Below are 71,469 nucleotides of genomic sequence, written 5' to 3'. Positions count from 1 at the left end.
CTCTACTTGCCACACATCCTGCCTCTACCAGGGCTTGGCAAAGCGTGCAAATATATTGGGGATAGTATAGTACAGCACATCAGATTTGGTAGTATGACAGTTATTACAGATACGAGATGTCGTTGTTACTTTCAAGTTTCAACTTGCACGAGTTACAGGTGGTTTTTTTTGTGTGATCTAGTTACAGGTGGAATTAAATAAGTATTTGAGGTGCAAATCTATCACTCTTTATTAACATGTGTCTGCAAGTTTTAAGAGGATTTCTTAACTTTCCTAATGTCCTTAGATTAAATCGCTTTCTCCAGTTCCAGCCCTTCTCATTCTTTATTTCTTTTTCTTGATTCTTAACCATTTTTATTAGTTGGCATAGGCGCGTAGCTGCCCAGTGCTACTGTAGTAGCTTGAATACTTGCTTGTAGGGGCTGTTCACATTGGTTCTCAATGGGCTACCACGTGGAGATGTGGAGCTGCCGCTGCTCTGGCGTAAGGGGTTGGCTAAACATAGAGCCTGAAATGCTAAGAGAAACTTGCTTAATCCTGATAAGAGGAATTTCATCAGTGATCCCTAAACTTGTCTCAGATTCTTATCCACATACAAAATCTCTGGAATAATATATTTGATACCTTAAACTTGTCCCTGGTTTTTAGGTAGGTCCAAACATGTCCAAATCAGCCTCAACTGCCTATATAGCATTTAGTAGGCCACCGTGCACCCAGTGGAATCCTCGACTCTAGTGCATATGATTGGTTAGAGAAGCTGTCCCCCTAATAATTCTTGGTTTAGAGCATTTTCAGGGAATTCCTTAATGTGACTATCTATTAAACAATATTTGTGAAGTAGTCAACAAGTAAATACTGCTTCCTCCATTCCAAAATATAATTCACTTTGGTTTTATCCCAACTTCCCAAGTGAAACCTCTCTAACTTTGACCAAGTTTATAGAAAAATGCACTGACATCTATAATATCAAATTACTCTCATTAAACTCTTCATGAAATATGTTTTGATAGTGAATTTATTTGAACTCATAGATGTTAATATATTTTTAAAAAAACTTGGTCAAAGTTATAGAAAAGTAAACTATAATGTGGAACCGAAGCAATATATATGCAGATTTGACCCACATGACTACCAAGCATGGTGGCATGCAAGCCAGGGCTGATTTGGACCCGTTTCGACCTATCTGGAAACCATGACAAAAGTTTGAGGCGCCGAATGTGCAATTTGAGACTCTGTGGACAAAGACGAGAACGTGGGAGAAGTTTATGGACCGTTGCTGGAATTGGCTCTTTTATATCAGTTTATTTACTAATGGTGCTAATATTTAGTACTTTGCTTAAGAAACTTGTATGAAAAAGAGGCACCGTGGTTCCCTTTGGCCTCCAACATTCTCCTTCCTGGAATACTGAATAACATCTTCTTGCACAAGTGTTTGCTTTTCACTTCCAACTGAAGGCTGATGAATGGCATGGGTCGAACTTCGGAGTGGATTTAGAAGTTGAGTTGTCCTTTTGAAGCCTACAACTAGAGTGTTTTGACCTATGAAACTTTTCTTCTTATTTAATGTAGGTCATGCTTGGATCTGGTGACCCAGAGCTCGAAAACTGGATGAGATCTAGAGAGTCGAACTTCAAGGATAAATTTCGTGGATGGGTTGGATTTAGTGTTCCAGTTTCCCACCGAATAACTGCCGGGTATGCAACAGCATGTTGTTAAAAACTCACTTGACATCTTATAAGTACATTTTATACTTGGGATATTGATCTCTCCTTTTTTGTGCAGCTGCAGTATATTGTTAATGCCATCCAGATTCGAACCTTGTGGTCTGAATCAGCTATATGCTATGCAGTATGGCACAGTTCCTGTTGTCCATGCAACTGGGGGACTTAGAGTAAGACAGCCATCCTATAATACTGCCTTGTTATATTAGTACCAAGGTAGAATGTTTTTTCACCTATTTTGTTTGTTGAACAGGATACTGTGGAGAATTTCAACCCTTTCAGTGAGAATGGAGAACAGGGTACGGGGTAAGTAAAGCTTCATTTCAACATTTGCAGTTCCTTCTCTCTCTCTCTCTCTCTCTTTTTCAGCTGGATTCTGGAATCAATTGAATGCTTACAGTAATTGCAGTAGTTTGCTCCATTCATCAGTGAACTCCTGATCAATTTTTACTGCATACACATATTTTGCAGGTGGGCATTCGCACCCCTAACCACGGAAAACATGTTGTGGGTAAGTTTCCATCAAACTTGAATTCTGCTAGGAACTTAGGATCTTGATAGTTGATCATAGTATGTGATTACAATGACCCTTATAATTTATGGATGAAACATTGCTGAACTCACTTTGTGCTAACAAACCGTCTAGCCAATTCTAATAACAAAGGCACAAAGCATGCAATTGGTTTTATGGTAAAATGAGTTTTATTGTTTTCTTGTGTTGGTATATGGGAACTTTATTAAAAAGAAAAATAATCTAGAAAGAACTCCTCTAGCTTCTGGCCTTCATCACAAACTAAACTTTTGGCAGTAGCATATTATAGGACTTGGGCTCCTGGAAGAGTTTTGGTCTTTGGAGCTTCTGGGAGCAGTAAAAGCTGCTATAAGCTCCACTTTACAAGGCCTAGGTGGTGTTGTAAATAATAATAAATAGGCAACCAAATTTGAGTCAAGGAGGACTCAACCTGTGTGATGGGTGTATACCCGGCTATCCGCACCTCCCATCAACTGATCTATGGCAAGTTGGAATTAGTGGGAAATCGAAGCCTGAAGCATATACGGAAAATTCACCCCTGGTTCTAGACTGACTTGTGTCAGGTGCAGGATGTGAATTTACATGTCCGGTATGTGCTTATGAGGTGATTACTCCCTCTGTTTATAAATATATGACATTTCGGACAACCTATTGAGTTCAAACTTATTAGCCTGTCCTAAACATCATATATTTTTAAAATGGAGTATTAATTAGTTCTGCTTTTACTTTGGCCAATATGTTATCGAACCAAGCCTGGAAATTACTCTGTCCAGTCTGGAGCTGTCATTTCCAACAACAAAACTGAACTGCAATTAGTAATACCTCCATCCAGGACTGATAGTAGTATTTTGATAAGGGAAAAGTCAGATTTTACAAATTTTGGCCAACTATTACTCAAATTATATGCAAGTTTAGGGCATAAAACTTTTATAAGTAGATTTGTATTCAAAAGTGCATCTAAGATAATATTGACTTTTCTCGGGTCAAAGTACTCCTAACATTCATGGAGTATAAACTGTTTGAAACGTCAGGTTTTCCTGACTAGAGGGAGTATCAGTTACAGAAGTTAAGTTTCTTATGAAACAATTGAAGGGCAATATAGGGAGTTTATGCACAGGTGGTTTCAGGATCAGTTTGTTTACTGTTTATCACCAGATTGCAGTGATATTTTTTACCCAGCAACAGTAAAACTAAACCACTATTCTACTGTATTATGGGGCAGAACATTTCATAATTGGATTTTGATCCTTGTTTTGCAGACATTGCGAACTGCAATTTCGACATACAGGGAACACAAGTCTTCATGGGAAGGGCTCATGAAGCGGGGCATGTCAAAAGACTTCACGTGGGACCATGCCGCAGAACAATATGAACAAATCTTCCAGTGGGCCTTCATCGATCGACCCTATGTCATGTAAAAAGGGGACGGCAAGTGGTGTGTCCTTAAAGATCTTCAGTTCTTCATCCTATAGTAAGCTGAAGGATGAGAAGACCCCTGTACATTACATGGAAGGCAGACCGGCTGTTGGCTCCATCGCTCCAATGTCCAGGTCAGCCTTACGGCGCCTGCTGCTTTGGCTCAAAGAAAGGACCGTGATGCAGTGAGGAGTCCAGTTGAACGACAGTTTTGAAGAATAAGAAGGGGATGCTGGAAGCAGTCGCGCAGGCAGCCTCACAGTGATACATATGGAACAAAATGGAGTCAGTTTCTGCTATGCCACTCACTGTTTACCTTAAGAGTATTACCCATGTTGTTGTTCTTTGCTGGTTAGGACTGATAACTTAATGACTCGTTAGAAAACCATGCCTCGTTTTTCTTGACCAAAGTGGCCACTTCTGTGCATTCTCGGCCGTTTACTAGAGATGGGCATTGCTGATGGTGCATCTTCAGTGTCAAGGGTTTCTATATATCGAAAGCGTTGCCATGATGGCATGGAGGAATCCTGTAAAACGCATGATGTTGGACTGTTGGTGTATGCCTTGTGTCCCAGCACGGGTTTCCATGTTTCAGGTGCTTTTATACTTGTCGTGACCACGTCCCGTCCGCTTGGTTAGTAATACCTTCGGAGCAAGGGAATGGTCTACGGCTCTACGCGACGCGAGCATGAGTGCATGAGCCTTCAGTGCGCGATGCCTAGATGGTTGTAATCTGTGGGGAAGCTTGCGGGGCGTCCATTCCGGACCGGCACACAGCTTGGGATCGATCCCTGATCGTCGTGTTGTCCAACCTGGATTCCTTAACATCCAGTTATCAAATCGGCTAGATTTATTTTGGGTTAATTAAGGCCCCGTTTGGCAGGGCTTCTCCACCGGCTTCAGAAGCTGTTTGGAGCCGTTTTCTACTAAACGGGGTAAAGTAAAATAGTTTCACTTATGAAGTCCCTAAAAACATGCTCTCACAGTGATTTGGGGTGGGATGGAGCCAAAAAAGTGGCTTCTTCCGGCTCCTCCTCCAGGCCCCTAAAAACATGCTCTCACAGGAAAGTCATTTTGCCAAACAGTTTACCAACACCGCTTCAGCTCCACCGATGAAACTGTTCATGGAGCTGAAGCAAAAAAAAAAAAAATGACTTCACTAGTGAAGTGAAGCCCTGCCAAACGGGGCCTAAATACTTAATTTAACTAAAGGTGATAATGAAGAAACGCACGCAGAGCCAATGAAGAAATAGTTCATCTTATTAGTAGTGTCGTCAAATAAAGAATTTCTCCGGTAGTTTCTTACGTTTTCGTATGAAATTGAACTGAATTACGTGGAATTTCTATATTTTTTATATAATTCTTGTGAAATTTCTATTTCTATATTCAAAACAGACCCTGAATTCGTATTCCTCCATGTCACGTAAGCTGCTTGTGGCCTCTGATCACGCGCAAGAAAGGGATTACTGGCGAATTCAGAAAGAGTGGCATTGCCCTCACGGCCCTTGCGAGCGAGACCTATAAAACCCCATCGGCCACCCGCCAGTTCTGAAGCGTCACCACCCGATCGGAACCAAAGCGAAAATGAGCGGAACGTCGGCGCCACCGTACGATGCCATGCTCAAGTCCACGGCGTACGAGCGGTTGCGCGCGGAGCACCCGGAGGAGTTCGCGCCCGCGAGCGTCTTCTTCACGCACGATGACCGGAGCGCCATCGACCGGCGCAACAGCTTCCGGGTGAAGGCAGCGCTCGTCTACGAGGCCGTCACGGGCCGGCACGTCGACGACCACGTGCTGCGCGCCAACAGCCTGCTCCTGGCCCTCGCCAGGAAATGCCATTCCAAAATCCTTGGACAACCCGACGGTAATCGTGCGTCGCCCAGATTCTAACCATTCGTCGTCATACTTACTTATCTCTTTTTCTGACGCTGTCGCTGATGCAGAAGCAGGAGATCCTGCGGAGGTGACAGACGAACGCTGGGACGCAAAGAAGAAGCGCGTGGTGGACGGCATCTTCCTCGTCGTCGGCTACCTGCCAAAGCTCAACGAAGCGATCAGCAGGAAGAACGCGGACCGCGACTCCGTCGACCAGATCTTCAAGTCGCGCCACATGCTCGACATGGTCACGGACGTGATCAAGCTCGAGAACCAGCTCCGGCTGCAGGACCTGCTCAACGTAGCCCGCCACATCGAGGCCGTCATCAAGGAGACTGTAGAGCAATCCGATTTCAAGGACGTCAAGGAATCCATGGGACGCGAGTACAAGCTGGACGTCACGGAGCAGAACCTCGCCGACGTGATCCACCGCTTCTGCTGGTACTACTCGCCCTTCTCCACGAAGAAGACCGGGGCGGTGCCCCCGGACAGCCCGTTCAAGGACGTCGCGGCCAGCAAGGAGGTGGCGGCGCGCACGCTCCTGGACTGCCTGCACATGAGCGTGGTGAAGCCGGCGCAGGGGAAAGGCGGGGGCGTCACCGGCAGGCCGTCTCGCATGCCGACCGTGAGGGATCTCCGGCGGTCCGGGGTCCGTCTCCAGGCCTCCGAGAACGGCCGCGCCGAGATCGAGTTCGCGCAGCCGACGGTGTGGCTACCGGCGCTGGTGTACGACTTCAAGCTGGCCACGGTGGCCCGGAACCTTCTGGCGCGGGAGTACGAGGAGCAGAGCAAGCCGATCACGCGCTACTTCCAGATGATGAACGCGATCGTGGAGGACGCGGCCGACGTGCGGATCCTCCGCCGCGCCGGCGTCGTCCTCGGTGGGTCCGGCGGCGGGCAGGAGGTGCACGAGCTGATCAAGAACATCGACGGCCACGCCACGTACCCGTCCGTGTACATGGCCATGGACCGGGAGATCGACAAGGTGAGAGAATACCACGACCAGAGGATGGCCAACTTCTTCGTCCGCAACCGCCCCGGCGTCATCTGGGCCTCGTCGGTGGCCGCCATCTCGGTGGCGGCTATCGTCGCCACGTGGAGGATCCGGGGCTGAAGCTAGCAACGAATCAGCTGCCACTTTGGCTGCTAATATAAAACGGTGTCGTCACATATATTTGTAACTTGATGTATTGCAAGGCGTATCATGGTCCGTACGCCGAGTCGCCGACTAGCGTAATACGACTGTGTGCAAGCGAACTGATGGTTGATTATATACATATAATAAAGCGAAAGTCGAACAGAAAACGAATTGAAGATAAATTCACTATTCAGTATTAATTAGGATTTAGGACGATCATGTTAACCTGATTCAGGGTCGTTTGTTTTGACATGGTTCCAGCTCACTACGGTGCATAATAAAATACAATATAATACTTATAGTTGGTGAACCAAAAAATAGTAGCTTAAAAGGTTTTTAGTTTATTTTGAAATGAGGGATAATTTTATCCCTATGCACATGTGGTGCTGTCAAGCTTAAGCCACTTACCGCCTTTGTCGGACCTCTCCTTTCGCTCAACTAGAGACAGGAAGAAAGGGGAGGAGAAGAGAGAAGAAAATGAAAAGCATTTATCTACCCATACTTTCTAGTGTTTGTTCATAAGTGAAAGTAAATAAAATAATAGTGTCTTGAGACTCATGCAGGTTAACCGGACATAGGCTTGTATATGGGTCGAGAGATTTAGGGAACGAGTAGCACTCACAGTCGAGATAAGGGTAAGCTTGTGGGCCCTTGTGCTTCAATAATCAACGTGTGTTTGAGGCAAGCTGGGCATGAATTGGATCTTGCACTAGCGAATTCTGTCACGATGTGTATCGTATTCGTCTTGCCCAATTTTATTGTGATGTATATCATGTTCCTTGTGTTAAATTTGAAATTTGTAACTGATGAATCGTAAGGATGGTTCCATATGCCCAATTACATAAAATTGATGTTATCAGATTCATATTGAAAATTACCTATTATTATGACTTTATATCAGAAAAGTGAATGGTAAAGCAATTGTTAATCGAAGCATGGTCCTAACAAAACACTCATTGTTATTCAAAGAGGGTAACTTGTTAGACCATTGATTGGGCCAGGTTTGGGCGGGGGAGCTCGAGCTCCAGTAGGTTAGTGCGGCAGGGGCGGAGGTAGTGAATTCAATGCCATCACCGTGGGAGGATGACCGGAGGAGGGCAGTAGGCGGGGGAGTGGGCGTTGTACATGTACGTCAGTCGCATATTGATTAGCAATTCCAAATTTTTTTTATCAAAAACGAAGTAGCAAGGGTTTCACCTTGTTGGCCTATGACATGTAGTTGTTGTCAAGCTTGAGCTACCTATCGCCTTTGATTATCCCCCTTTCACTGACCTAGAGAGAGGAACAAAGGGGAGAGGGGAGAGAGAAAAGAGAAAAGAGAAACATTTATCTACCCATTCTTTCTAGTGTTTGTTCATAGTGAAACGGAAATAAAATAATGATGTCCTAGGACTCATGCAGGTTAACCAGACCTTGCTTCTATGGGCAGACAGGTTTAATCAATGGGCCTGTTCGGCTGGTATTAAAGCCAGCTGAAGCTGTTTTGTTGTGAGAGAAAAATACTGTAGATTCTAGCTGATAAGCCAACTGATAAGTTCAAGCGAACAAGCCCAATAAGTGACACTCGCGAGATAATGGCAAGCGTGTCGTGAGCCCTTGTGCTTTAATAACCGACATACGTTAAGGTAGGGCATGAGTTGGATGCTGCACTAGCTAATTTTGTCACAACTATCATAATCCTATTGCCAAATTTTGCCGTGATGTGTATCATGTTCCTCGTGCCTAAATTTGAAATTTGTAACTGATACATCGTAAGAATGGTTCCAAAGGCCTAATTTTATTTGACATAAAATTGATGTTATCAAATTCATATTGAAAATACTTACTTATTATGACTTTGTAACAGAAAACTGAATATTGGTAGAGAAATTGTCGATCAAAGCATGGTCCTAACAAAATACTCCTTGTATTTTCAAAGAGGAGGGTAACTTGTCAGATCGAACTTGCGCATGAATATATATTCTTCAATATGAATATGATAACATCAATTTTGTACAAAAATATATTATGTAGCAATTATCGGTTAAATCCTGTCCTAGCAGAGAAATACACCTGAACAGAGGGAGTACATTCTCATATATGTATGACATCTAGTGAGAGGCATAGCACTCTAGTGGCCATATGAAAAAGTGAATTACTTGGTTACTTGTGAATAACAAAACTACCCACAAGCTTGACCTTGGAGATTTAAGCAGACTATTAAAACTAAGTCCATGCTTCAGTACCTGATTCGGGAGATGGCATGAACTTGGTTGAGCCTTTGCTTGGATGTTGGGTCGGTCAACCTAGCTAGAGAGTAAGCCATGCAGCAAACACGAGCAACTATTTTTTACACACCTCCTCAATTACCAAGGTTTTTTTTAAAAAATAGGTGATTTGATTTGCACATTGCCAGTGACCTCTTTGGGTTAGGGGTAAGGGTTGATGGGGAATCTAATGTGCTTTAAGCTTAGAAATTGATCGGAGGGGGCGGAGGGGGGCGGCCAGACCGAAGGTGGCTGCTGAGGGGTGGAGCGGTGAGGCGGCAAGTTGCTGCCAACCACAGGCGATGGAGTATGATGGTTGAGCCAGGTTTTGGTGAGGGAGCTCGAGCTCCACTAGGTTATCATGACAGCGATAGAGGTAGAGAACTTCGTGGCAGCACCACAGGTGTAACGTCCCGCCTCTACAAGGCCGGGCCCGCTTGCATCTGGCAGCTTTTCTAGGACATAGACTGCCCTCACAGACCCACACAAGTCTTTTCTACGCACTTTGTCCTCACTCATGCGCACCCGGGAAAGACTTCTCGGTCGGTCACCCATCGCTCCAGGCCAAGCACGCTTAACCTTGGAGTTCTTAAGAGATGGGCTTCCAGAAAAGAAGTTGCAACTTGTTGGTATGAGTATCCTATTAATCCTATTAAGCTCTGGGCCGGGGTGTTACATCCTCACCCCCTTAGGAGACCGACGTCCTCGTCGGTCAACCCCAGGCCAGGAATGTCCCCTCTTGGCCACGTCCGTGTGTCCAGTGCCAACGCATGTGCCATGCAGGGTGACCACTCTGGGTCCACACCAGCCATGCGCACCATGCCTGCGCAACTGCAACACATGCGCCCATGAAACCGCGAGAGTCGGCTCTGATACCATTCTGTAACGTCCCGCCTCTACAAGGCCGGGCCCGCTTACATCTGGCAGCTTTTCTAGGACATAGACTGCCCTCACAGACCCACACAAGTCTTTTCTACGCACTTTGTCCTCACTCATGTGCACCCGGGAAAGACTTCTCGGTCGGTCACCCATCGCTCCAGGCCAAGCACGCTTAACCTTGGAGTTCTTAAGAGATGGGCTTCTAGAAAAGAAGTTGCAACTTGTTGGTATGAGTATCCTATTAATCCTATTAAGCTCTGGGCCGGGGTGTTACAACAGGGGATGACCTGATGAGTGCAGTAGAGGTAGAGAACTTCGTGGCAACACCTACGGAACGGATGGCCCGAGATCAAGAAATAAGAAAAGCAGAGGAAGAAACATGAACAAAATAAGGGATCATACCAGGTTGGATACGACCGAGGCATTAAACGGTATGGGTTTCCCCACAACCGTATCCCTAGGCCTCAGCTGCAGCACTCGGCCAAGATGACTCAAGACCTCGTCGTCTAGCAGGTCCTCCGACGACACACAGTCCGGGTCCGACCGGCCGCCGTACATCCACATCGGCCGCGTCCTCTCCGCCAACGGCGCAACCCGGCGGCGGAAGAGGGTGTGGAACACCCGCACCCTATCAAGGCCGAGCCTTATGAGCTTTCGCAGCTCCTCCTCGATGACCTCCACCTTGTGCCTCTCCATGCGGATGCAACCCCATGACCAACTTTTCTGCTTCACCAGACTCCCACCGGTGAACGCTGAAAACGGTGCCTCCGCCAGATTTCGGATGTAAAACCACTCCCCATGCCATCCCCGGTTGGAGTCACATGGGGTGTACGCGGGATACAAACCTCCCGCGCTCGGCTTCCTCTGTAGGGCGAACCCCCCACCGGTGCGGTCTCGGCCGAATTCCCCGCCGTCATAGCTCTCCCAGAGAAGAAAAGCTAGAAGAGATCCGTGTGCGGCTCCATCTCGAGGAAAGCCTCGCAGACAGTGATGAAACCAGCAATGTGCAGCACCCCTGTCGGATTAAGGTGCTGTAGCTCCAGACCCCACTCGTTGAGGAGCCCACGTAGGAACCAGTGCGTGGGGTATCCTAATCCGTGCCCATGAAAGGTAAGGAAAGAAACCACCTCGCTGGGACGAGGTTGCGGGAACTCCTCCCTCCTGGAGACCCTCTAGTGTGCCACCTCCTACGGCGGTAGAAACCCCTTCGTGACGAAAGCCTCCAGCACCGATGTCCTCACAGTGGATGACCTCCCATCTGACATTTCCGTGAGTTCCTCTCTCCTCCCTCGCTCTTTCCCCTTTCTTTCCTTGAAACCTCCGCGGCTCTCAGGAACGCTCACGGCAAAAAGGAAGAGAGAAGGCGGCAGCAGATGAAGAACAGGCAAAAGAACGGAACGAAAACCCTCTCCCTTCTCCTACTTAAGGAAAAGGGAACAACGGTTAGGGAAGGACGCGCTGATCGGGGAAGCCAGAACAACGGAGCGAGAATTTCTCTCTTTTCCATTTAATGCAGATAAGACGTGCCCTGACCGATGAGACGTGCTCTGTCCGACGGAATGGCTCCTGATCAAAAGGGACGTGGCCTGACCATGGCCCACCACTACCACACGACGGGTGTAGGAACCAAAGTGCCACCACACACGGGCGGCTCCCCGCTTCCCCAGGACAGACCTGGGGAGACCAAAAATGAAATCTCCACTAGAAGACCAACCGGCCCCCTGAGTCGATCGAATCGCTCAGTATCCACCTCGAGACATAGGTAGGAAGCGAAGGGGCGCCCCATGTAGGCCATGCCGACTTCGTCACAAACGATGAGCACGGGTCCCGGTCGGACATTTCCGACTGAAGCTCTTCGAACCCCGTCACTTAGGTCATCAAGGTGAGCATGTATTCATTAATACAAAAACTATTCACACAAGGGCTCACCCACGATTGACGAGCGCAGGTCCCGGTCGGACATTTCCGACTAAAGCTCTCCGAACCCCATCACTTAAGCCATCAAGGTGAGCACTACCAACTCCCTCTATTTCCTTACAATCATTTCATACATCCATATGCGCATTCATTCCATATGGCCACGCCTCTCGGATGATTTGGGCCCTGAACTGCCCAGGGGCTCGGGAACTAAGCATCGCACGTGCAGCGAAATGCACCAGAACGCTCCGTGTTGTGTCATGAAGCGGCGGTTGCCTCATTTGACATGAGCAAACAATAGAGCCAGGGGAGAAAACCATAGATGAGCACCGTGCGGCCCTCGCCTGGTCTGGTAGACCGGGTCATCTCAACCTTCTCATTCAATCCTAAACCTCTCGCCAGACCCACAGAATCTCCAACGAGGGGAGGCCAGTAGGCCACCCAGGTTGGTCTCTGGAATGACCTAGGCATCTACCGGGTTGTAGGTAAAGGAGTAGTGAAATGTCACAAGAGGGCTGTGCCGACCCCGTCACGAACGACGGACCCAGATTTCGCTCGATCACACCCGTTAGCGAACTCACCGAGCTAGTCTTCGAGCCCGAGCGATCGGGACAAGCGACGAAACTCAGCCCCTCCGGTTGTGAGGAACCAGATGGGGTAACGCACATAACTCACATCGACCCCCATGAAGGCCCGACAGGGCTCGGGGGCTCAAGCCAAGAATCCAGGGACCGCGACTCCGAACTCACGTAACGGCTTCACTTCCGACTGCGCTCCAAAAAATCCAGGGACTGCGACCCCGAACTCGCGTCGACAGGATCTATGACATTCGGCTATGGCTTGGGACCGTGACTCCGAACTCGCATAATGGCTTCACTTCCGACTGCGCTCCAAAAAATTCAGGGACCGCGACCTCGAACTTGTGTCGACAGGATCTACGACATCTGACTATGGCTTAGGACCGCGACTCCGAACTCGCGTAACGGCTTCACTTTCGACTGTGCTCTAAAAAATCCAAGGACCGCGACCCCAAACTCACATCGACAGGATCTACGACATCCGGCTACGGCTTAGGACCACGACTCCGAACTCGCGTAACGGCTTCACTTCCGACTGTGCTCCAAAAATCCAGGGATCGCGACTCCGAACTCACGTGAAAACTAACTGAACTAACTACCTCAGCTGCCCAGGCTACGCCAAGGCCAAGGATCCACGACACCAGGACCCACGGGCTCGGTCTCGTCCGTCCCCTGAACTAACCACCTCAAAACCACGGCATGCCCCGACGCAAGGATCAGTGAGCTCTCTCACGACCAAACTAACTCCCTCACCCAATCCCACGGCGCACATCGAAGCCAGGATCAATGAGCTCTCTCACGCTTGGACTAACTTCCTCGCCCGATCCACGACGCGCATCGACGTCGGGATCAGTAAGTTGAAAAACGCCTCGGCTGCACAACGATGCCTTGGTTGACAAAATTCTGTCTCAAAAACATGCACACATGCCCGCTAAAACAACACCCATCAGATAGTTCTACCCTAACCGCCCGAGGGCTCGGGGGCTACACCCATGGGTGCGCTCGCGTGCACCCACCAACAAAACTAAAAACTTCCCCTGATGACACAGAACACCCCCTAGATGGCTCTGCCTGAACCGCCCGGGGGCTCGAGGGCTACACCCGTGGGTGCGCTCGCAAGCACCCATCGATAAGACAAAAACCCCCCTGACGATTCTACCCGAATCGCCAGGGGCTCGGGGGCTCCTGTCGGGTTCATAAACCAGGGTCCCTCGGGGACCGACATCTGTGCCAAGGCTCGGCCCAAGAGTCTAAAAACAACAGGGCAAAGGGACGGTCCAGCAACCGACCGGAAGGCTAGGCCCAAGAAGAGCAACACCCGCTCGTCAGCTACTTCTGCCCACCTATCAGACCGGAGTGCTCGATTCAGGCTCCAGCCATCTCTGGACGGCCTCTCCGATCGAAAGGCCTGCCCCGAGCCCTACTTCCGACTCCGACCTAGTGTCTCTCCGATCGGGGTACGTAAGAACCCTGCTCACCGCTCTTCTCCGACCAGCGCAACCAAAGCCGACTGGGGCCATCCGACCGGGGACGCCCGCTCGGAAGGGACCAGGGACGAACAGAGAAAGCAGCACGTGAGTCAAACCACAGCACAGGGACCATACCCTGTACACCTACGAGAACAGTGTTCCACAACCGTCCTGATACAAACAGTATTATAGGCGGCGACATTTATCCCTACAATATTGTAGGCGCCGCTGGACTCCCGTATGGCAAAAAGCCCCTCACATGCCTCTGGGCATCAACAGTGTTGTAGGCGCCGGGATTCATCATACTCGGTAAACGTGGTAAAACTCTTCACATGCCTCTAGGCATCCAATAGTATTTTGTAGGTACCGACGTCAACCCTTCCTGAAGAAGATAGCGCAACCTCCCACATGCACCTGACATTCTACAGTGACATCAACAGTGTAGTGGGCGCCTACCATTATCCAATCCTCATCGGCGTGGGCAACAAGGCTTAAAAACATCCGTACCCTCTTCCTCTCACCTGTAAAGCCATCCCCTTCATCTATAAAAGGGGATGCACTCCCTCCAACAGGATGGACCGATCGATTCAAGCTCAGTTCCTTTAGATTCATTAGTCCAATAGCTCACAACCACAGAATCACCAGGTTCGGACCTCAAGCACACGCTTGAACACTTAGCTCATAGCGGAGTTCCCGTCGCTCTCGGCCCTTCAGACTGGACCTCTCGTACACCCCATCTTTCTCCTTCTCGTTTGTAACCCCACTGCAAACTTCGAGCACCTGGGCTCAGGAATAAAGTCACCGACCGACCCCGACTGGACGTGGGGCACGTTGCCTGAACCAGTATAAATCCTGTGTCATTGAGTGCTAGGCCATCTCCGATCATAACGTACAACAAAACTACAAATATTCACTAGTTGGTCACTTTCTGTACCGACAGTACCTGTCAAGTATATAGTACATAGCTCTAGTCTGGCCCATAAGGTCCATGGCCCAGGTGCCTATTGTATACATAAGTATGTGTATGTAAAGACTAGAGATAAGACACAGGACATATACTTGACAGTACCCAGTGTTGCTGGACTAGCTTTGCCAAATACATATCTGTATTTCTACATCTCAAACAGCAGTTTGTAGTTCAGATATGTTATTTGAGTTTTCTTTTAACTTGATTTCACCACTCCAAGAATATTCCTTGGTATTACTACAGATGGTATTTCCCATGTTCTGGGTATCAGCATGGTTTTACTTCTAACCTTTTATCTGTTATAGATGTAAGGATAGGTGTTTCGCACAACAATTGCTGTTGTGGACTCAGTCTGTTTGCAATGCAATCTTGTGTTATTTCTTTCACAATGTATGTTCTTTGAAGAAATCAACATTGTGATTACTGTATATTTTCTTCTTCTTAATATAATGATACGTAGCTCTCCTGCGTGTTCGTGAAAATTACTGTATATTTTCATTCTCTTCCCTGTTTTACCGCTTTAAAAAAGTTAGGTAGCTGTACTATGCTGCTTTAATAATGGTATGGTCCTGCATCAGTGGTCTGTTCTTAGATTTGATGTCCCTTGCTGGCATGGTCTTTGTGGCTGTGCATGTTGTGCTTTTACTTATGTTTTGACAGTTAGTACATAAGTGTGATGATCAAGCGGGCATGATGTAGGTGTCTTACGAGTTGGGACACATTAGTGCAATTAGAGGTTAATGGACTAATGAGCTTCATCTTATTGTTTGTCATGAATATGATTTAGCTGTTTAGATAATACTTCTTTATTTTGACGTGTTTCACATGGTTTGCTGCTCGCTGTCAGTCAGCTGTTTTACTTTGAATTGAAGTGCAATTTTAGACATGTACTCTTTATTGTTTCCTTGCTTTGGTTTCACAATGCTAAATTAGTTTTCATTATGTAATCCGTTTCATCCTAACCTTGATTTTGTTTGTTTCAGCCTTCTTGCTGCGAAATATAGACCATATGGTGTTTATAAAGACTCCCGCAGCATTCTTGTAATACATAATTTAGCACATCAGGTTTGAGCTCATCATTTTGTGTTGTCTATACATAGCTTGGCAGCACAGTTTACTCAAACCATATGTTATCTCATTGTGGTAGGGTGTAGAGCCTGCAAGCACATATCCTGACCTTGGGTTGCCACCTGAATGGTATGGAGCTCTGGAGTGGGTATTCCCTGAATGGGCAAGGAGGCATGCCCTTGACAAGGGTGAGGCAGTTAATTTTTTGAAAGGTGCAGTTGTGACAGCAGATCGAATCGTGACTGTCAGTAAGGTGATATTACATATGTCATTTTTCTTTGATCTTTTAAAAGCTATTCTCCCTTCAATTTAGGTGTTGCTTGTCTTCTCTCTTCATTTTATGTTTAATTTCTAGGGTTATTCATGGGAGGTCACAACTGCTGAAGGTGGACAGGGCCTCAATGAGCTCTTAAGCTCCAGAAAGAGTGTATTAAATGGTAGCCATATTCATTTTAATTTGCTCTGTTCTTCAACTACTTCATGAAAACAAGCAAGTCAGATGATAAAAGTTAATTCAATATGCCTCTATACTGCAGGAATTGTAAATGGAATAGACATTAATGATTGGAACCCTGCCACGGACAAATGTATCCCTTGTCATTATTCTGTTGATGACCTCTCTGGAAAAGTGCGCTGACAGTTCTCTAAAGCATCTGTATATCCATTAGGATGATTGCCTCCTATGTTTATTCTTTGTTTCTCATTTCTTTCACTTATCCTTTTTATCTGATATTGTTGGTTTAGGCCAAATGTAAAAGTGCATTGCAGAAGGAGCTGGGTTTACCTATAAGGCCTGAAATTTTTATTTGAAAGAAATAATATGGATTTAGGACAAATGTAAAAGTGCATTGACAGTTCTCTGGTTAGATATTGATGCTTTAGACATGAATTTTTTATTTGAAAGAAATAATACGGATCAATTTATTAACTTAATTTACAGATTGGCTTTATTGGAAGATTGGATTATCAGAAAGGCATTGATCTCATTCAACTTATCATACCTCATCTTATGTGGGACGACGTTCAATTTGTAAGTCCTGATTCTTCTCCATTATTGTAAGCTGTAAAGTGAGTTAAAACCATCATGTGGGGGAAAAGGTTCAGGATAACTGTGGAGCTGGTGAGGTGCACCAGCAGCTGTGAAGACAGGTTTCTTATCTTTAGAAATCAACTAGGATTCTGAGCTGTGTTAGCTACTGAGCAACATGTTAAGGTTCAGAAGAGGGTGTGTACTTTCAGTCCAGGTTGACTTAGTTACCACTTAGCAGCCTTCTTTGGCAACACCTCTAACTCAAAGTAGGGCCAGAAAGCTAGTACTGGGTAGATCAATATATCAAAATAGTTTTCTCATCTATGCACTTTTCTCATCTCAGCTTGGTTGCCATGCACCTCCCAGATGTAACTCTACTTGTGACACATCCTGCCTCTACCAGGGCTTGGCAAAGCGTGCAAATATATTGGGGATAGTATAGTACAGCACATCAGATTTGGTAGTATGACAGTTATTACAGATACGAGATGTGGTTGTTACTTTCAAGTTTCAACTTGGACGAGTTACAGGTGGTTTTTTTGTGTGATCTAGTTACAGGTGGAATTAAATCAGTATTTGAGGTGCAAATCTATCACTCTTTATTAACATGTGTCTGCAAGTTTTAAGAGGATTTCTTAACTTTCCTAATGTCCTTAGATTAAATCGCTTTCTCCAGTTCCAGCCCTTCTCATTCTTTATTTCTTTTTCTTGATTCTTAACCACTTTTATTAGTTGGCATAGGCGCGTAGCTGCCCAGTGCTACTGTAGTAGCTTGAATATACTTGCTTGTAGGAGCTGTTCACATTGGTTCTCAATGGGCTACCACGTGGAGATGTGGAGCTGCCGCTGCTCTGGCGTAAGGGGTTGGCTAAACATAGAGCCTGAAATGCTAAGAGAAACTTGCTTAATCCTGATGAGAGGAATTTCATTAGCGATCCCTAAACTTGTCCCAGATTCTTATCCACATACAAAATCTCTGGAATAATATATTTGATATCTTAAACTTGTCCCTGGTTTTCAGGTAGGTCCAAACATGTCCAAATCAGCCTCAACTGCCTATATAGCATTTAGTATGCCACCGTGCACCCAGTGGAATCCTCGACTCTAGTGCATATGATTGGTTAGAGAAGCTGTCCCCCTAATAATTCTTGGTTTAGAGCATTTTCAGGGAATTCCTTAATGTGACTATCTATTAAACAATATTTGTGAAGTAGTCAACAAGTAAATACTGCTTCCTCCTGTAACAACCCAAAAATCCACACACCAAAAATACCAACTACAAATTTTTTTTTTCTCAAGAACTCCCATGTGATGATGAGTGTCATGTATAGAAACCCAACCTAAGGGATGCATTAGGTCTGACCCAACCAAGACAACACATAAGCATGGCATGCCATTTGTTGATTATGTTATTTAATTTCTAACAAATAAAGTGTTACATACATTGTTAATTCAAGTTGTGATTTGGACTTCCATTTGCTTTATGTTATGCTTAACAAATCCATTAAAGTAATAAACCATAAAGTTATTATTAAACAAAATTCCCTAAACTCCAACGAATAAGTTACCTCAGTTTTGAATTCAAATATTAAACCAAATTTGAAATCAAACAATGGAGAAGAAATGAAAAAAAGAAAGAAGAAAAGAAGAAGAAGGCCTCGCAGGCTCGGCCTGCGCCAACCAGCCCAACCGACCTAGCCCTTCACATCTCCTCTCTGCTGGCCCACGCGCGCGTAGTAGCAGGCCGGCCCCAACTCGCGCGCAACAGCCCAGCTCGCGGCCCAGCGCGTCGCCCGCGCGCCCTGCTGCCTTCGCCAGCTGCCGCTGCCACTTGACCCCATGTGTCAGCCGCACGTCGCCCACGCCCACGCGTCTCCCCGCCTCCGCTTGCAGCCGCTGCCCGCTGGACCCCGCATGTCAGCCCTACTGTTCTTCTTCCCCACGCCGTGCTCAACCACCGCGCGACCAAACGCCGACAGCACTGGCAGGGGGTGGGCCAGGGGGTCACGCCCGAGGCATGCCCCTGTCTCCTTTGCGCCACGCCCACGCAATCACGCGCGTGTCGTTGGATGCAAGCGTGCGCCTTCGATCACCTCTCGGCCTCCATCCGCCGATCACCAAGCTCCATGGCCGAGCTCGGCTATAAAAGCCCCAGCCCTGGAGCCCTAGCGCTCGTCCCGTCGCCCGCCGCCACCTGGTGGCCGTCCACAGCGCATCCGAACCGAGAGAGAAGGGGGAGAAGGGGAAGAAAGGGAAGGGGAGAAAACGCCGAAGCCGCCGCGAAGGAGGAGGTCGTCGGAGCCGAAGACGACGCCGGTGTTGTCGTCACTGACGCGGGCAACGCTGCATTGCATGGCTTTCGGAGCTACACGGCTGCAACGCTTCACTGCACCGCTATCCCCTCTTCCACAACACCCACGGTGAGCCCCCTTTCGGTCTCTCTTTGCCCGCCGCCGCCGAACCTCATCTCGTCGGCCATGGCGCTCCACCTCGGGAGCGCGAAGGCCAGGGCCGTCTCCGGTCCGTGGGAACACTTGCACCCACGCACACATCCGTGACCGCACCGTGATCACCCCGTTGGAGCCCCGTGGTTCACCCGTGCACCTCGCCGTCGTCTTCATGACCGCCGTGGCCGCCGAGAAGCCCCTATCGGCCACATGAGAATCCGAGCCCCGCCTTTGAGCCTGAACGTCCTCGCCGTGGCCCCACGAACCCGTAGAAACTTACACGCCCCCACCGCGACACTTCTCCCGGGTCGTAGCTGCCTCATCGACGCCGCCGTCGTGCTCAGGAAGCTGCTGCCGTGGCCAAAGCCACCGGAGGCCCTGGAGGACCCCTCGACATGCCCAACATGCCCGTTGGAGCATTGTGTCGCCCACGCGCACCACAGAATTGGCCTATGCCGTAGCACTGCGCCATTCCCGCACGCCGGTGGAGCTTGAACCGCCGTTCACCGTGGCCAGCGCCTCGGTGAGCCCCGACCACCACCTAGACCCCACCGTCGCAGTCGCCGTAGCCTGGGGAAGCCTTTCCCCTCCCCAATTGGACACCAACACCGCCACGGAGGCTCACCAGCGAGCTCACCGCCGGCAGGAGCACTGCCGTGGGAGAAACAGGGGGACACCCCCCCCCCTTGCTGGCCACCCATGCATGAACCCGGTGCACGTGAACCACAGACAGAGAAGAGAGGGGGTGGACGCGGCTCACTGGAAGAAGACGCGGTCCACCGTAGACCGGCGCATCTGTCCACCGTGGACCGTGAGCCATGGACCATGGCCCAGTGGAGGCCCATGGCCGTGATGTGGCTGCGTCACAGCATGCCACGTGTCTGGCCCGGCCCGGCCAAGACCGGCCCAACCCGAAGCCCATTTGAGACCCGGCCGTATTTACCGTTGACTGGTCAACATTGACCGTTGACCTGGCCCCACATGTCAGTGACACGGACACTCTGGACCCACACGTCAGATGCTAATGTCATGTTGACGTCATGCGGGACCCACATGTCAGAAGCCAGCACAGCCGAGGTGATGTCATGCTGACGTCACGCTGACATCAGCTGCTGACGTCAGCAGCCCAGGCCCCACATGTCAGTGACCCTGCCTATTGACCATTGCGTTGACCGTTGACTCACTGTTGGCCGACGTTGACTTTGACCGGACCCACCTATCAGTGACCCAATAGCCTTTGGCCCCACCTATCGGTGTGGATGACGTTGATGACATCATGCTGACGTCAGCTGGACCCCATCTGTCAGCTCGGAATCGTGATCAAGCCACGTGGATCAACCACAGCATGACACGTGTCAGCCCAGGATTAATTCAGCCTTTTTCCATTTTCACAAATGATTTAAACTTCAGAAATTCATAACTAAATCATACGACCTCAGAAAAATATGAAACCAGGACCAAAATTCATCTAAAATCAAGCTCTACGCAATGAACCCATGTTTGAGTGCATTTGACTCTTTTGAATTTTCATTGCTTCTTTGTGCTACTCTATAGACGTCGCTAACACGACTATAATGCGATCGTTTGCAGACTCGGAGGAGAACCGGATGGATGAGGATCGTGAGTACCGTGAGGAGTACGGAGACGACTACACCGAAGGTGCCACATCCCACCCAATCTCATAGCACCTATTACGCATGGCTAAAATAGAAATATTAGTGCTTTACTTTATTGTTATGATCACACTATGGTAGGACTTGCATGGTAGTATGCTTTCTTGATGGCTTTCACCTTGACGCAACCTTACCCCTACTCACCCTGCTGTTAGGCTAGTCACACGCTTGCTATTATATTTCAATGCTTATTACTTCTACTACGCTTACACTACATTGATGCGTGTTGGAAACTGGTGATAATTGAACTATGGGGGGAGTGCTGCGTGTGTGACTTGGGTGTGTGGAGGGTGAGGGTTGTGTCGACCAGGTTGGAGTATACGACGGGCCTAGGGCAAGTCTTGCCATGGGGTGCTACCTGGGCACCCCTAGAATGGATACCTGTGGTGGGTAAATGGTATATGAGGTGGCCCTAGGTGTGAACCTATGATCGGAGGAGCCTAGGGTGGAGGTGCTGTGGTGGCACGGTAAATGGAAACCCTGATGGAGACATTCTGGCTTGGTCACCCCTAAGGACTTACTAGTACTCAGATTCACCGGGAAGCCTTACGTACCACTCGCCCTATATGGTGCGGGACGGCCGGACTACTTGGTAGGATATTGCCACTACTGCTAGGTTGATAGCGGATAGTGTAAGGAGGTATGGGGCGCGGAGGATTTCCCCCACACCCTTCCGAGACTTTATGGAGACCTTGTGGACCCGGCTCATGACTCACAGTTTCAGCCACCCCAGACTAGACTTGGGGTGTACCAGGGCTGAATGGTAGAGTGGCATTATCCTAGGCTAGCAAGCGGCCGGAATCAACCTAGTTGACGACAGTCAGCGAGGAAGGCGGATCTTGTGGTTATGTAAAAATTCTGCAGAGTGTATGGTTGATCGATCGATACATATGCCGACTCATCAGCAATGGACCTTTCCTGGGTTTCGCTTAAACTAGATAGCGAGATGAGTCCTTCTCTTCTCCCCCTAGGAGTGAGTGTTCGGTCGTAGCCAGGGGCTACGGGCCTTGAGACAGTGCCGAGAGGGAGTTGGCCTGTCGACTGAGCGATGGTATGGTATGGTATGGTGATGGTGTGGAGATGGTGGTATGTCGATCCCCGGGATCGAAACCTGGCTCTGGAATGGGAATGGGTGGAATATGTGTGGGAATGGTGTTAAAACTTGACTATACTGTTATATACTTGATATGCTAAAATACATAGGAAACCCCAGCCTTATAGGTTCCTTTTGACTATATCCAACTTGCATCATATTTCCACAAAGCAATGCTCATAGGGTTGGGAGTGGCCAGTACAAATTGTACTGATAAATTTTGGCATACAGGTTCTGCTGAGGAGTATAGCTCCGAGGAGTTTGACGGTTGAGGGGTTCGTGCCTACGCTCGAGTTTGGCGATCTTATCTTCAAGCTGTTCTGAATTAATGCTACTTTTGATTCCGCCAATGCGGCGATGTAATAAATTATATAATTCCGCACTATTTGTACTCTGATAATATCGTTGTATGGATGTGATAATCGACTGGAATTTGGATAATATGATCTACCATGGTCTTATTACACTTCAACTCTGTGGTTTTCCCTTTACGGAAATTGGGGTTGTTTCAGTTGGTATCAGAGCCAGACTTGACCATAGGACAAAACCCTTAGAAATGGACGATAGAATAGGACGTGAACAGCCCTTCTTTTGGTTATATACCGACCCTGCATTTACTTTTATGCATGGCTTATCTATTTATTGACCTGCTAACACCTGTTCCTTAAAAAATGCAGATGGCAACGAACGTCAACTGGCCGCCTCTAGGACCACTACCTCTGGACCACGCCAATCTTACCTTCGACTTACGTGAGCTCGGGGGTTTTGCACAGATCCTCTACCGAGTTCTCATCATGTTAGGTGTCCCCGACGAGCTTGTCAAGGTCACCTGCACCGGGAAGCCAGCTCAGGAAGGAGGAATCGAAGGACCGATTGTCACCTCAGTCGAGTTCCCAGCTAGCACTACCTTACCTTCTGTCCCAGCTTCCACCGAGTTGACTATAGAGGACATCGTCGAGGAGGGACTACGAGCTATCTCGCACAAGGCACTTCGTAGAGTGATGAGGGACCACTACGAGCACTTGAAGGCGACAGAGTTCCATCTACTTCCCTAGGCCCTCGACCTCAGCCTTACCCCTAGTGAGTAGAGTTTCATAGCCGGCAGAGTTATCCTTGCTGAGGAGGATAGATGCTTTCGTGTCTCAGCTATCCACCTACTAGAGCAGGACAGGTACGTGACCCAGCTGGAGTAGAGGAGACGTCAGGACCAGGCCCTCCGGTGGGAGTACCAGGAGCGAGATTCGTAGAGAGCACAGGAGCGAGCTAGTCTACTTGAGACAGTTGCCAAGCTGCAGGATGAGCTCAACCGCCGTGAAGAAATCCACAGAGCCGAGGTTGACGACTTACAGGACAAAGCCACCGACCTAGGCAATAGGAACTGCTACCTCGACAGTAAGGTCTTGGAGTTGCAGAGAGAGTTGGATGACAAGAAGGCTGAGTTCAACCGTAGAGGAGACAGAGAGAGATCCAAGGGGATTGACATGTTGAAGATCCAGTCTCGAAACAAGACCATGACTCAAGATCTAGAAGAGTTCAGAAAGAAGGCCGTTCGCAACTAGGGTCACCTAATCAAGGCACTCAGGCAGAACGAGTACCTACAGGACAAATGTGAGAGGGCTCGATAGGCCTGGTAGAAGTCAGATAGGAAGTGCCTTAGGGAGATGAAGGGTATGTGGGATCAGCTACCCAAGGAGATTTGTAGCAAGACGAAGCCTAGAATAGAGGAGTTTGAGTTAGCCCCGACTCGCCTCAACCTAGATGCCTGCCCTACCCTACCTGGAGCCAAGCCTACTGAGGAGCTCATGAGGCCTTAAAGTACGTGTCCCAACTTCACAAGTTTGTCGAGGAGATCGAGATCGAGAACAGTCGTATCACAGCTACGGTATACGAGTTAGAGTAGAATGACCCTGCGTGGTCATGAGTCACATCAGTAGCTTCCGTAAGTTGTACCCCATGATGTACCCCTTCGGAGATGTATTATGAGACACTATGCGTAGAACGATTCTCGCACGTCTTTAAGTGTAGCTACTGGAGATGATGCTATGTAATAAAACCCATGTAATGAATGTTTCGGATCTTATTGCATCTTTATGAATCTTATTGCTTCTTTGTAATGAGTGTTGGATAGCATAAATGTTTTTCTTTAAATCATCAAAATCATGTAATCATGTGAAATTATAAGCACTAATGGCACAAGCACTAAATTCTCTATGATCCGTGTTGCAGATGCCGCACCGCTGATCTAATCGCCTAATGAACCGTGGACGTGCGCCCACCCCTGAACCAGTTGAACCAAATGGGGGATGTGGTGGCAACAACTGTGGCCGTGGCTGTGGCCATGGACGTGGAGGGATACCCTTCCACCTAGAGAATACTCCGCTGCCTAAGGAGAACATTCCTCCACCACCACCACCACCACCAAACCTGGCAGAAGTGATGGTGCAGCAGACCCAGCTTCTTGCAGCTCTTGTTGAAGGAGCAAACCGTCGCTAGGGAGGTCAGCAGAATGACTTCCAAAGGAAGCTAGAGGGATTCCTGAAGCTAAGGCCACCTACCTATGATGGCCCCGACCCTGACCCACTTGTAGCCGATGACTGGCTCAAGGAAATGGAGAAGAAGCTTGACCTCACTACTTTCACCGATGATGAGTGTGTTGGAGCTACCACACACCAGCTCATAGGTGCAGCACGCGCCTGGTGGGATAGTTTTAGTGATTCCCATGAGGACCCTGCCAACATCTCGTGGGATGAGTTCGCCAAAGCATTCACTGAGTATCACATTCCCAAGGGTGTCATGGAGGCCAAAGCTGAGGAGTTCCACAACATCAAGATGGGAAAGGACAGGGTGACTGAGTACACTACTCATTTCACCAATCTTCTTCGCTATGCACCTCCCTATGTTGTAAACTCTGAGAAGGAGAAGCTATACTATTATCGCAAGGGACTTAACCTGCACATCAAGCTGAAGTTTGGCGGTATTGAGAGTAACATGTTGCGTGCTCTGGTGGATCGCTGCATCCAGATTGAGAAGGACCATGCTGAAGCTGGAGAAGATACAGGGAGAGGAAGCATAAGCCTGAGGAGTCTCTCCGCGGTCGTGATCGCAAGAGGTTCCACAGAGATGCACCATCTAGGGAACGCTCTCACCACAACAGGGATGACAACCCTAGATCGAGTAGGGGTAGTGGAGGCTACACCGCCAAATACTCCCACCCTGCTCAGGATCGTTACACCCGGGACCATTATGCTCAGGACCGTTTCAACCGTCCCCGCTCAGTGAATGAACGCCCAGCACAGAACCGCTCCGCACCAGGCACTGGAAACTGGAAGGCACCCGCGCCAACCCATACGGGCAGTACGCCTTTCACCTGCTTTGCTTGTGGCCAACCAGGTCACAAGGCCGCTGAATGCCCTTAGAACTCAGCTACTCAGCAGTCTCAGCTCAAGGGATCTGCTACTCGTGGACGTCTCAACCATCTGGACACCGAGGAAGCACAAGCTGCCCCTGACGTCGTGTATGGTATGTTTTTAGTTAATGGTAACACTACATCAGTTCTATTCGACTCTGGAGCAACTTGTTCATACATATCATCCAAGTTTGCACGAGAGGAAATTCTGTCAGAAGCCCATGATTCTAAGTACTGTATACACCCTGGGAATTCAAAGATGTATCAAGACTTGAAGAAACACTTTTGGTGGAAAGGCATGAAGATGGACATTGCAGGACATGTGGCACGATGTGACACCTATAATAGAGTCAAGGCTAAACATCAAAGGCCTGCAGGATTGCTAAAGCCTCTTGACGTTCCCGAGTGGAAATGGGAGAGCATATCCATGGATTTCATAGTTGGATTGCTTCGTTCATAGAAAGGCAATGATTCTATCTGGGTGATTGTTGATCGTTTGACCAAGATTGCTCATTTTGTACCAGTGAAGACCAAGACCAACGCAGAAAAATTAATGGGTCTATATATTGAGCATATTCTCAGACTGCATGGAGCTCCCTCTAGTATTGTATCTGATCGTGGTCCTCAATTTGTGTCCCGATTCTGAGAAGCTCTGCACAAGTCCATTGGAACCAAACTTGATTTCAGTACCTCTTACCACCCACAGATAGATGGATAGATAGAACGAGTAAATCAGATCTTAGAAGACATGCTTCGTGCTAGTGTACTGAACTATGGCTCTAATTGGGAGAAATGCTTACCCTATGCAGAGTTCTCTTACAACAACAGCTACCAAGCCAGTATCAAGATGTCGCCGTTGAAGCTCTATATGGTAGACCTTGTAAAACACCTTTGATGTGGTCTCAACTAGGAGAAAGATCGTTCTTTGATTCCGCTAAGATTCAAGATGCAGAAGGAGTTGCTCAAGTAAAAGAGAATTTGAGAATTGCTCAAAGTCGATACAAGAGCTATGCTGACAAAAGGAGAAGAGAACTTGAGTTCAATGTGGGGGACTTCGTCTATCTCAAGGTATCCCCGCTATGTGGGACTGTCAGATTCCATGTGAAAGGAAAGCTTGCCCCTAGATTTGTTGGCCCATACAAGATTTGCAAGAGGATTGGAAAGCTTGCTTACAAACTTAGGCTACCTGAGGAACTGGTGGGTGTACATCCCGTATTCCATGTCTCACATCTACGCAAGTGTTTGAGAGTGCCTGATGAAGTAGTTCCAACTGATACACTTGACATTCAAGATACACTTGAGTATAAAGAACACCCTATCAGAATTCTGGGCAGAGATACCAAAGAGACCCAAAGCAAGACTATTCCTATGTGCAAGATCCAATGGAGTAATCACACAGAGAGAGAAGCAACATGGGAAAAAGAGTCTGACCTCCGCCTATGATATCCCTACCTCTTCGAAGAGTGCGTTACACTTTAATCTCGGGGACAAGATTTTGTTAAGGGGGTAGGACTGTAACAACCAAAAAATCCATACACCAAAAATACCAACTACAAAAAAAAATTCTCAAGAACTCTCATGTGATGATGAGTGTCATGTATAGACACCCAACCTAAGGGATGCATTAGGTCTGACCCAATCAAGACAACACATAAGCATGGCATGCCATTTGTTGATTATGTTATTTAATTTCTAACAAATAAAATGTTACATACATTGTTAATTCAAGTTGTGATTTGGACTTCCATTTGCTTTATGTTATGCTTAACAAATCCATTAAAGTAATAAACCATAAAGTTATTATTAAACAAAATTCCCAAAACTCCAACGAATAAGTTACCTCAGTTTTGAATTCAAATACTAAACCAAATTTGAAATCAAACAACGGAGAAGAAATGAAAAAAAGAAAGAAGAAAAGAAGAAGAAGGCCTCACAGGCTCGGCCTGCGCCAACCAGCCCAACCGGCCTAGCCCTTCACATCTCTTCTCCACTAGCCCATGCGCGCGTAGTAGCAGGTCGGCCCCAACTCGCGCGCAACAGCCCAGCTCATGGCCCAGCACGTCGCCCGCGTGCCCTGCTACCTTCGCTAGCTGCCGCTACCACTCGACCCCATGTGTCAGCCACACATCGCCCACGCCCACGCATCTCCCCGCCTTCGCTTGCAGCCGCTGCCTGCTGGACCCCGCATGTCAGCCCTACTGTTCTTCTTCCCCACGCCGTGCTCAACCACCGCGCGACCAAACACCGACAGCACTGGCAGGGGGCGGGCCAGGGGGTCACGCCCGGGGCATGCCCCTATCTCCTTTGCGCCGTGCCCACGCAACCACGCGCGCGCCATTGGATGCAAGCATGCGCCTTCGATCACCTCTCGGCCTCCATCCGCCGATCATCGAGCTCCATGGCCGAGCTTGGCTATAAAAGCCCCAGCCTCGGAGCCCTAGCGCTCGTCCCATCGCCCGCCGCCACCTGGTGGCCATCCACAGCGCATCCGAACCGAGAGAGAAGGGGGAGAAGGGGAAGAAAGGGAAGGGGAGAAAACGCCGAAGCCGCCGTGGAGGAGGAGGTCATCAGAGCCAAAGACGACACCGGCGTTGTTGTCACTGACGCGGGCAACGCTGCACTGCACGGCTTCTAGAGCTACATGGCTGCAACGCTTCACTGCACCGCTATCCCCTCTTCCACAACACCCACGGTGAGCCCCCTTTCGGTCTCTCTTTGCCCGCCACCGCCGAACCTCATCTCGTCGGCCATGGCGCTCCACCCTAGGAGCACGAAGGCCAGGGCCATCTCCGGTCCGTGGGAACACTTGCACCCAAGCACACGTCCATGACCGCACCGTGATCACCCCGTTGGAGCCCCGTGGTTCACCCGTGCGCCTCGCCGTCGTCTTCATGACCGCCGTGGCCGCCGAGAAGCCCCTACCGGCCACATGAGAATCCGAGCCCCGCCTTTGAGCCTGAACATCCTCGCCGTGGCCCCATGAACCCGTAGAAACTTACACACCCCCACCGCGACACTTCTCTAGGGTTGTAGCTGCCTCATCGACGCCGCCATCGTGCTCGGGAAGCCGCCGTCGTGGCCAAAGCCACCGGAGGCCCTAGAGGACCCCTCGACATGCCCAACATGCCTGTTGGAGCGTTGTGTCACCCACACACACCACAGAATCGGCCTATGCCGCAGCACCGCACCATTCCCACACACCGATGGAGCTTGAGCCGCCGTTCACCGTGGCCAGTGCCTCGGTGAGCCCCAGCCGCCACCTAGACCCCACCGTCGTAGTCGCTGTAGCCTGGGGAAGCCTTTCCCCTCCCCAATTGGACACCAACACTGCCACAGAGGCTCACCAGCGAGCTCACCGCCGGTAGGAGCACCGCTATGGGAGAAACAGGGGGACACCCCCTTGCTGGCCACCCGTGCATGAACCCGGTGCACGTGAACCACAGACAGAGAAGAGAGGGGTGGACGCTGCTCACCGGAAGAAGACGTGGTCCACCGTAGACCGGCACATCTGTCCACCATGGACCGTGAGCCGTGGACCATGGCCCAGTGGAGGCCCATGGCCATGACGTGGCTGCGTCACAGCATGCCACGAGTCCGGCCTGGCCCGGCCGAGACCGGCCCAACCCGAAGCCCGTTTGAGACCCGGTCGTATTTACCGTTGACTGGTCAACGTTGACCGTTGACCTGGTCCCACATGTCAGTGACACGGACACTCTGGACCCACACGTCAGATGCTGACGTCATGATGACGTCACGCGGGACCCACATGTCAGAAGCCAGCACAGCCGAGGTGATGTCATGCTAACGTCACGCTGACATCAGCTATTGACGTCAGCAGCCCAGGCCCCACATGTCAGTGACCCAGCTTGTTGCCCATTGACCGTTGACCGTTGACTCGCCGTTGGCCGCCGTTGACTTTGACCGGACCCACCTGTCAGTGATCCAATAGCCTTTGGCCTCACCTGTCGGTGTGGATGACGTTGATGACATCATGCTGACGTCAGCTAGACCCCACCTGTCAGCTCGGAACCGTGATGCTGACGTCAGCAAGCCACGTGGACCAACCACAGCATGACACGTGTCAGCCCAGGATTAATTCAGCCTTTTTCCATTTTCAGAAATGATTTAAACTTCGGAAATTCATAACTAAATCATACGACCTCAGAAAAATATGAAACCAAGACCAAAATTCATCTAAAAGCAAGCTCTACGCAATGAACCCATGTTTGAGCACATTTGGCTCTTTTGAATTTTCATTGCTTCTTTGTGCTACTCTATAGACGTCGCTAACGCGACTATAATGCGATCGTTTGCAGACTCGGAGGAGAACCAGACGGACGAGGATCGTGAGTACCATGAGGAGTATGGAGACGACTACACCGAAGGTGCCACATCCCACCCAATCTCGTAGCACCTATTACGCATGGCTAAAATAGAAATGCTAGTGCTTTACTTTGTTGTTATGATCACACTATGGTAGGACTTGCATGGTAGTATGCTTTCTTGATGGCCTTCACCTTGACGCAACCTTACCCCTGCTCACCCTGCTGTTAGGCTAGTCACACGCTTGCTATTATATTTCAATGCTTATTACTTCTACTATGCTTACACTACATTGATGCGTGTTGGAAACTGGTGATAATTGAACTATGGGGAGAGTGCTGCGTGTGTGACTTGGGTGCGTGGAGGGTGAGGGTTGTGTCGACCAGGTTGGAGTATACGACGAGCCTAGGGCAAGTCTTGCCGTGGGGTGCTACCTGGGCACCCCTGGAATGGATACCTGTGGTGGATAAATGGTATATGAGGTGGCCCTGGGTGTGAACCTATGATGGGAGGAGCCCAGGGTGGAGGTGCTGTGGTGGCACGGTAAATGAAAAACCTGATGGAGACATTCTGGCTTGGTTACCCCTAAGGACTTACTAGTACTCAGATTCACCGGGAAGTCTTACGTACCACTCGCCCTATATGGTGCGGGACGGCCGGACTACTTGGTAGGATATTGCCACTACTGCTAGGTTGATAGCGGATAGTGTAAGGAGGTACGGGGCGCGGAGGATTTCCCCCACACCCTTCCGAGACTTTATAGAGACCTTGTGGACCCCGCTCATGACTCACAGTTTCAGCCACCCCAGACTAGACTTGGGGTGTACCAGGGCTGAATGGTAGAGTGGCATTATCCTAGGCTAGCAAGCGGCCGGAATCAACCCAGTTGACGATGGTCAGCGAGGAAGGCAGATCTTGTGGTTATGTAAAACCTCTGCAGAGTGTATGGTTGATCGATCGATACATATGCTGACTCATCGGCAATGGACCTTTCCTGGGTTTCGCTTAAACTAGATAGCGAGATGAGTCCTTCTCTTCTCCCCCTGGGAGTGAGTGTTCGATCGTAGCCAGGGGCTATGGGCCTTGAGACAGTGCCGAGAGGGAGTTGGCCTGTCGACTGAGCGATGGTATGGTATGGTATGGTATGGTATGGTATGGTATGGTATGGTATGGTATGGTATGGTATGGTATGGTATGGTATGGTATGGTATGGTATGGTATGGTATGGTATGGTATGGAGATGGTGGTATGTCGATCCCCGGGATCAAAACCTAGCTCTGGAATGGGAATGGGTGGAATATGTGTGGGAATGGTGTTAAAACTTGACTATACTGTTATATACTTGATATGCTAAAATACATAGGAAACCCCAGCCTTATAGGTTCCTTTTGACTATATCCAACTTGCATCCAATTTCCACAAAGCAATGCTCATAGGGTTGGGAGTGGCCAGTACAAATCGTACCGATAAATTTTGGCATACAGGTTCTGCTGAGGAGTATAGCTCCGAGGAGTTTGATGGTTGAGGGGTTCGTGCCTACGCTCGAGTTTGGCGATCTTATCTTCAAGCTGTTCTGAATGAATGCTACTTTTGATTCCGCCAATGCGGCGATGTAATAAATTATATAATTCCGCACTATTTATACTCTGATAATATCATTGTATGGATGTGATAATCGACTGGAATTTGGGTAATATGATCTACCACGGTCTTATTACACTTCAACTATGTGGTTTTCCCTTTGCGGAAATTGGGGTTGTTTCACCTCCATTCCAAAATATAATTCACTTTGGTTTTATCCCAGCTTCCCAAGTGAAACCTCTCTAACTTTGACCAAGTTTATAGAAAAATGCACTGACATCTATAATATCAAATTACTTTCATTAAACTCTTCATGAAATATGTTTTGATAGTGAATTTATTTGAACTCATAGATGTTAATATATTTTTCTAAAAACTTGGTCAAAGTTATAGAAAAGTAAACTATAATGTGGAACCGAAGCAATATATATGCAGATTTGACCCACATGACTGCCAAGCATGGTGGCATGCAAGCCAGGGCTGATTTGGACCTATCTGGAAACCATGACAAAAGTTTGAGGTGCCGAATGTGCAATTTGAGACTCTGTGGACAAAGACGAGAACGTGGGAGAAGTTTATGGACCGTTGCTGGAATTGGCCCTTTTATATCAGTTTATTTACTTATGGTGCTAATATTTAGTACTTTGCTTAAGAAACTTGTATGAAAAAGAGGCACCGTGGTTCTTTTTGGCCTCCAACATTCTCCTTCTTGGAATACTAAATAACATCTTCTTGCACTCTTGGATGCGCACACATCTTCTTTTTTAAGTAGCTCACTGGTAGATGTGAGTTGGAGAACTTGAGCCATGCCCTTATTCTTCTCACAAGTGTTTGCTTTTCACTTCCAACTGAAGGCTGATGAATGGCATGGGTCGAACTTCGGAGTGGATTTAGAAGTTGAGTTGTCCTTTTGAAGCCTACAACTAGAGTGTTTTGACCTATGAAACTTTTCTTCTTATTTAATGTAGGTCATGCTTGGATCTGGTGACCCAGAGCTCAAAAACTGGATGAGATCTAGAGAGTCGAACTTCAAGGATAAATTTCGTGGATGGGTTGGATTTAGTGTTCCAGTTTCCCACCGAATAACTGCCGGGTATGCAACAGCATGTTGTTAAAAACTCACTTGACATCTTATAAGTACGTTTTATACTTGGGATATTGATCTCTCCTTTTTTGTGCAGCTGCAGTATATTGTTAATGCCATCCAGATTCGAACCTTGTGGTCTGAATCAGCTATATGCTATGCAGTATGGCACAGTTCCTGTTGTCCATGCAACCGGGGGACTTAGAGTAAGACAGCCATCCTATAATACTGACTTGTTATATTAGTACCAAGGTAGAATGTTTTTTCACCTATTATGTTTGTTGAACAGGATACTGTGGAGAATTTAAACCCTTTCGGTGAGAATGGAGAACAGGGTACGGGGTAAGTAAAGCTTCATTTAAACATTTGCAGTTCCTTCTCTCTCTCTCTCTCTTTTCAGCTGGATTCTGGAATCAATTGAATGCTTACAGTAATTGCAGTAGTTTGCTCCATTCATCAGTGAACTCCTGATCAATTTTTACTGCATACACATATTTTGCAGGTGGGCATTCGCACCCCTAACCACGGAAAACATGTTGTGGGTAAGTTTCCAGCAAACTTTAATTCTGTTAGGAACTTAGGATCTTGATAGTTGATCATAGTATGTGATTACAATGACCCTTATAATTTATGGATGAAACTTTGCTGAACTCACTTTGTGCTAACAAACCGTCTAGCCAATTCTAATAACAAAGGCACAAAGCATGCAATTGGTTTTATGGTAAAATGAGTTTTATTGTTATCTTGTGTTGGTATATGGGAACTTTATTAAAAAGAAAAATAATCTAGAAAGAACTCCTCTAGATTCTGGCCTTCATCACAAACTAAACTTTTGGCAGCAGCATATTATAGGACTTGGGCTCCTGGGGGAGTTTTGGTCTTTGGAGCTTCTGGGAGCAGTAAAAGCTGCTATAAGCTCCACTTTACAAGGCCTAGGTGGTGTTGTAAATAATAATAAATAGGCAACCAAATTTGAGTCAAGGAGGACTCAAAACCTGTGTGATGGGTGTATACCCGGGTATCCGCACCTCCCATCAACTGATCTATGGCAAGTTGGAATTAGTGGGAAATCGAAGCCTGAAGCATATACGGAAAATTCACCCCTGGTTCTAGACTGACTTGTGTCAGGTGCAGGATGTGAATTTACATGTCCGGTATGTGCTTATGAGGTGATTACTCCCTCTGTTTATAAATATATGACATTTCGGACAACCTATTGAGTTCAAACTTATTAGCCTGTCCTAAACATCATATATTTTTAAAATGGAGTATTAATTAGTTCTGCTTTTACTTTGGCCAATATGTTATCGAACCAAGCCTGGAAATTACTCTGTCCGGTCTGGAGCTGTCATTTCCAACAACAAAACTGAACTGCAATTAGTAATACCTCCATCCAGGACTGATAGTAGTATTTTGATAAGGGAAAAGACAGATTTTACAAATTTTGGCCAACTATTAGTCTATTACTCAAATTATATGCAAGTTTAGGGCATAAAACTTTTATAAGTAGATTTGTATTCAAAAGTGCATCTAAGATAATATTGACTTTTCTCTGGTCAAAGTACTCCTAACATTCATGGAGTATAAACTGTTTGAAACGTCAGGTTTTCCTGACTAGAGGGAGTATCAGTTACAGAAGTTAAGTTTCTTATGAAACAATTGAAGGGCAATATAGGGAGTTTATGCACAGGTGGTTTCAGGATCAGTTTGTTTACTGTTTATCACCAGATTGCAGTGATATTTTTTACCCAGCAACAGTAAAACTAAACCACTATTCTACTGTATTATGGGGCAGAACATTTCATAATTGGATTTTGATCCTTGTTTTGCAGACATTGCAAACTGCAATATCGACATACAGGGAACACAAGTCTTCATGGGAAGGGCTCATGAAGCGGGGCATGTCAAAAGACTTCACGTGGGACCATGCCGCTGAACAATATGAACAAATCTTCCAGTGGGCCTTCATCGATCGACCCTATGTCATGTAAAAAGGGGACGACAAGTGGTGTGTCCTTAAAGATCTTCAGGGTGTGTTTAGTTCCCCATTTCACCCAAAAAATTTTGGGTTTTGACCCATCATTTTGCAGAATGGAACTAAACACCATGCAAAATTTTTGGCAAAAAGGTATCCATTCTCCATTTTGGATTTTGGCCTCAAGAGGCCAAAAAAAGCCAAAAAACCCTCACCCACCCCATGAAAAATTTGGCATTTTGGATGGAACTAAACACACCCATACTTTCTAGTGTTTGTTCATAAGTGAAAGTAAATAAAATAATAGTGTCTTGAGACTCATGCAGGTTAACCGGACATAGGCTTGTATATGGGTCGAGAGATTTGGGGAACGAGTAGCACTCACAGTCGAGATAAGGGTAAGCTTGTGGGCCCTTGTGCTTCAATAATCAACGTGTGTTTGAGGCAAGCTGGGCATGAATTGGATCTTGCACTAGCGAATTCTGTCACGATGTGTATCGTATTCATCTTGCCCAATTTCATTGTGATGTATATCATGTTCCTTGTGTTAAATTTGAAATTTGTAACTGATGAATCGTAAGGACGGTTCCATATGCCCAATTACATAAAATTGATGTTATCAGATTCATATTGAAAATTACCTATTATTATGACTTTATATCAGAAAAGTGAATGGTAAAGCAATTGTTAATCGAAGCATGGTCCTAACAAAACACTCATTGTTATTCAAAGAGGGTAACTTGTTAGACCATTGATTGGGCCAAGTTTGGGCGGGGGAGCTTGAGCTCCACTAGGTTAGTGCGGCAGGGGCGGAGGTAGTGAATTCCATGCCATCACCGTGGGAGGATGACCCGAGGAGGGCAGCAGGCGGGGGAGTGGGCATTCTACATGTACGTCAGTTGCATATTGATTAGCAATTCCAATTTTTTTTATCAAAAACGAAATAGCAAGGGTTTCACCTTGTTGGCCTATGACATGTAGTTGTTGTCAAGCTTGAGCTACCTATCGCCTTTGATTATCCCCCTTTCACTAAACTAGAGAGAGGAACAAAGGGGAGAGGGGAGAGCGAAAAGAGAAAAGAGAAACATTTATCTACCCATTCTTTCTAGTGTTTGTTCATCAGTGAAACGGAAATAAAATAATGATGTCCTAGGACTCATGCAGGTTAACCAGACCTTGCTTCTATGGGCAGACAGGTTTAATCAATGGGCCTGTTCGGCTGGTATTAAAGCCAGCTGAAGATGATTTGTTGTGAGAGAAAAATATTATAGATTCTAGCTGATAAGCCATCTGATAAGTTCAAGTGAACAAGCCCAATAAGTGACACTCGCGAGATAATGGCAAGCGTGTCGTGAGCCCTTGTGCTTTAATAACCGACGTACGTTAAGGTAGGGCATGAGTTGGATGCTGCACTAGCTAATTTTGTCACGACTATCATAATCCTATTGCCAAATTTTGTTGTGATGTGTATCATGTTCCTCGTGCCTAAATTTGAAATTTGTAACTGATACATCGTAAGAACGGTTCCAAAGGCCTAATTTTATTTGACATAAAATTGATGTTATCAAATTCATATTGAATATACTTACTTATTATGACTTTGTAACAGAAAACCGAATATTGGTAGAGAAATTGTCAATCAAAGCATGGTCCTAACAAAATACTCCTTGTATTTTCAAAGAAGATGGTAACTTGTCAGATCAAACTTGCGCATGAATATATATTCTTCAATATGAATATGATAACATCAATTTTGTACAAAAATATATTATGTAGCAATTATCGGTTAAATCCTGTCCTAGCAGAGAAATACACCTGAACAGAGGGAGTACATTCTCATATATGTATGACATCTAGTGAAAGGCATAGCACTCTAGTGGCCATATGAAAAAGTGAATTACTTGGTTACTTGTGAATAACAAAACTACCCACAAGCTTGACCTTGGAGATTTAAGCAGACAGTTAAAACTAAGTCCATGCTTCAGTACCTGATTCAGGAGATGGCATGAATTTGCTTGAGCCTTTGCTTGGATGTTGGGCCGGTCAACCTAGCTAGAGAGTAAGCCATGCAGCAAACACGAGCAACTATTTTTTACACACCTCCTCAATTACCAATGTTTTTTTAAAAAAAATAGGTGATTTGATTTGCACACTGTAAGTCACCTCTTTGGGTTAGGGGTAAGGGTTGATGGGGAATCTGATGTGCTTTAAGCTTAGAAATTGATCGGAGGGGGTAGAGGGGGGGGGCGGCCAGACCGAAGGTGGCTGCTGAGGGGTGGAGCGGTGAGGCGGCATGTTGCTGCCAACCACAGGCGATGGAGTATGATGGTTGGGCCAGGTTTTGGTGAGGGAGCTCAAGCTCCACTAGGTTATCATGACAGCGATAGAGGTAGAGAACTTCATGGCAGCACCATAGGGGATGCCCTGATGAGTGCAGTAGAGGTAGAGAACTTCGTGGTAGCACCTACGGAACAGATGGCCCAGGATCCAGAAATAAGAAAAGCAGAGGAAGAAACACGAACAAAATAAGGGATCATACCTGTCGAGTTCATAAACCCGGGGTCCCTCGGGGACCGGCTTCCACGCCAGGGCTCGGCCCAGGAAAACGGCCTTTCTTTCTTCCGGACCGGCCCAAAAGTCTAAAAACCAACAGACCGGAGTACTCGCTTCAGGCCCAGGCCGCCTTCGGCCCATCTCTCTGACCGGAGCACTAGCTCAGGCTCAGGCCAGCTCCGAACGGCCTCTCCGATCAGAGCGCTAGCGTCAGGCCCCGGCTGCCTCCGCACGTCCTCCACTCGGAAAGCCTGACCCAAAGACCACCTCCGACTCCGACCTCGTGTCTCCGACCAGGATTCATAGAAAAACACCGCCATCACTATTCTTCGACTGGCGCGCTAGAACCAACTGGGGACCATCCGACCGGGGACGCCCGCTCAGAAAGAACCAGAAGGCGTGCGGAGAAAGGCAAGGCACGGCTCACAAGTCAACACCACTGTACCAGGGACCATACCCTGCATGAAGCAGTGCTCTGCAGCCACCCTGACACAAAGTATTGTAGGGGCCGCTAGAAACTCCCATATGGTAAGCCCCCCGTGTGTCTCTGGACATCGATCGCGGTATGGGCTCTAGGATTTGCCATACCGAGTGAACATAGCACAGCTCCTCACATGCCACCAGGCATCTAGAAGTATTTGTAGGTACCGGCGTCCATCCTTCCAGAAGAAGATATCTCGACCCCCCGTGCACATCTGACATCCTACAGCGACATCGACAGTATTGGGAGGCTTCAACCATTATCCAGTTTTCATCACCGTAGGAAATATCTGTACTCTCTCCCTCTCACCTGTAAAGAGCCATCCCCTTCATCTATAAAAGGGGATGCGCTCCCTCCAACCAGGGGAGATCGATTTCTTCAAGCCCAGACTCACTAGATCGACATCAACACTCCCAACCACAGGACTGCCAAGTTCTGACCGTGACCCTTCCGGTCGGAGCCGACCGAACCTCTTGTACACCCCCTTCTTCCTCCTTGTTTGTACCCCCACTATAGACTTTGAGCACCTGGGCTCAGGAATAAAGTCGCCAACCAACCCCGACTGGACGTAGGGCACATTGCCTGAACCAGTATAAATCCTATGTCATTGAGTGCTAGGCCACCTCCGATCACAACGTATAGCAAAACTACAAATATTTACTAGTTGGTCACTTTCTGCACCGATAGTTGGCACCGTCTGTGGGGAAGACGTTGTATGTTCAACACTCTTTTGGTCATCAGATGGCCCATTTTTCCTCCACTCCCGCCGTGGCGAGCTCGGGCGATACGATTCGCTTCGGATCGCTGGAGTTCCCCGCACTCTCGCCCGCTGGGATGCGGGTTCCACCCATCTTCGAGCCATTCTAGGTCTTTTGCTTCAGGAGCCTAGACTTTGTCGCCGACTGGCTCGACGTACTCCACCTCTATGAGGAGGCTCGCAACCCGGCACCCGTCGGAGGGACCTCCTCCATCGACTCTGGGACGCGCAACTTCGATGGCACGGCATCTGCGCTTCATTCTGAGCAAACTCTCTGCTCAAACCCTACTGTGAGTAATATACATGCTGTTATTTACTTATTGCGCTCTATTTTCCATCAAATACCCGGTGGGTTACCGTTGTCCCCATCGCAGCCGCCATACAGCCGGTTCCCCTATGGCCTTGCGTCTTCCGTGGACACATACGCTCGGGGACTCCAAAAGGTGCTAGCACAGCACCCCCTCATGTCTGAGTTCGTGGGGATGGCGAGCTATGCTCCCACCTGCTTCCTCGACATCATGGACAACGACGTCGGGAGTGACGACTCCAACATCGGCAATGTGGCGCCTAGCCACCGTCGGTCTTGGGAGTACGCTGTGGTGGATGCCCCAGAACAGCCGCTAGGGATGACGGAGTCCTTCTGGACCCACGCCCCACTAGGCCCCCACACGGGGACCCTCGAGCTCACACATGAGCACAGGGAGGATCTACGACGACAGTGGCCGCATCATCCACCAACTGCACCAACGCGCTTGGCGCACCATACTGCGCCCCATGCGCATAGACCGGCGAGCGGCGCTTAGGGTCACGCCTGTCAGCCCCAATGCAACGTCTCGGTTCGGGGGACCAACCCCCGTAGTTCACTTAGGCCAGTCAGAACGTTGCCGCCGTGGCAATGCTCCTGCATGACCTGCCCGAGCCGAACGACCCTCATGGATGAGCAATCCACCAGAACCTCTGGGCACTATTAGAGACCGCCGCCGTTCAGCAAGCGGAGTGCTCCGTATTGCGACGCCAACCCATAACCTTGCTCCCTGTCTGAGGAATAGGGACGCAGCAGATGGGGCACTACACCCTATCATCGCCACAACCACCGATTGTGGCACAAGAAGCTGCAACCGCTCCTCGTCTTGACTTGACGACCGCCCCGTGCCGACCGCCCATCTACGTGTGGCTCGGACCAAACCAAGATGCGCGCAGCGTCGACCGAAGTCCCAGCCCTAACAGCCTGGAACCACGGAACTTTGTCCAACACCCCTAGCAAGTGCCTTTTCCGCCGTGCTTCAACAGGGGGCACGACAAAGGTAAGGCCAGGCGTCAGGATCAAGACGAGGGCCCCTCCACGCAGAGGGGAAAAAAGAACAGAAAGGATCGCCGCCAACCGGCCAACTCCGTGTTGGCCACCGTGGCAGATTACACGGGCACTCAGCCCCGGCAAGACCCTCCGAGCCACTTTCACGAGCTCATGGAGAACCCATGCACCAACCACAACTATCCCATCAACCATCTCTATAATGATTGCCAGCTCCTCAAGCGCCTACTGAGGTAGGCTAGCAGGCCAAAGGAGGAAGAAGACGGGGAAGCACTGACTGAAGGACAACGACGACGACGCCCTCTCCGTGGACCTTGGAACAGCTATGTCTTTTCTTCTTTTCCAAAGTTTTAGTCTTACCTTACTTAGCGAACGCTCCAATAAGAGCACCCTGACCTGAACACTTTTTGGCTCGGGGTGCTCGGGGGCTCCACCAGGGGGCTCTACTACCCCTTTGTTGTTTTTTACCTTAAGTACTCTTTTGCTTTTGTATAAAGAAACTCCTTCCTACCTGAGTAAAAGGGTAGTTCATTTCTTTGTTTTACCTTATGTAACTTTGCTTTAGAACATTCTGACTGATCGCACCCTGCCTTTTCCTACGGCTACGACCGGCCAAGCCTCGCGGGCCATGCCCCAGGCTTGTAAAGTTGTAGCCCACGAAACAAACGGGCAGGTACGAGAGAGAAAGAAATTTAAAACAAAATTATGCCAAGGGAGAACTAAGGAACGAAAGGGAACAAGCTTCCCCGAACGGAGCAACTCCATTACAAAAGCAAAAAACCGATTGCAGTCATTAAAACACACCACGGAACGTCTTACACGAGGGCTTCCCCACGAACTTAAAACGTCCTACATTTACTAACTACTATTATATTTTTACATGCTACTAGGCTGACCCGGCGACATCCGACGACGGTGCAACCGACGAAGGCGCAGGCTGCTCACTTCCCGACGGCACAACATCCGGCTTGACCGAGGCCAAGGTGACATTTCCCCCCGAACCAGGCTCCAGGCTATCCGTAGGCTCGAAAGCATTCTCTCCATGCATGCTTCGGGCCATGTCTTGACAGCGAACGTCCATCACCCACTCAGTGGAGACTTGCTCTGACACCGACCGTGCGTGCGGCAGCTCGCTCACCTTGATGGATTCGATGTCCTCCATGCTCAGACCTTCAGCATACCCACTATAGATAGCGTCGAAGTCTAGGTTCGGGTGGTGCATCGCCACCGAGGTCAGCACCTGAAAGGTCCTAATGGCTAGGGGGGTGAATAGCCTAATAAAAATTTCTATAACAACACTTAACAAAAGGTTAGACAATTATGAGGCGAAGCAAGTGTTGCGCTAGCCTACTCAAAATGCAAGCCACCTACCACAATTCTAGTTTAGATAGTCTCTATTCACACAATAGTTATGACACTACCCTATGTTAGTGTGCTCTCAAAGGCTAACTAAAGAGCCACACCAACCAAGCAAGCAAGCTCTCACAACTAGCTACGCTAAAGAGCTTGTCAACTAGTTTGTGGTAAAGTAAAGAGAGTGATCAAGAAGGTTATACCACCGTGTAGATGAAGAACCAATCAATCACAAAGATGAATAACAATGAAGACCAATCACCTCAGAATCAATGATGAATACAATGATTTTTACCGAGGTTCACTTGCTTGCCGACAAGCTAGTCCTCATTGTGGCGATTCACTCACTTGGAGGTTCACGCGCTAATTGGCATCACACGCCAAACCCTCAATCGGGTGCCGCACAACCAACACAAGATGAGGATCACACAAGCCACGAGCAATCCACTAGAGTACCTTTTGGCGCTCCACCGGGGAAAGGTCAAGAACCCCTCACAATCACCACCCTCCACTCAACGATCCTCACTGCTCCAAGCCGTCTAGGTGGCGGCAACCACCAAGAGTAACAAGCAAAATCCGCAGTGAAACACGAACACCAAGTGGCTCTAGATGCAATCACTCAAGCAATGCACTTGGATCACTCCCAATCTCACTATGATGATGAATCAGTGATGGAGATGAGTGGGAGGACTTTGGCTAGGCTCACAAGGTTTCTATGTCAATGAAAACGGCCAAAGATGTGAGCTATAGCTGGCCATGGGGCTTAAATAGAAGCCCCCATGAAATAGAGCCGTTATACCCTTTCACTGGGCACACTGCGCTCTGACCGAACGCTCCGGTCATACTGACCGGACCCTAGACTCAGCGTCCGGTCCATTTATTTATGCCACGTGTCACAACGGCTAAGTGCTGACCGGACGCTCCGGTAAAACTGACCGAACACTGAAGCCCCAGTGTCCGGTCGAGTACAGTAAGGGTCCAAATTCATTTTTCCTCGACCGGACACATCCGGTCCACCTCGACCGGACATAGCCCAGCGTCCGGTGGAGTACCCTAGCTACTGTACTGCCAGGTCAACGTGACCGGACGTAGGTAGTCAGCGTCCGGTGCATTCAGATCTAGCGTTCGGTCACTTGATCGATGCTGGCATCTCCTCTGTCTTCTTCACCCTTGCTCAAATGTGCCAACCACCAGGAGTATCACCTTGTGCGCATGTGTTAGCATATTTTCACAAATGTTTTCAAGGGTGTTAGCACTACACTAGATCCTAAATGCATATGCAATGAGTTAGAGCATCTAGTGGCACTTTGATAACCGCATTCCAATACAAGTTTCACTCCTCTTAATAGTACGGCTATCAAACCTAAATGTGATCACACTCTCTAAGTGTCTTGATCACCAAAACAAAATAGCTCCTACAAATTATAACTTTGCCTTGAGCTTTTTGTTTTTCTCTTTCTTCTTTTCAAGTTTAAGCCCTTGATCATCGCCATGCCATCACCATTGTTATGTTATGATCTTCATTAGCTTCTCCACTTGAAGTGTGCTACCTATCTCATGATCACTTGATAAACTAGGTTAGCACTAAGGGTTTCATCAATTCACCAAAACCAAACTAGAGCTTTCAATCTCCCCCTTTTTGGTAATTGATGACAACCCTTATACAAAGATATGAATTGAAATTCAATTGAATCCATGTTGCTTGCCCAAGCATATTTACCATGTGTAAAAGGATATGGACAAGTTTCATGAACCCCAAATGGTAGCAATTGCTCCCCCTACATATGTGCTAAGAGTTTGGATTATAGCTTGCACATATGCTTAAATAGGAAATATAGGAGTCAATGTCTACCAAATGATGCTAAGGTATAAGAGATGGACCTTTGAAGCATGATACCAATCGAAGTGCACCAATATACCATCCTTAGCACCATGGTTAGCTCAATACCACTTGGAAACATACTTTAGAAAGATACCACTTGTAAAGACTTTCTTGGAAATGAAAGTTATCTAGTGATTTTATTTTATCATTCAATCTTACAACTAACATACATCACACAAGCATGGATGTTTAACTTTAATACTTGTGCCATGCAAGCAAACATATGAAATGCACATACAAATGCACCATACAAGTTCATGAGCTTGCTCCCCCTACTTGTGTGCTCAAAATTTTAATTGATCTTTCCTTTGTCGTATCTCTCCCCCTATGTCATATATCAAGATATCTTTATGTTTCTCTCCTTTTATGATATTTCTCCCCTCTTTTCACTATCTTTACTACTATCTTTGTTTCTCTCCCCCTTTGTCATCAATGACCACAAAGGTTCTAAACATAGATAGTATTACTTGTAGGGTCGAGATTATCAATGTCAATCAATGGGGTGAGGATCATTTTCCCAAATTTGGTCTAATCTATATCATTTGCCAAAGATATTTAACTCGGTTTGATCCAAGGACAAGCTTCTTCACACCTCCAAATGAGGGTTATCTTGTACCATGTTGAGTTAAATACTTAGAGCTTATTTTCTAGATCAAACACTAGGTTTACAAGCCCATAAACATGTCATATGCTATCACTAGATCAAATCAAGCATATAAGCAATAGTGATACCATATAAACATCAAATTCATTTGATTTTTATGAATGAGCCTAATAAAATAGAACCATTTGAAAGGTCCTAATAAGATTGAAAATATGACTAGATGCACTAAACATGTCCTTAGCAAGGATGTATGCCATGCCAATCAACTTTTACCTTGGATTGCTCGAATGAGAGGCATGTCATATGAGTGGGGGTGCATCAACACATATTTGAGAAATCCAATATGTTCAATTCATTCCTTAGCTTACAAAACCTTTTCTCATCCAATGGCTTGGTGAATATATCAGTAAGTTAATCTTCGGTGCCTACACTCTCAATGCAAATATCCCCTTTTTGTTGGTGATCTCTTATGAAATGGTGGCGGACATCAATGTGCTTCTTGGATAGTGATGCCCTTTTTGTTGGTGCATCACTATCCAAGTTGCTATCAATCATGCCAAACTTCTTGATCATGTCCTTGATATACTTGCCTTGACTCACAAATGTACCATTCTTTAATTGCTTGATTTGAAGACCAAGGAAGTAACTCAATTCTCTAATCATGGACATTTCAAACTCATTAACCATCATCTTTCCAAACTCATCATAAAATTCTTGATTGGTTGATCCAAATATGATATCATCAACATAGATTTGTAATATAAATAGATCTTTTCCAATCTTCTTGATGAAAAGAGTGGTGTCAACTTTGCCCATTGTGAATCCTTTAGAGAGGAGGAAGTCCCTCAATCTCTCATACCATGCTCTAGGTGCTTGCTTCAAGCCATACAATGCCTTCTTCAACTTGTATACATGGTTGGGCTTCTTGTCATCTTCAAAACTGAGAGGTTGCTCTACATATACTTCTTTATTGATATAACCATTGAGAAATGCACTCTTAACATCCATTTGATAGAGCTTGATGTTGTGGCACAAGCATAGGCTAGCAAGATTCTAATTGCTTCCAATCTAGCAACCGAGGCATATGTTTCTCCAAAGTTAAGACTTTCAACTTGTGTATAGCCTTGTGCTACCAATCTTGCTTTGTTCCTTACTACTATCCCATCTTGATCTTGCTTCTTTCTAAAGACCCATTTGGTTCCAATCACATTGTGTCCCTTTGGTCTTTCTACCAATTCCCATACTTGATTTCTTGTGAAGTTATTCAATTCTTCATGCATAGCATTCACCCAATCAACATCCTTCAATGCTTCATCTATCTTCTTTGGTTCAATGGATGACACAAATAAGAAGTGTTCACAAAATGATGCCAATCTTGATCTTGTTTGTACACCTTTAGAAATATCACCAATGATAGTGTCCAATGGATGATCCCTTGCAACATTGGTTGGTTGGAGGATTGGAACTTGATTGCTTGCACTTGCTAGATCATTGGGTTGAGATGATGTACTAGCCACTTGATCTTGATCAATATTATGAGAGTCACTTGCACTAGCTTGATTTGTATCATCTTGCTCATTTGAGTTAGAGAGTACTTGCACTTGATCATCTTCATCATCATTTACTTGCCTAGGCCTCAATTCACTAATATCCATGTTCTTCATGGCATTTGAAAGTTGAATGCCTCTAACATCTTCAAAGTTTTCATTCTCTACTTGTGAACCCTTGGTTTCATCAAATTCAACATCATGAACTTCCTCAAGAGTACCACTATCCAAATTCCATACTCTATATGCTTTGCTTGTAGTGGAATAGCCAAGTAGGAATCCTTTATCATATTTCTTGTCAAACTTGCCCAATCTTGTGCCTTTCTTCAAGATATAGCATTTACAACCAAAGACCCGAAAATATGCAATATTGGGCTTTCTACCATTCAAGAGCTCATATGGTGTCTTCTCTTTCAATGGGTGACAATAGAGGCGGTTGCTACAATAGCAAGCCGTGTTGATAGCTTCGGCCCAAAAAGATTGACTCACATTATACTCACTAAGCATAGACCTTGCCATATCAATAAGTGTCATATTCTTCCTCTCAACAAGGCCATTTGATTGTGGACTGTATTTGGCCGAGAATTGATGTCTAATTCCAAATTCATCACATAACTCATCAATTCTAGTATTCTTGAACTCACTACCATTGTCACTTCTAACTCTCTTGATGGTTGTTTCAAACTCATTGTGAATGCCCTTGACAAATGATTTGAATGTTGCAAACATATCACTTTTGTCCACTAGAAAGAATACACATGTGTATCTAGTGTAATCATCCACTATCACAAGGCCATATTTGTTTCCACCAATACTAGTGTATTGTGTTGGCCCAAATAAATCCATGTGCAATAACTCAAATGCTTTACTAGTGCTCATCATGCTTTTCTTAGGATGGGTGTTTCCAACCTGTTTGCCGGCTTGACAAGAGCTACAAAGCTTATCCTTTTCAAACACAACATCTTTCAAGCCTTTAACTAAGTCATGCTTAACCAATCTATTCAATTGTTTCATTCCAACATGACCAAGCCTTCTATGCCATAACCAACCCATGCTAGACTTAGTGAACAAGCATGTAGATAATTTAGCTTCACTAGCATTGAAATCAACCAAGTATAGATTCTCATATCTAAAGCCTTTGAAGATCAAGTTAGAGCCATCTACACTTATGATCTCTACATCATCTACTCCAAATATGCATTTGAATCCAAGATCACACAATTGAGCCATGGATAGCAAATTGAAATTCAAGCTCTCAACTAGCAATACATTGGATATGCTCATGTCATTGGATATTGCAATCTTACCAAGCCCTTTGACCTTGCCTTTGCCATTATCACCAAATGTGATACTATCATAACCATCATTGCCATTGGTGTTGATTGAGTTGAACATTCTTGCATCACCGGTCATGTGTTGAGTGCACCCACTATCAAGAACCCAATTGCCTTCCTCCGGCTTTATAATTGACCTACAAAAGAAGATCAATTCTTTTTAGGTACCCAAACTTGCTTGGGTCCTTGAAGGTTAGTCACTAGGCTCTTTGGTACCCAAATGGCTTTCTTCTTTGAGCCCATCCATGGTTTACCAATGAACTTAGCCTTTACACCATTTGTACCCCTAGTAAGCATATAGCATGAATCAAGCTTAATGAAGGATACATTAGCATTTTTGCTCTTATTTTTGCATTCATGCTCTTTATGACCAACTTGCTTGCAACTAGTGCAAAACCAACCATTGTTCTTCACAAAACTAGTCTTGTGAGGAGCAAAGGCCGCCTTGCCTTTCTTGGGGGATATAGCCCAATCCCTTCTTTGTAGAGAGAAGCTCTTTGGCTACCCAAGCACATAAGCAAGTGGTCCTCACCACCATAAGCCTTAGCTAAGGTGTGAGTGAGCTTAGTGACCTCCTTTTTGAGGTTCTCATTCTCAACCACTAGTGAGGTATTACAAGTAAGACCATCACTACTAGATGAGGTAGAAGTGGAAGTGCTACAAGAAGGGTTAGTAGTAGCAACAATGATAGGCATAGATAGTGATGTATCAATTATATCACAAGTTAAACCTACATTGCAAGTTTCAACATGCTTTGTTTTATTTTACTCTTTAAGCGAAGAAGAATGAGCTTTTTCAAGCTTTTTATGAGCTTTGCCAAGCTTCTCATGGGCTTCCTCTAGCTTCTCGTGAGTTGCTTTGAGCTCATCAAGGGCTTGCTTAAGGGCTTTTACCTCCTTATTCAAGCTCTTGCATTCCATTCTCTTAATGTCAAAGTATTCTTTAGCATCTTCTAGCATGTCAAATAATTCATCCTTAGTAGGTTCATCATCATCACTATCACTATCATTTTCATTTTCATGTTCATGATCATCAAATGTTCTTCATCAGCTTTCATCATCACAAGATTGTAGCTTAGTGGCCTTAGCCATGAAGCATGATGAAGATTCGAAGAGAGAAGGCTTCTCATTGATGGTAATACTTGCAAGAACCTTCTTCTTGGTGGTCTTGTGATCATCACTATCATCATCATCATCACTTGAGGAAGTATCACTATCCCAAGTGACTACATATGAACCACCCTTCTTCTTCTTGAAGGCCATCTTGTCCTTCTCTTTCTTTTCCTTCTTGTCCTTCTTCTTGTTCTTCTTGTTGTCATCATCATTGTCACTATTGTATGGGCATTGAGCAACAAGATGATCTTTGCTTCCACACTTGAAGCACCTTCTTGACTCTTCTTTGTTCTTGAATGAATATTTCTTTCTTCTTGCACTGGTAGCCCTTCTTCACCATGAACTTGCCAAATCTTTTGACAAAGAGAGCCATCTTCTCATCATCATCATCATCCCAAGATTCATCTTCCTCACTTGATGTTTCTTGCTTTGCTTTGCCCTTGGTAGATGTGGCTTTGAATGCCATGCTCTTCTTCTTGTCATCCTTCTTTTCTTCTTTCTTCTCCCTCTTTTCTTCCTTCTCATCATCATCTCTATAAGCATCATCGGTCATGATATCTCCCAAGATTTGATTTGGTGTCATTGTATCCAAACCAGATCCTCACTAGAATAGTGACCAATGTAGCAAATCTTGAGGGTAAACATCTCAAGAACTTATTTGAGAATTCCTTGTCCTCTATCTTCTCACCAAGTGCCTTGAGATCATTTACAATCACTTCCATCTGATGGAACATGTCCGGCACACTCTCATCTTCCTTCATCTTGAAACTAGCAAATTTATCCTTGAGAATATATGCCTTTGCACCCTTGATTGCCTTGGTGCCCTCAAAAGATTCTTCCAATTTCTTCCATGCCTCATGAGCTCTCTCAATGTTCTTGATTTGCTCAAATGTTCTCTCATCCAAAGCATCATGGATGGCACTAAGAGCAATGTCATTATTTTGGAGTAGCAATTCTTCAGCGGCAGTGGGAGTCCTCTTCATCTTCTATCTCAATTTTGTTTCTACCACCTTCCAAATCTTCCTATTGATTGACTTGATATATGTTGTCATCTTAGCCTTCCAATAGGGATAATTTGAGCCATCAAATTGGGGTGGCTTCTTGGTGTTGTTGATTTGAGCCATTTTAACACCGAAGGTTGTTAAGCCTCAAATAACGGTGACCTCAGGCTCCGATACCACTTGAAAGGTCCTAATGGCTAGGGGGGTGAATAGCCTAATAAAAATTTCTACAACAACACTTAACAAAAGGTTAGACAATTATGAGGCGAAGCAAGTGTTGCAGCTAGCCTACACAAAATGCAAGCCACCTACCATAATTCTAGTTTAGATAGTCTCTATTCACACAATAGTTATGACACTACCCTATGTTAGTGTGCTCTCAAAGGCTAACTAAAGAGCCACACCAACCAAGCAAGCAAGCTCTCACAACTAGCTACGCTAAAGAGCTTGTCAACTAGTTTGCGGTAAAGTAAAGAGAGTGATCAAGAAGGTTATACCGCCGTGTAGATGAAGAACCAATCAATCACAAAGATGAATAACAATGAAGACCAATCACCTCGAATCAATGATAACACAATGATTTTTACCGAGGTTCACTTGCTTGCCGGCAAGCTAGTCCTTGTTGTGGCGATTCACTCACTTGGAGGTTCACGCGCTAATTGGCATCACACGCCAAACCCTCAATAGGGTGCCGCACAACCAACACAAGATGAGGATCATACAAGCCACTGAGCAATCCACTAGAGTACCTTTTGGCGCTCCACCGGAGAAAGGTCAAGAACCCCTCACAATCACCACGATCGGAGCCGGAGACAATCACCACCCTCCGCTCAATGATCCTCGCTGCTCCAAGCCAGTCTAGGTGGCGGCAACCACCAAGAGTAACAAGCAAAATCCACAGCAAAACACGAACACCAAGTGCCTCTAGATGCAATGACTCAAGCAATGCACTTGGATCACTCCCAATCTCACTATGATGATGAATCAGTGATGGAGATGAGTGGGAGGACTTTGGCTAGGCTCACAAGGTTGCTATGTCAATGAAAATGGCTAAAGATGTGAGCTATAGCCAGCCATGGGGCTTAAATAGAAGCCCCCACGAAATACAGCCATTATACCCCTTCACTGGGTACACTGCGCTCTGACCGGACGCTCCAGTCATACTGACCGAACCCTGGACTCAGCGTCCAGTCCATTGATTTATGCCACATGTCACTCTGAGTTAAAACTGAATCGTCATATCACAACGGCTAAGTGCTGACCGGACGTTCTGGCAAAACTGACCGGACACTAAAGCCCCAGCGTTCGATCGAGTATAGTAAGGGTCCAAATCCATTTTTCCTCGACCGGACACAGCCCAGCGTCTGGTGGAGTACCCTAGCTACTGTACCGCTAGGTCAGCGTGACCGGATGCAGGCAGTCAGTGTCCGATGCATTCAGATCCAGCGTCCGGTCACTTGATCGATGGTGGCATCTCCTCTATCTTCTTCACCCTTGCTCAAATGTGCCAACCACTAAGTGTATCACCTTGTGCACATGTGTTAGCATATTTTCATAAATGTTTTCAAGGGTGTTAGCACTCCACTAGATCCTAAATGCATATGCAATGAGTTAGAGCATCTAGTGGCACTTTGATAACCGCATTCCAATACGAGTTTCACTCCTCTTAATAGTACGGCTATCAAACCTAAATGTGATCACACTCTCTAAGTGTCTTGATCACCAAAACAAAATAGCTCCTACAAATTATATCTTTTCCTTGAGCTTTTTATTTTTCTCTTTCTTCTTTTCAAGTTTAAGCCCTTGATCATCGCCATGCCATCACCATTTTTATGTTATGATCTTCATTAGCTTCTCCACTTGAAGTGTGCTACCTATCTCATGATCACTTGATAAACTAGGTTAGCACTTAGGGTTTCATCAATTCACCAAAACCAAACTAGAGCTTTTAGCACCCCTGACGCTCCATAAAACAGCCCGCTCCTGATGAGGTCCTTGACCGCGTCCTGGGACCTCCGCCAGCTGGACCGCAGGCGCACTGGTACTTGGCGCCGACCCGAAGATTTCTGAGACGACAAGCCGAGCAACGTTGCGAATCTAGTCGAGATCCCCTTCAAGAGCACGTCGCTCTTCATGGGATTTGGCTAGCTCCTCGGTGTTTCGGCTGAAGCTCGCCTTGGACGTCTCTAGGTCTCGCTCCAGCGCCTTCACCCTTTCACCTAGCACTAGAGGAAGGGCAACAAACTCAGAAACGGGCTTTGGGAAAAATCAACACCACGAGAAAACAAAAGGGTATGCACCAGTGCGAGAGGCCTCAAGGGTGGAGAAATCATCTGCCTGCCGGGCCACCTACTCACGCAACCGGGTACTCGCGTCTTCCATCCCCATCACCTGGCTCCGAAGTGCGAGCACTTCCTGATCCGCCTCCGACCGGGCCCTCTCCTTCGCCTCCAGGGCCTTCTGTGCCCTCTCTAGGGTGGCCCACTCCGGCTCAAGGGCTGCCAAGGCCTCTTGAAGCGCCACCTTAGTATTAGCTAGGGACGTCCGTAGCCCCGCCTCGATCTCCTCATGGCGGGCCTTCGCTGCCTCGAGCCCTTGCTCGGCAAGCAGTCGCCCGCTCCAGCCGCACGCTGCCCCTCCACCCGCTGCCGCTGGCCGCCTCGGCCGTCTGACATTTGGGACTTGCGGCAAGCGGACTTCGCCTAGTGCTCTAGCTCAGCCATCTGAGCGTGTTCCTGCCCAGAGGAAGTGCGACTTGTGGGACTGACACCTTCCTTATCTCCTATAAAAAACTAGGTGTTATAAAAACAACCGGACGAAAGATTCAAAGGGCAAGGAGAAGTACCAAAAACTCACCTCCGCGGCAAGCTATAGGTCGACCTCAACTAGCTATCGGGCAAACTGAGCCTGCTTCCTGGGCGCTCTCCAGCTTCGCGGATAGCTCAGTGAGCTCAGACACCACGGCATGCCCTTGTCCACCAAAAATTTCCCAAAGTTGGCGCTCCTAGGAATCCCAGAGGACTGAACCTCGCCTTCGACGGGTCCTCGGGGAAGGGCCACTCTAGGTCACCCTCCTGATGAACCGCTCAGAGGGCCCTAGCCCTCAACCGGACCACCACCAACTCCCTGCGACGACACCACCGGTTCCGCCATGGTATCCGCCTCGTCAGTCAGATGGGATTTCCACCACCACGTTCGCATGAGACGCCGCTGGGCGTCCCAGCTCCGCCCCGGCCACGCTTCCCTGGCGCCTTTGGCTCCAACGGCAAGGATAGATCATGCAGCCCTCCACCTAGCTAGATAGGGAGTTCTCTCTCCATTGTCTCCTCCACTGCGACCACCAAAGAAGGGGCCACGAGCGTCACCTCCGCCGTCGGCACCGGGATCGCCGCCAACACCGACACCGCCGCTGCTGCCTTATCAGTAGCCCCCCCTGGGGGGCAACACCCCCAGGAGGGAAGGCCTTGCTGCCGCCACATGCTGTAGTGTGGGCCTCCAAACCTCCTACACGGGGGTCGGGGAGATGCTCAACCCCGGCATCCCTCGACCGCTAACAAAAATCGCGGGTAAGCCACACTTCACGAAGACTCAACCAGCAAGAATCGAAGAAGCAAGGAAACATACTGGGTGGCGAGCGGCATGACATGGAAGGTAGGCTCTGATGACCATGGACCTATGGGCCGAGGACCGCTCCTAGGCTACGACCCGCACCCCCTCGCTTCGAACAGGGTCGGAGTCATCCCGACCGGCTCCTGCCTGGCCTGCGGGTCGCTGCGACCTCTGGCTCGGGACTCCCCGACTGGAGCAATGGGCGAGGCATCCTTCGACTGCAAGTCATGTATCGACCGGGCGCCAGTCTGCCCCTTAGACCGCCCGGACTGCTCGACTACAGCCACGACAGGCAAGGCCTCCTTCGGCTACAAGTCCATCATTGGCACCGGTTCCGTCGCCGTGCAAGCGCCCGTCCGCTCCTCGGACCGCCCGACTCGCTTGGCCGCGCCCGCCACGGACGACGACGGGACCGACAACACCGTCAAGGGGCGCGGTGATCGTGGCCGCTTCACCGCTCACTCGCCAATGATGTCCTGCACTCGCTGCATGCTTCCTCGATGCAGGAACCGCCACACGCCGCGCGGCCTCCTGCTCACCACCAGCGGACGTCGCCGTAGGGCCGTGACGCTCCGCTAAGGTCACAACGACCTCCTAACTCTCCTCCTCATCGGAGAAGACCATGTCATCCAAATCTATAGGAGGGTCATCCGACATGAGTTTTGACTCGATGTCGCTCCTATGTTCCCCTAGCCCTCATGCGCCGGGCGACCTCCTTCTTCTTCTCTTCCTTCCGCCGAACCTCCTCAGTTCTCTTCTTCTTCCGGGCGTCTACCGCTTCCTTCTGAGCGGCTTGTCGGGCCTAGCCCTCCGGTCCCTTGGGAAGGTGCGTCCGGGACTTGTACTCTCTGAGCCCCTGTGGAACATATGACCCCCAATCAAGAAATAGGAAAAGCAGAGAAAAATGTGCGGATTAGAGAAGGGAACAAACTAGGCGGGACACGATCGAAGAGTTGAAAGGTATGGGCCTCCCTTCGACCCTCTCCTTGGGCCTCAGCTACAGCACCCGGCCAATGTGACTCCAGACCTCGTCGTCCGACAGATCCTCCGACGACGTACGGTCTGAGTCTGTGAGGCCGTCGTACATCCACATCGGCCGCACCCTCTCCGCCAATGGCACGACCCGGCGGCGGTACAGGGTGTGAAACACCCGCACCCCATTGAGGCCACTCTTCATGAGCTTTTGGAGCTCCGCCTCGATGACTCCCACCTTGTGCTTCTCCTTTTTGGCGCAGCCCCACGACCAACTTTCTTTTTTCTCTGGCCTCCTGCTGGTGAACACTGGGAATGGCTCCACCGCCGGATTCCTGATGTAGAACCACTCCCCATGCCACCCCCGATTGGAGTCGTAGGGGAGGTACCTGGGATATGAGTCTCCCACGCCCGGCTTCCTCTGCAGGGCTAATCTTCCCACCGGCATGATCTTAGTCGAGTCCCCCACCGTCAAGGCTCTCGGGGAGAAGAGCCGCCGGAAGAAATCTACGAGCGGCTCCATCCCAAGAAAAGCCTTGTAGACAGTAACGAATCCGGCGAGGTGCAGCACCCCCGTTAGATTGAGATGTTGCAGCTCTAGGCCTCACTCGTTGAGAAGCCCACGCAGGAACCAGTGCGCAGGGTATCCCAAACCTCGCTCGTGGAAGGTAAGGAATGAAACCACCTCATCGGAACGAGGTTGTGGGAACTCCTCCTTTCCGGGGACACTCCAATGTGCCACCTCCTACGGTGGTAGAAACCCTTTCTGGACGAAGGCCTCCAGCACTGACTTCCTCATGGTGGACGACTTCCAGTCCGACATCCTCACTCCGGATTGCAAAAAGAATCAGTAAGTTCTTCTCTTCTGCTCTCACCCTCTCCCTTCTCTTTCCTAGAGACCGCCGTGGCTCTCAGGAACACTCACGGCAAGAAAAGAAGGGGGGTGATAGAAGAAGAAGAATAGGCAAAAGAACGGAACAAAAACCTCTCCCTGCTCCTACTTAAAGGAAAAGGGACGACGGTTGGGGAAGGACAGCGCTAATCGAGGAAGGCAGAACGGCGGAGCGAAGAATTTCTCTCTCTTTACCATTTAATGCAGATGGGACACCCCCTGACCGACTGGGACATGCCCTAGCATGATGAAACGGCTCCTGATCAGGCGGGACATGGCCTGTCCATGGCCCACCACTACTGCACTGATCAACCACTATCAGTGCGCCGGGCACGAAAACCAAAGCGCCACCGCACGTGGACTGACTCCCTGTCTCCCTAGGCCAGACCTAGAGAGACCCAACAGCGAAACCTCCTGCCGGGAGAGATCAACCGGCCTCCTAAGTCGATCGATTCACTCAGGATAAACACCTAAGATACAGGTCCCAGGTCGGGCTGTCTCCGACTGGAGCTCTTCAAACCCCGTCTCTCAGGACGCCAAGGTGAGCATGTGTTCATTAATACAAATAGTTCACACAAGGGCTAACCCATGATTGACAAGCGTAGGTACCAGTCGGACGTTTCCGACTGGAGCTCTTCAAACTCCTGTCACTCTAGTCGTGCAGGCCCCACCACATGAAATCTCCACCGAGAGACAACCAGACCCTCCTGAGTCGATCGATTCACTCAGGATAAGCACCTGAGATACAGGTAGGAAGCGAAGGGGCGCCCCATGCGGGCCATGCCGACTCCGTCTCGAATGACGAGCACAGGTCCTGGTCGGAACATTTCTGACTGAAGCTCTCCTGAACCCCATCTCTCAGGTCATCAAGGTAAGCATATGTTCATTAAACATAAAACTATTCACGCGAGGGCTAACCCACGATTGACTAAGCGCAGGTCCCGGATGGACGTTTCCGACTAGAACCCGACGAACCCTATCTCTCTAGTCTTCAAGGTAAAACACTATCAAAGCCTCTCTATTTCAATTTAAAACATTCATACATCCATACGCGCATTTCATTCCATACGCCTAAATCCCCCGGACGGTTAGGGCATGAACCGCCCGGGGGCTCGTGAACTAAGCATCGCACGTGCAGCGAAATGCACCAAAACGCTCCATGTTGCGCCACAAAGCGGTGGCTTGCCTCATTCGATATGAGCAACCGAACAGAGCTAGGGGAGAAAACCATAGATGAGCACCGTGCGGCCTTCGCCCGGTCTGGCAAACCGGGTCATCTCAACCTTCTCGTTCGATCCTGAACCTCTCGCCAAGCCCACAGAATCTCCATCAAAGGGGAGGCCGTCAGGCCACCTGGGTCGGTCTATGGAATGACCTAGGCATCTATCGGGCTGTAGGTAAAGGAGTAGTGGAATGTCACAAGAGGGCTATGCCAACCCCATCACGAACGACGGACCCGGATTCCACTCGATCACACCCGTTAGTGAGCTCACCGAGCTAGTCTTCGAGCCCGAGCGATCAGGACAGGCGACGAAACTCTAGCCCCTCCAGTTGTGAGGAACCGGATGGGGTAGCGCAAAAATGACTCACATCCCCCATGAAGGCCTGATAGGGCTCGGGGGTTTAAACGCTATGGGACCACGACTCTGAATTCGCAGTCGACGGGATAGGTGAACATCTGGCTACGGCTTGGGACCGTGACTCCTTAACTCGCATCGATGGGATAGGCGAACATTCAGGCTACGGCTTGGGTCCGCGACTCCTTAATTCGCTGTCGATGGGATAGGCGACATCTGGCTATGGCTTGGGACCGTGACTCCTTAACTCACGTAACTGGCTTCAGATGGCTTCACTAACTAAAACTAACTCTTTCGATCCACGGCGAGCATCGACTGCCTGGGTCTACTCACGACTCCACCTTACCTGATCCCACGGCGTGCATCGACGCTAAAGATCGAACTATGTTGCATCCGAAAACTAAGTTATTTCCAGTTCACGGCGCGCACCGATGCCAGGGCTTGTTTCAAAAACTAAAAACTTCCTCATCTGATCCCCGGTGCGCACCGACGCCAGGGATCATTAAGTTCTGTCTCAATCCAATCCCCGCGCTTAAAAACACCTCGGCTACGCAACGACGTCGTGGTTAAACAAAATTCCAGTCTCAAACTAAAAAACATGCATACACGCCAGCTGAGACAACACCCCCAACTAGTTTGGCCTGAACCGCCTGGGGCTCGAGAGCTACAGCCGTAGGTGCGCTCGCGCGCACCCACCGGCAAGACAAAAATCCCCTGGACGATTCTGCCCAAATCGCATGAGGGCTCGAGGGCTCCTTGTCGGGTTCATAAACCCGGGGTCCCTCGGGGACCGGCTTCCACGCCAGGGCTCGGCCCAGGAAAATGGCCTTTCTTTCTTCCGGACCGGCCCAAAATTCTAAAAACCAACAGGACCGGAGCACTCGCTTCAGGCCCAGGCCACCTTCGGCCCATCTCTCCTGACCGGAGCACTAGCTCAGGCTCAGTCCAGCTCTGAACAACCTCTCCTGATTGGAGCGCTAGCGTTAGGCCTCGGCTGCCTCCGCACGACCTCCACTCGAAAAGCCTGACCCAAGGACCTGCCTCTGACTCTGACCCCGTGTCTCCGACCGGGATTCATAGAAAAACACCACCATCACTATTCTCTAACTGGCATGTTAGAACCGACTAGGGACCATCCGACCGGGGATGCCCGTTTGGAAAGAACCAGAAGGCGTGCGGAGAAAGGCAAGGCATGGCTCACAAGTCCAACACCACTGTACCAAGGACCATACCCTGCATGAAGCAGTGCTCTGCAGCCAACCTGACATAAAGTATTGTAGGGGTCGCTAGAAACTCCCATATGGTAAGCCCCCCGTGTGTCTCTGGACATCGATCGTGGTATGGGCTCCAGGATTTGCCATACCGGGTGAACATAGCACAGGCTCCTCACATGCCACCAGGCATCCAGAAGTATTTGCAGGTACCGGCATCTATCCTTCCTAAAGAAGATATCTCGACCCCCGGTGCACATCTAACATCCTACAGCGACATTGATAGTATTGGGAGGCTTCAACCATTATCTAGTTTTCATCACCGTAGGAAATATCTGTACTCTCTCCCTCTCACCTGTAAAGAGCCACCCCCTTCATCTATAAAAGGGGATGCTGCTCCCTCCAACCAGGGGAGATCGGTTTCTTCAAGCCCATACTCACTAGATCGACATCAACACTCCCAACCATAGGACCGCCAAGTTCTGACCACGACCCTTCCGGTCAGAGCCGACCGAACCTCTTGTACACCCCCTTCTTCCTCCTTCTCGTTTGTACCCCCACTATAGACTTTGAGCACCTAGGCTCAGGAATAAAGTCATTCGACCGACCCCTGACTGGATGTAGGGCACATTGCTTGAACCCATATAAATCATGTGTCATTGAGTGCTAGGCCACCTCCGATCACAACGTACAGCAAAACTATAAATATTTACTAGTTGGTCACTTTCTACATCGACAATACCAGGTTGGACACTACCGAGGCATTAAACGGTATGGGTTTTAGCACAACCGTATCCCTAGGGCCTCAGCTACAGCACCCGACCAAGGTGACTCCAGACCTCATCATCTGGTAGGTCCTCCAGCGACACATGGTCTGGGTCCGACCGGCCGCCGTACATCCACATGGGCCGCGTCCTCTCCTCCAACAGCGCAACCTGGTGGCGGAAGAGGGTGTGGAACACCTGCACCCCATCAAGGCTGAGCCTTATGAGCTTCCGTAGCTCCTCCTCGATGACCTCCACCTTATGCCTCTCCGTGTGGGCGCAACCCCATGACCAACTTTTCTGCTTCACCGGCCTCCCACCGGTGAACGCCAGACACGGTGCCTCCGCTGGATTTTAGATGTATAACCACTGCTCATGCCATCCCCGGTTGGAGTCACATGGGGTGTACACGGGATACAAACCTCTCACGCTCGGCTTCCTCTGCAGGGCGAACCCCCCCACCGGTGCAGTCTCGGCCAAATTCCCCGCCGTCATAGCTCTCCCGAAGAAGAAAAACTGGAAGAGATCCGCGTGTGGCTCCATCCCAAGGAAAGCCTCACAGACGGTGACGAAACCAGCAATGTACAGCACTGCCGTTGGATTGAGGTGCTGCAGCTCCTAGACCTCACTCGTTGAGGAGCCCGCGTAGGAACCAGTGCATGGGGTATCCTAATCCGCTGCTCATGAAAGGTAAGGAAAGAAACCACCTCGCTGGGACAAGGTTGCGGGAACTCCTCCCTCCCGGGGACCCTCCAGTGCGCCACCTCCTGCGACGGCAGAAACCCCTTCATGATGAAAGCCTCCAGCACCGACGTCCTCATGGTGGACGACCTCCAGTCCAATATTTCTATGAGTTCCTCTCTCCTCCCTCGCTCTCTCCCCTTTCTTTCCTAGAAACCTCTGTGGCTCTCAGGAACGCTCACGGCAAAAAAAGAGAGAGAAGGCGGTGGCAGATGAAGAAAAGGCAAAAGAATGGAACAAAAACCCTCTCCCATCTCCTACTTAAGGAAAAGGGAACAGTGGTTAGGGAAGGATGCGCCGATCAGGGAAGCCAGAATGATTGAGCGAGAATTTCTCTCTTTTCCATTTAATGTAGATAAGACGTGCCCTGACCGATGAGACGTGCTCTGCTCGACGGAACGGCTCCTGATCAGAAGGGACGTGGCCTGGCCATAGCCCACCACTACCGCACGATCAACCACTACCATATGACGGATGTAGGAACCAAAGTGCCACTGCACGTGGGTGGCTCCCCGCTTCCCTAGGATAGACCTGGGGAGACCAAAAATGAAATCTCCACCGGAAGACCAACCGGCCCCCTGAGTCGATAGAATCGCTCAGTATCCACCCCGAGACATAGGTAGGAAGTGAAGGGGCGCCCCATGTAGGCCATGCCGACTCCGTCACGAACGATGAGCATGGGTCCCAGTCGGACATTTCTGACTGAAGCTCTCTGAACCCCATCACTCAGGTCATCAAGGTGAGCATGTGTTCATTAATACAAAAACTATTCACACAAGGGCTCACCCACGATTGACGAGCGCAGGCCCGGTCGGACATTTTCGACTGAAGCTCTCAAAACCCCGTCACTTAAGCCATCAAGGTGAGCACTACCAACCCCCTCTATTTCCTTACAATCATTTCATACATCCACACGCACATTCATTCCATATGTCTACGCCTCCCGGATGATTCGGGCCCTAAACTGCCCGAGGGCTCAGGGAACTAAGCATCGCACGTGCAGCGAAATGCACCAGAACAGCTCCGTGTTGCGTCATGAAGCGGCAGGTTGCCTTATTCGACATGAGCAAACAATAGAGCCAGGGGAGAAAACCATAGATGAGCACCGTGTGGCCCTCGCCCGGTCCGGTAGACCGGGTCATCTCAACTTTCTCGTTCGATCCTGAACCTCTCGCTAGGCCCACAGAATCTCCATCGAGGGGAAGCTGTTAGGCCACCTGGGTCGGTATTCGGAATGACCTAGGCATCTACCAAGTTGCAGGTAAGGGTAGTAGGAATGTCACAAGAGGGCTATGTCGACCCCTGTCACGAACGACGGACCCAGATTCCTGCTCGATCACACCCGTTAGCGAACTCACCGAGCTAGTCTTCGAGCCCAAGCGATCGGTACAAGCAACGAAACTCATCCCCTCCGGTTGTGAGGAACCGGATGGGGTAACGCACACAACTCACATCGACCCCCATGAAGGCCCGATAGGGCTCGGGGGCTCAAGCCAAAAATTGAGGGACCAGTGACTCCGAACTCGCGTAACGGCTTCACTTTCTGACTGTGATCCAAAAAATCCAGGGACCATGACCCCGAACTCGCGTCGATAGGATCTACGACATCCAGCTACGGCTTGGGACCGTGACTCCAAACTCGCGTAACTGGCTTCACTTCCGACTGTGCTCCAAAAAATCCTAGGGACCGCGACCCCGAACTCGCGTCGACAGGATCTACGACATCTAGCTACTGGCTTGGGACCATGACTCTGAACTCACGTAATGGCTTCACTTCCGACTGTGCTCCAAAAAATCCAGGGACCGTGACCCCGAACTCACGTCGACAGGATATACGATCCGGCTACGGCTTGGGACCGCGACTCTGAACTCGCGTAATGGCTTCACTTCCGACTGCGCTCTAAAAATCCAGGTACCATGACTTCGAACTCACGTGAAAACTAACTGAACTAACTACCTCGGCTGCCCAGGCTACGCCAAGGCCAAGGATCCATGACACCAGGACCCACGGGCTCGGTCTCGTCCGTCCCCTAAACTAACTATTTCAAAACCACGGCGCGCACCGACGCAAGGATCAGTGAGCTCTCTCGCGACCGAACTAACTCCCTCACCCGATCCCATGGCGCACATCGAAGCCAGGATCAGTGAGCTCTCTCACGCTCGGACTAACTTCCTCGCCCGATCCACGGCGCGCATCGACGCCAGGATCAGTAAGTTGAAAAACACCTCGGCTACACAACGACGCCTTGGTTGACAAAATTCCATCTCAAAAACACGCACACACGCCCGCTAAAATAACACCCCTCAAATAGTTCTGCCCGAACCGCCCGGGGGCTCGGGGGCTACACCCGCGAGTGTGCTCGCGCGCACCCTGCCAACAAAACAGAAAACTTTCCCTGATGACACAGAACACCCCCTTGACGGTTCTGCCTGAACCGCTCGGGGGCTCGAGGGCTACACCCACGGGTGCGCTCACGCGCACCCGTCGACAAGACAAAAATCCCTTGGACGATTCTATCCAAATCGCCCGGGGGCTCGGGGGCTCCTGTCGGGTTCATAAACCCAAGGGTCCCTCGGGGACCGGCTTCTGCGCCAAGGTTCGACCCAAGAGTCTAAAAACAACAGGGCAAAGGGACGGTCCAGCAACCGACCGGAAGGCCAGGCCCAAGAAGAGCAACGCCCGCTCGTCAGCTACTTCGGCCCATCTATCAGACCGGAGCGCTCGATTCGGGCTCCAGCTGTCTCCGAACGGCCTCTCCGATTGGAAGGCCTGCCCTGAGCCCTACTTCTGACTCCGACCCCATGTCTCTCCGACTGGGGTATGTAAGAACCCTGCTCACCGCTCTTCTGCGACCGACGCAACCAAAGCCGACTGGGGCCATCCGAGCGGGGACGCCCGCTCGGAAGGGACCAGGGACAAACGGAGAAAGCAGCACGCGAGTCAAACCACTGGCACAGGGACCATACCCTGTACACCTACGGGAACAGTGTTCCACAACCGCCCTGACACAAACAGTATTGTAGGCGCCGACATTTATCCCTACAGTATTGTAGGCGCCGCTGGACTCCCGTATGGCAAAAAGCCCTATCACATGCCTCTGGGCATCAATAGTGTTGTAGGCGTCGGGATTCACCATACACGGTAAACATGGTAAAACTCATCACATGCCTCTAGGCATCTAGCAGTATTTTGCAGGTACCGACGTCAACCCTTCCTGAAGAAGATAGCGCAACCTCCCACGTGCACCTGACATTCTACAGTGACATCAACAGTGTTGTGGGCGCCTACCATTATTCAATCCTCATCGGCGTGGGCAACAAGGCTTAAAAACATCCGTACCCTCTCCCTCTCACCTGTAAAGCCATCCCCTTCATCTATAAAAGGGGATGCACTCCCTCCAATAGGACAGACCAATCTATTTAAGCTCAGTTCCTTTAGATTCATTAGTCCAATAGCTCACAACCACAGAACCGCCAGGTTCGGATCTCAAGCACACGCTTGAACACTTAGCTCATAGCGGAGTTCCCGTCGCTCTCGGCTCTTCCGACTGGAACCGACCGGACCTCTCGTACACCCTATCTTTCTCCTTCTCGTTTGTGACCCCACTGCAAACTTCGAGCACCTGGGCTCAGGAATAAAGTCACCGACTGATCCCGATTGAACATAGGGCACGTTGCCTGAACCAGTATAAATCATGTGTCATTGAGTGCTAGGCCACCTCCGATCACAACGTACAGCAAAACTACAAATATTCACTAGTTGGTCACTTTCTGTACCGACAGTACCTGTCAAGTATATAGTACATAGCTCTAGTCTGGCCCATAAGGTCCATGGCCCAGGTCAGTGGCGGAGCTACAGGGTATGTCGGGTATGCCCCGGCATACCCTGCAGTTCTGGTTAGCGAGCATGTATATATACGTATATTTCTTAAAAAAAAGAAAACAATACTTACCTGCGATACCTAAGAGCCGAACGTGGAGAGGCAGCCTGCGAACCAGCGTCAGAGAAGGCCCACGCGGCCCATGTAGCCAGCGACAGGATCACGAGAGACAGTACATCGCCTCGGCTTCTATGGACTATTGCGCCGCGCCGCAAGTACGAGTACCGTTTGATCGATGCATCGCCGTATAGGTATGTTCGACGGTTCATCTTTAGATCTTCACCGCTCGACAGCATACGCATACCAGATCAGAAATCGCCAATATGGAGCACGAGCATCTAGTCACCGTCGTCCCTAGTTCCTACGACCACAACGTTCCCAGATCCTCAGACTGACCACACCGGCGGCGGCGGCGCGCGGAGGCTTATGTGCAATTTGTGATCAGAATTGAGGTGAGATTCAATATCTTTGCTCATCAGCTTTCCGTAAAAAATTGATGTCTACTTTAATTGCTATTTGATAAGCGCTAACATCATAAAATCATCTATCACACAGCGAGGTCGAGGGTTTGTCCCAGAGTCTATCATTAGTGAAAACAAAGTTACGAAATATGATGGGAGATAATCTTTTGGATGATTGCTCATTTTCATTGAGCGAGATATTTTCTTTGAAGTCGATTGAGATATATAATCGGTGCAATATATTTATGTCCCTTCGAAAGCGTCGAATAAAATAGTCATAAGTCTCTAATACTTTTTTATGCCCATATTTCAATTATCTGAATGGCTTTTGAACTATTTATATTGTACTTAATCTATGAATTTAAGCCTTATCATGTTACTTAATGCATATATACTGAATTACCTGTCAATTTTATATTTATTATCAAAATGCTTAAATGGATTTACCGAATTGTATATAAAATTTTTTGGGTGGCATACCCTAACCTAAAATCCTAGATTCGCCACTGGCCCAGGTGCCTATTGTATACATATGTATGTGTATGTAAAGACTAGAGATGAGACACAGGACATATACTTGACAGTACCCAGTGTTGCTGGACTAGCTTTGCCAAATACATATCTGTATTTCTGCATCTCAAACAGCAGTTTGTAGTTCAGATATGTTATTTGAGTTTTCTTTTAACTTGATTTCACCACTCCAAGAATATTCCTTGGTATTACTACAGATGGTATTTCCCATGTTCTGGGTATTGGCATGGTTTTACTTCTAACCTTTTATCTGTTATAGATGTAAGGATAGTTGTTTCGCACAACAATTGCTGTTGTGGACTCAGTCTGTTTGCAATGCAATCTTGTGTTATTTCTTTCATAATGTATGTTCTTTGAAGAAATCAACATTGTGATTACTATATATTTTCTTCTTCTTAATATAATGATACGCAGCTCTACTGCGTGTTCGTGAAAATTACTGTATATTTTCATTCTCTTCCCTGTTTTACCGCTTTAAAAAAAAGTTAGGTAGTTGTACTATGCTGCTTTAATAATGGTATGGTCCTGCATCAGTGGTCTGTTCTTAGATTTGATGTCCCTTGCTGGCATGGTCTTTGTGGCTGTGCATGTTGTGCTTTTACTTATGTTTTGACAGTTAGTACATAAGTGTGATGATCAAGCAGGCATGATGTAGGTGTCTTACGAGTTGGGACACATTAGTGCAATTAGAGGTTAATGGACTAATGAGCTTCATCTTATTGTTTGTCATGAATATGATTTAGCTGTTTAGATAATACTTCTTTCTTTTGACGTGTTTCACATGGTTTGCTGCTCGCTGTCAGTCAGCTGTTTCACTTTGAATTGAAGTGCAATTTTAGACATGTACTCTTTATTGTTTCCTTGCTTTGGTTTCACAATGCTAAATTAGTTTTCATTATGTAATCCGTTTCATCCTAACCTTGATTTTGTTTGTTTCAGCCTTCTTGCTGCGAAATATAGACCATATGGTGTTTATAAAGACTCCCGCAGCATTCTTGTAATACATAATTTAGCACATCAGGTTTGAGCTCATCATTTTGTGTTGTCTATACATAGCTTGGCAGCACAGTTTACTCAAACCATATGTTATCTCATTGTGGTAGGGTGTAGAGCCTGCAAGCACATATCGTGACCTTGGGTTGCCACCTGAATGGTATGGAGCTCTGGAGTGGGTATTCCCTGAATGGGCAAGGAGGCATGCCCTTGACAAGGGTGAGGCAGTTAATTTTTTGAAAGGTGCAGTTGTGATAGCAGATCGAATCGTGACTGTCAGTAAGGTGATATTACATATGTCATTTTTCTTTGATCTTTTAAAAGCTATTCTCCCTTCAATTTAGGTGTTGCTTGTCTTCTCTCTTCATTTTATGTTTAATTTCTAGGGTTATTCATGGGAGGTCACAACTGCTGAAGGTGGACAGGGCCTCAATGACCTCTTAAGCTCCAGAAAGAGTGTATTAAATGGTAGCCATATTCATTTTAATTTGCTCTGTTCTTCAACTACTTCATGAAAACAAGCAAGTCAGATGATAAAAGTTAATTCAATATGCCTCTATACTGCAGGAATTGTAAATGGAATAGACATTAATGATTGGAACCCTGCCACGGACAAATGTATCCCTTGTCATTATTCTGTTGATGACCTCTCTGTAAAAGTGCGCTGACAGTTCTCTAAAGCATCTGTATATGCATTAGGATGATTGCCTCCTATGTTTATTCTTTGTTTCTCATTTCTTTCACTTATCCTTTTTATCTGATATTGTTGGTTTAGGCCAAATGTAAAAGTGCATTGCAGAAGGAGCTGGGTTTACCTATAAGGCCCGAAATTTTTATTTGAAAGAAATAATATGGATTTAGGACAAATGTAAAAGTGCATTGACAGTTCTCTGGTGAGATATTGATGCTTTAGACATGAATTTTTATTTGAAAGAAATAATATGGATCAATTTATTAACTTAATTTACAGATTGGCTTTATTGGAAGATTGGATTATCAGAAAGGCATTGATCTCATTCAACTTATCATACCGCATCTTATGCGGGACGACGTTCAATTTGTAAGTCCTGATTCTTCTCCATTATTGTAAGCTGTAAAGTGAGTTAAAACCATCATGTGGGGGAAAAGGTTCAGGATAACTGTGGAACTGGTGAGGTGCACCAGCAGCTGTGAAGACAGGTTTCTTATCTTTAGAAATAAACTAGGATTCTGAGTTGTGTTAGCTACTGAGCAACATGTTAAGGTTCAGAAGAGGGTGTGTACTTTCAGTCCAGGTTGACTTAGTTACCACTTAGCAGCCTTCTTTGGCAACACCTCTAACTCAAAGTAGGGCCAGAAAGTTAGTACTGGGTAGATCAATATATCAAAATAGTTTTCTCATCTATGCACTTTTCTCATCTCAGCTTGGTTGCCATGCACCTCCCAGATGTAACTCTACTTGCCACACATCCTGCCTCTACCAGGGCTTGGCAAAGCGTGCAAATATATTGGGGATAGTATAGTACAGCACATCAGATTTGGTAGTATGACAGTTATTACAGATACGAGATGTCGTTGTTACTTTCAAGTTTCAACTTGCACGAGTTACAGGTGGTTTTTTTTGTGTGATCTAGTTACAGGTGGAATTAAATAAGTATTTGAGGTGCAAATCTATCACTCTTTATTAACATGTGTCTGCAAGTTTTAAGAGGATTTCTTAACTTTCCTAATGTCCTTAGATTAAATCGCTTTCTCCAGTTCCAGCCCTTCTCATTCTTTATTTCTTTTTCTTGATTCTTAACCATTTTTATTAGTTGGCATAGGCGCGTAGCTGCCCAGTGCTACTGTAGTAGCTTGAATACTTGCTTGTAGGGGCTGTTCACATTGGTTCTCAATGGGCTACCACGTGGAGATGTGGAGCTGCCGCTGCTCTGGCGTAAGGGGTTGGCTAAACATAGAGCCTGAAATGCTAAGAGAAACTTGCTTAATCCTGATAAGAGGAATTTCATCAGTGATCCCTAAACTTGTCTCAGATTCTTATCCACATACAAAATCTCTGGAATAATATATTTGATACCTTAAACTTGTCCCTGGTTTTCAGGTAGGTCCAAACATGTCCAAATCAGCCTCAACTGCCTATATAGCATTTAGTAGGCCACCGTGCACCCAGTGGAATCCTCGACTCTAGTGCATATGATTGGTTAGAGAAGCTGTCCCCCTAATAATTCTTGGTTTAGAGCATTTTCAGGGAATTCCTTAATGTGACTATCTATTAAACAATATTTGTGAAGTAGTCAACAAGTAAATACTGCTTCCTCCATTCCAAAATATAATTCACTTTGGTTTTATCCCAACTTCCCAAGTGAAACCTCTCTAACTTTGACCAAGTTTATAGAAAAATGCACTGACATCTATAATATCAAATTACTCTCATTAAACTCTTCATGAAATATGTTTTGATAGTGAATTTATTTGAACTCATAGATGTTAATATATTTTTAAAAAAACTTGGTCAAAGTTATAGAAAAGTAAACTATAATGTGGAACCGAAGCAATATATATGCAGATTTGACCCACATGACTACCAAGCATGGTGGCATGCAAGCCAGGGCTGATTTGGACCCGTTTCGACCTATCTGGAAACCATGACAAAAGTTTGAGGCGCCGAATGTGCAATTTGAGACTCTGTGGACAAAGACGAGAACGTGGGAGAAGTTTATGGACCGTTGCTGGAATTGGCTCTTTTATATCAGTTTATTTACTAATGGTGCTAATATTTAGTACTTTGCTTAAGAAACTTGTATGAAAAAGAGGCACCGTGGTTCCCTTTGGCCTCCAACATTCTCCTTCCTGGAATACTGAATAACATCTTCTTGCACAAGTGTTTGCTTTTCACTTCCAACTGAAGGCTGATGAATGGCATGGGTCGAACTTCGGAGTGGATTTAGAAGTTGAGTTGTCCTTTTGAAGCCTACAACTAGAGTGTTTTGACCTATGAAACTTTTCTTCTTATTTAATGTAGGTCATGCTTGGATCTGGTGACCCAGAGCTCGAAAACTGGATGAGATCTAGAGAGTCGAACTTCAAGGATAAATTTCGTGGATGGGTTGGATTTAGTGTTCCAGTTTCCCACCGAATAACTGCCGGGTATGCAACAGCATGTTGTTAAAAACTCACTTGACATCTTATAAGTACATTTTATACTTGGGATATTGATCTCTCCTTTTTTGTGCAGCTGCAGTATATTGTTAATGCCATCCAGATTCGAACCTTGTGGTCTGAATCAGCTATATGCTATGCAGTATGGCACAGTTCCTGTTGTCCATGCAACTGGGGGACTTAGAGTAAGACAGCCATCCTATAATACTGCCTTGTTATATTAGTACCAAGGTAGAATGTTTTTTCACCTATTTTGTTTGTTGAACAGGATACTGTGGAGAATTTCAACCCTTTCAGTGAGAATGGAGAACAGGGTACGGGGTAAGTAAAGCTTCATTTCAACATTTGCAGTTCCTTCTCTCTCTCTCTCTCTCTTTTTCAGCTGGATTCTGGAATCAATTGAATGCTTACAGTAATTGCAGTAGTTTGCTCCATTCATCAGTGAACTCCTGATCAATTTTTACTGCATACACATATTTTGCAGGTGGGCATTCGCACCCCTAACCACGGAAAACATGTTGTGGGTAAGTTTCCATCAAACTTGAATTCTGTTAGGAACTTAGGATCTTGATAGTTGATCATAGTATGTGATTACAATGACCCTTATAATTTATGGATGAAACATTGCTGAACTCACTTTGTGCTAACAAACCGTCTAGCCAATTCTAATAACAAAGGCACAAAGCATGCAATTGGTTTTATGGTAAAATGAGTTTTATTGTTTTCTTGTGTTGGTATATGGGAACTTTATTAAAAAGAAAAATAATCTAGAAAGAACTCCTCTAGCTTCTGGCCTTCATCACAAACTAAACTTTTGGCAGTAGCATATTATAGGACTTGGGCTCCTGGAAGAGTTTTGGTCTTTGGAGCTTCTGGGAGCAGTAAAAGCTGCTATAAGCTCCACTTTACAAGGCCTAGGTGGTGTTGTAAATAATAATAAATAGGCAACCAAATTTGAGTCAAGGAGGACTCAACCTGTGTGATGGGTGTATACCCGGCTATCCGCACCTCCCATCAACTGATCTATGGCAAGTTGGAATTAGTGGGAAATCGAAGCCTGAAGCATATACGGAAAATTCACCCCTGGTTCTAGACTGACTTGTGTCAGGTGCAGGATGTGAATTTACATGTCCGGTATGTGCTTATGAGGTGATTACTCCCTCTGTTTATAAATATATGACATTTCGGACAACCTATTGAGTTCAAACTTATTAGCCTGTCCTAAACATCATATATTTTTAAAATGGAGTATTAATTAGTTCTGCTTTTACTTTGGCCAATATGTTATCGAACCAAGCCTGGAAATTACTCTGTCCGGTCTGGAGCTGTCATTTCCAACAACAAAACTGAACTGCAATTAGTAATACCTCCATCCAGGACTGATAGTAGTATTTTGATAAGGGAAAAGTCAGATTTTACAAATTTTGGCCAACTATTACTCAAATTATATGCAAGTTTAGGGCATAAAACTTTTATAAGTAGATTTGTATTCAAAAGTGCATCTAAGATAATATTGACTTTTCTCGGGTCAAAGTACTCCTAACATTCATGGAGTATAAACTGTTTGAAACGTCAGGTTTTCCTGACTAGAGGGAGTATCAGTTACAGAAGTTAAGTTTCTTATGAAACAATTGAAGGGCAATATAGGGAGTTTATGCACAGGTGGTTTCAGGATCAGTTTGTTTACTGTTTATCACCAGATTGCAGTGATATTTTTTACCCAGCAACAGTAAAACTAAACCACTATTCTACTGTATTATGGGGCAGAACATTTCATAATTGGATTTTGATCCTTGTTTTGCAGACATTGCGAACTGCAATTTCGACATACAGGGAACACAAGTCTTCATGGGAAGGGCTCATGAAGCGGGGCATGTCAAAAGACTTCACGTGGGACCATGCCGCAGAACAATATGAACAAATCTTCCAGTGGGCCTTCATCGATCGACCCTATGTCATGTAAAAAGGGGACGACAAGTGGTGTGTCCTTAAAGATCTTCAGTTCTTCATCCTATAGTAAGCTGAAGGATGAGAAGACCCCTGTACATTACATGGAAGGCAGACCGGCTGTTGGCTCCATCGCTCCAATGTCCAGGTCAGCCTTACGGCGCCTGCTGCTTTGGCTCAAAGAAAGGACCGTGATGCAGTGAGGAGTCCAGTTGAACGACAGTTTTGAAGAATAAGAAGGGGATGCTGGAAGCAGTCGCGCAGGCAGCCTCACAGTGATACATATGGAACAAAATGGAGTCAGTTTCTGCTATGCCACTCACTGTTTACCTTAAGAGTATTACCCATGTTGTTGTTCTTTGCTGGTTAGGACTGATAACTTAATGACTCGTTAGAAAACCATGCCTCGTTTTTCTTGACCAAAGTGGCCACTTCTGTGCATTCTCGGCCGTTTACTAGAGATGGGCATTGCTGATGGTGCATCTTCAGTGTCAAGGGTTTCTATATATCGAAAGCGTTGCCATGATGGCATGGAGGAATCCTGTAAAACGCATGATGTTGGACTGTTGGTGTATGCCTTGTGTCCCAGCACGGGTTTCCATGTTTCAGGTGCTTTATACTTGTCGTGACCACGTCCCGTCCGCTTGGTCAGTAATACCTTCGGAGCAAGGGAATGGTGTACGGCTCTACGCGACGCGAGCATGAGTGCATGAGCCTTCAGTGCGCGATGCCTAGATGGTTGTAATCTGTGGGGAAGCTTGCGGGGCGTCCATTCCGGACCGGCACATCAGCTTGGGATCGATCCCTGATCGTCGTGTTGTCCAACCTGGATTCCTTAACAGCCAGTTATCAAATCGGCTAGATTTCATTTTGGGTTAATTAAATGCTTAATTTAACTAAAGGTGGTAATGAAGAAACGCACGCAGAGCCAATGAAGAAATAGTTCATCTTATTAGTAGTGTCGTCAAATAAAGAATTTCTCCGGTAGTTTCTTACGTTTTCGTATGAAATTGAACTGAATTACGTGGAATTTCTATATTTTCTATATAATTCTTGTGAAATTTCTATTTCTATATTCAAAACAGACCCTGAATTCGTATTCCTCCATGTCACGTAAGCTGCTTGTGGCCTCTGATCACGCGCAAGAAAGGGATTACTGGCGAATTCAGAAAGAGTGGCATTGCCCCTCACGGCCCTTGCGAGCGAGACCTATAAAACCCCATCGGCCACCCGCCAGTTCTGAAGCGTCACCACCCGATCGGAACCAAAGCGAAAATGAGCGGAACGTCGGCGCCACCGTACGATGCCATGCTCAAGTCCACGGCGTACGAGCGGTTGCGCGCGGAGCACCCGGAGGAGTTCGCGCCCGCGAGCGTCTTCTTCACGCACGATGACCGGAGCGCCATCGACCGGCGCAACAGCTTCCGGGTGAAGGCCGCGCTCGTCTACGAGGCCGTCACGGGCCGGCACGTCGACGACCACATGCTGCGCGCCAACAGCCTGCTCCTGGCCCTCGCCAGGAAATGCCATTCCAAAATCCTTGGACAACCCGACGGTAATCGTGCGTCGCCCAGATTCTAACCATTCGTCGTCATACTTACTTATCTCTTTTTCTGACGCTGTCGCTGATGCAGAAGCAGGAGATCCTGCGGAGGTGACAGACGAACGCTGGGACGCAAAGAAGAAGCGCGTGGTGGACGGCATCTTCCTCGTCGTCGGCTACCTGCCAAAGCTCAACGAAGCGATCAGCAGGAAGAACGCGGACCGCGACTCCGTCGACCAGATCTTCAAGTCGCGCCACATGCTCGACATGGTCACGGACGTGATCAAGCTCGAGAACCAGCTCCGGCTGCAGGACCTGCTCAACGTAGCCCGCCACATCGAGGCCGTCATCAAGGAGACTGTAGAGCAATCCGATTTCAAGGACGTCAAGGAATCCATGGGACGCGAGTACAAGCTGGACGTCACGGAGCAGAACCTCGCCGACGTGATCCACCGCTTCTGCTGGTACTACTCGCCCTTCTCCACGAAGAAGACCGGGGCGGCGCCCCCGGACAGCCCGTTCAAGGACGTCGCGGCCAGCAAGGAGGTGGCGGCGCGCACGCTCCTGGACTGCCTGCACATGAGCGTGGTGAAGCCGGCGCAGGGGAAAGGCGGGGGCGTCACCGGCAGGCCGTCTCGCATGCCGACCGTGAGGGATCTCCGGCGGTCCGGGGTCCGTCTCCAGGCCTCCGAGAACGGCCGCGCCGAGATCGAGTTCGCGCAGCCGACGGTGTGGCTACCGGCGCTGGTGTACGACTTCAAGCTGGCCACGGTGGCCCGGAACCTCCTGGCGCGGGAGTACGAGGAGCAGAGCAAGCCGATCACGCGCTACTTCCAGATGATGAACGCGATCGTG

At 47.8% G+C, this 71,469-nt stretch overlaps 5 protein-coding genes across 5 annotated transcripts in view; all 5 read left to right on the top strand.

The window, feature by feature from the left end:
• The window catches only part of LOC136523508 (soluble starch synthase 1, chloroplastic/amyloplastic-like), a 5,576-nt gene extending 1,780 nt beyond the window's left edge, over positions 1 to 3,796 (top strand). Inside the window, exons 8-12 of the mRNA XM_066517172.1 lie at positions 1,570 to 1,694; positions 1,783 to 1,891; positions 1,975 to 2,027; positions 2,193 to 2,232; positions 3,513 to 3,796. Of these exons, the coding sequence (XP_066373269.1) occupies positions 1,570 to 1,694; positions 1,783 to 1,891; positions 1,975 to 2,027; positions 2,193 to 2,232; positions 3,513 to 3,671 (486 nt within the window). The 3' untranslated portion in view covers positions 3,672 to 3,796. The remainder of the gene's footprint in view (positions 1 to 1,569; positions 1,695 to 1,782; positions 1,892 to 1,974; positions 2,028 to 2,192; positions 2,233 to 3,512) is intronic.
• A 1,340-nt stretch (positions 3,797 to 5,136) lies between these two features.
• Positions 5,137 to 6,842, top strand: LOC136519814 (uncharacterized). Its single transcript, XM_066513187.1, has 2 exons — positions 5,137 to 5,533; positions 5,613 to 6,842. Exons 1-2 carry the CDS (start codon positions 5,254 to 5,256, stop codon positions 6,656 to 6,658), a joined length of 1,326 nt encoding a protein of 441 aa, XP_066369284.1. The 5' UTR covers positions 5,137 to 5,253; the 3' UTR covers positions 6,659 to 6,842.
• Positions 6,843 to 14,759: 7,917 nt separating this feature from the next.
• LOC136523507 (soluble starch synthase 1, chloroplastic/amyloplastic-like) lies at positions 14,760 to 34,436 on the top strand. The gene is made up of 12 exons (XM_066517171.1): positions 14,760 to 14,768; positions 15,672 to 15,803; positions 15,886 to 16,059; positions 16,162 to 16,243; positions 16,343 to 16,434; positions 16,551 to 16,613; positions 16,747 to 16,836; positions 32,328 to 32,452; positions 32,541 to 32,649; positions 32,733 to 32,785; positions 32,946 to 32,985; positions 34,276 to 34,436. Exons 1-12 carry the CDS (start codon positions 14,760 to 14,762, stop codon positions 34,432 to 34,434), a joined length of 1,128 nt encoding a protein of 375 aa, XP_066373268.1. The 3' UTR covers positions 34,435 to 34,436.
• A 28,754-nt stretch (positions 34,437 to 63,190) lies between these two features.
• Positions 63,191 to 69,218, top strand: LOC136523506 (soluble starch synthase 1, chloroplastic/amyloplastic-like). The gene is made up of 12 exons (XM_066517170.1): positions 63,191 to 63,211; positions 63,883 to 64,014; positions 64,097 to 64,270; positions 64,373 to 64,454; positions 64,554 to 64,645; positions 64,762 to 64,823; positions 64,956 to 65,046; positions 66,988 to 67,112; positions 67,201 to 67,309; positions 67,393 to 67,445; positions 67,609 to 67,648; positions 68,929 to 69,218. Exons 1-12 carry the CDS (start codon positions 63,191 to 63,193, stop codon positions 69,085 to 69,087), a joined length of 1,140 nt encoding a protein of 379 aa, XP_066373267.1. The 3' UTR covers positions 69,088 to 69,218.
• A 1,072-nt stretch (positions 69,219 to 70,290) lies between these two features.
• Positions 70,291 to 71,469, top strand: part of LOC136519815 (uncharacterized) — a 1,506-nt gene continuing 327 nt past the window's right edge. The window contains exons 1-2 of the mRNA XM_066513188.1: positions 70,291 to 70,626; positions 70,706 to 71,469. The exon at positions 70,706 to 71,469 is cut by the window's right edge and continues 327 nt beyond it. Coding sequence (XP_066369285.1) covers positions 70,347 to 70,626; positions 70,706 to 71,469 — 1,044 coding nt within the window. The 5' untranslated portion in view covers positions 70,291 to 70,346. The remainder of the gene's footprint in view (positions 70,627 to 70,705) is intronic.

The sequence above is a fragment of the Miscanthus floridulus genome, chromosome 18 (genome assembly GCF_019320115.1).
Source record: "Miscanthus floridulus cultivar M001 chromosome 18, ASM1932011v1, whole genome shotgun sequence".
Taxonomy (NCBI): Eukaryota; Viridiplantae; Streptophyta; class Magnoliopsida; order Poales; family Poaceae; genus Miscanthus; species Miscanthus floridulus.
Note: the sequence above shows the minus strand (reverse complement) of the source record. Positions and strands in the feature narration are given on the sequence as shown.

Coding starts and splice junctions, on each gene's coding strand:
- LOC136523507 (XM_066517171.1), top strand. Junction 15,804..15,885: donor TACATAATTTAGCACATCAG/GTTTGAGCTCAT, acceptor TCATTGTGGTAG/GGTGTAGAGCCTGCAAGCAC. Junction 32,650..32,732: donor ATGCAACCGGGGGACTTAGA/GTAAGACAGCCA, acceptor TTTGTTGAACAG/GATACTGTGGAGAATTTAAA.
- LOC136523506 (XM_066517170.1), top strand. CDS start 63,191: ATGGTATTTCCCATGTTCTGG. Junction 64,646..64,761: donor TTGATGACCTCTCTGTAAAA/GTGCGCTGACAG, acceptor TTGTTGGTTTAG/GCCAAATGTAAAAGTGCATT. Junction 67,310..67,392: donor ATGCAACTGGGGGACTTAGA/GTAAGACAGCCA, acceptor TTTGTTGAACAG/GATACTGTGGAGAATTTCAA.
- LOC136519814 (XM_066513187.1), top strand. CDS start 5,254: ATGAGCGGAACGTCGGCGCCACCGTACGATGCCATGCTCAAGTCCACG. Junction 5,534..5,612: donor AATCCTTGGACAACCCGACG/GTAATCGTGCGT, acceptor TCGCTGATGCAG/AAGCAGGAGATCCTGCGGAG.